Here is a 71,802-nt window from a genome sequence, read left to right on the forward strand (position 1 = left end):
AGCCTACTGACATCACTGCATCAGGCCCTATCTTTGCTCTATCCCTCCTCGCTACAAAAGGGACAGCTAAAAAATAATTTTCAACAAGATTGAGCTATCCCACCAAAGCCATTCTGCACAAAACATTCAGCCCTTGGCACCCCTGGGGAGGCACACAGCTGAGGATATTTTCGTGGCTGTTGTTTGAAGGCTAAAGATATTCCTCCCCCAGAGAGGCCTCCCCCCTTTTCCTATCCATGCCAGCCATCCCACCCTCTAAATATCTCCTCGAGAAAAGTTTTGCAATGCATCACGCGCTGTTTGTGGTCAAACACTTTCTGGCTCCTCCGTCTGATACAGAACCCACTTGCAGCTCTTCAGACACATTCTCAGATTGTTCCGTGCCAAACCTTGATTTTTTTCTGCCTGGATGGATGGAGATATCTTTCTGTTGCTTTTTTTAGGTGTTATTATTTTTATTATTGCTCTTCATTCAGATATTTGGTGGGGGTTGGGAGTTTTAGACAGTAAGATGATCTTGAGTTCTTTTCCACCCTTAATTATTCTATGATTCTACAACCATAGGTCACCAAGGCTTTGTTTTTTCACATCTGATCACATCCCATTGATATTAATGGAGCTTTTCCGCTGAGTTGTGTGCGGTCTGGATGCAGAGACTGAAAGTCAAAGAGGAAGCTTTTGGTCAGGTCTTCAGCACAGGGCAGACCAAGGAATCCACCCAAAACAACTACAGCATCAAGCACCCCACTTCTGTGTGAGCATCCCTGGCATGGCATCCAAGATAGTCAGGTTCAAGCTGCCCAGGCAAGGCGACTCAAACAAGACACCATCTATCTTGCCCAGAGAGGTGGTGGTTTCTCCATCTCTAGAGACACCCAAGGTCAGGCTGGACGGGGCTCTGAGCACCTGATGGAGCTGTGGGTGTCCGTGTTCATTGCAAGGGAGTTGGACCAGATGGCCTTTAAGCATCCCTTCCAAGTCAAGCTTTTTTCTGTGATTTTATGATTCTATCATTCTATACCTCATCCAGTACCTGTTTCACAAAGTTTTGGCACCCGATGCACCCGATGCAGCTGCTTAAATGCTGAGGTCCTTGTCCACTGGCTCACTGTTACAACCTGTATCATGACATCATGGGTGAATGTAAACTTCAGTATTGGGTTTCACTAAAGTAAAACAATGGTTGGACAGGTTGTTTAGAGAGGTGTGCATGCTTGTGTGGGGACACACATGAAGCAGAGATGAATGAATGCTCTGCAGGACCACTCACATGGACGCATTCCATCGCGGAAGAGGAACCATGCCCCGTAATCAGGTGTTTGGAAGTAAACAGAAATCCCAAATAACTGTCAGGGTGGAAGCAGACAGAAAGCATACCACTCCACTCAGGAAAAAGATTCACTGCTGTCAACAAAAGGGATTCATCCGCAATATTTTCCAGGCTGGTTCAGATAACAATGAAATAACAAGCCTGTGTCTGGGAAAGGCTTTCATAGTATCCTCTTGAAAACCAGTCCTTAATAAAACTGACTGCTGGAAGGGAAGAGGTCCCAGTCTGCATGTCTTCAGTCTTTTAAAGAAAAGCACAAACCAGGTTTTCAGAAGCTCATTTCTCAACTGAGCAAGTGGACAACCGTCTCCTGGTGCCCATAGCCGTGACCAGACTTTACAGGTCATGAAAACAGCATCCAGCATTGACACGTGTTAGTGGGATGGAGTAGGGGAGAGATGCTTGAAAATCAGCCCCCACCTGAGCTGTGCAGAGTTGCTTCAAACCCACATTCCCCAGCCAGGGATGGAGCTGGTGAGGTGAACGCATTAAATGACTGCTGGGAAATGCAAGGAAGCTTTTTAGGTAAAAATATAACATACCTACGCGTATGATTACATAGAGAAGAGTGCACCTGGGAGAAAGTTTTCTCATCCAAATGGTTCCAGATTGAGTTTCAAAGTACTTGTCTGGACTTCTACCAAATACAGTCAAGTCAAACGGTGATTATGCCATTAATCTGCTTGTTGTCCCTAGTCTCCATCAAAGCCATCTTTCTCTCAGCATTACAACTAGAATCGCTTGACCAAGATGGGGCACTGTGACTCATGTTGGGATCCTTCCCCTGGCTGTGAGTGTAGGACGTCCTATACTCACAGCCAGGGGTCACAGACGAACACGGTGGTCCAAATTATGTCTTGCTTTTGCTTTGTTTTGCCTTGGAAACATGTCCTTGCACCAGAGCCAGTTGTGCCTGGCTCTTCAGAAATGTTCAGCCCCTCCAATCCCAGCTGGATTTTCAGAGATGAAGAATGTTCGCTTGAACAAGATCAAAATACTTGCCCAGGAGGTGTGGCAGTGGGGATGGCTGCCTGAAGACCTCTTTCCTACAAGCCAGTCTGCTCTGAAAACGTCTCTCAGAGCCTTTGGATAACATAGCTCTAAAGCTGCCTTGCTTGAGATGGTCCCAAGATCTTCAAAACCTGGCACAGCTCTATCCCATGCACACATCCCAGAATGAGTTTGGGGATCAGGGACTGGATTAAAAATGGGCAGAAATAGGGATGTCTAGCAAATGTTTTGCTCGTAGAAGAGGTGTTTTTACTCTCAGCCAGCATTTGCAAAGCTGGGATCATAACAAGAGACGCGAATATTTCACAATGTTCCTCCTATTCCAAAAAGGTCATTCAGGCATTTTATCTTTTCCAGTTGGTCTCCACCTCTCCACTCTTGCAAATCACTGTTATTAATTAGGCATCCTCTATTAAGCCCCCTGTGAGGAGGATTCCAGCTCCCGCACTGCAGCAAAGGAGGGGTTACTGAACTTCTTTGCAGGGAAGAAAAAGCATTACCCCACCCTGAAGGGATCATTCAGCGTTGGAGAGAGGAGTTGACAGCTGGTTTTTATTAGGATGGAGGCCTAAAGGCAGCGTTGGGGTAGGGGTGGGACATTTTCTCAGTCCTTGGGCTGGGAGGTCAGGCTTGTATGGTCTCCAGCCAAATGGCATAAGAGTTGAGAGGCTCTGCTTTGGTTTTCTTCTGTCTGAGAATGGGAGCAGGGCTGGTGCAGAGTTCTGCTGGGCCTCCAGCCAGGCACTCCTGCAGCATAGGTGATGAGCAGTGATACTAAAGGCAAGGTGAGATGATGAGGGGAAAAAACCTCAAAGAAATGTGGGGAGAGTGAGATGGAGGTACAGCTCTGAGCCTTGCTCCTCTACTGGAACCATAGTATGGGCAATGCTGAGTTTTTGTGTCACTTTAGCTGCACTCTCTTTGGACAAAAATCCATTTTCTTTTATTTCCTTGCAGGAGACTGCATCCCCTCCATGCTTATGATGATGTAGCCTTGGGGTTACAGTCCTCCCATGGTCATGGCATTGCAACCAACTGTGGGGTACAATACTTGTTCACACATTGTTCATCTGCAATATGTTGTTTCAATCCTATGGATAGCTTCAGAACAATCCCACTTGAAAATAATCCTTATATCCAAAGCTGTCTTCCTCATCCTCTTCCTCTTTGCAGAGCATATCCAAAGAAGGCCAATGAAGCAGTGAAATCTGATGGGGTGCAGCTGAAGGAACAGGGGCTGTTCAGTCTGGAGAAGAGGAGGCTGAGGGGACACATTATTACTCTAAATGACCTGAAAGGAGGTGGTGGCAAGGTAGATATTGGCCTCTGCTCTCAGGTATTATCAATAGGATGAGAGGTGATGGCCTCAAGTTCCACCAGGGGAAGTTCAGGTTGGATATTCAGAAAATTTTGTTTTCTAGAAGAGTGGTAATGCATTGGCACAGGCTGCCCAGGGAGGTGGTGGAGTCACCATCCCTGAAGGTGTTCAAGAAATATGGAGATGTAGCACTGAGAAACGTGGTTAGTGGGAATGGTGGGGTTGGGTTGGGGTTGGACTTGATGATCTGATTGGCCTTTTTCAACCTTAATGATTCAATGATTCCGTGATTCTATGATTCCCAGAGATGTGGCACAGCCATTGCGTGCAGTACAAAGCAGGAAGGGCTATATCCAGACTTGCACCAGTGCATTTGCTCCTCAGGACTATCAACGCTTTCTATGTGGCAGCACAGAGGAAACAATCACAAAATATTTTCCCTGGGCTTGCATTTAATTTGGAGGAACCTTGATTACTGAGTCCTTACTTTTATAGGAGCTTTCCAGCATTTTGGAAGGTCCTTGTTTGATCTCTCTTGCTTAGAGCAGAGGAATGTCATCTTGTCACAGGGCGGACTGTCATATGCCCTAGCACCTTCCAACCACCAATCCCTACTCATTAATTAAAAAAAAAAAAAAACACCCACCTCCAGAACATTTATAAATGGCTCCCTTGACTGTCACATGCAGAACACACACTAATGCTGGGTGAAGTGTTATCCTAACCCCTCTGAGCGTGTGATGGCTTTCATGGCTCATTCGTAGCAAGCAGCATCTTGAAACTCACTGATAAAACTGTAATACCACACCCCACAGTATACATAACTATGTCATATTAATAAATATTTGCAGAGTGCCACGACTTGGCACTGCATTTTAGAGATTTTTAAATGGAGGAGCGTGGCCCCATGCTCCAGGAGAGTTTACACTCTGGTCCTGGTTCTGTATATGTTTAATGTTATTGTGAGTTATCCATGGAGGGTCTCCTCTCTTTGTGGGGGCTTTGTGGGAAGAAGAGAGGGTGAGGAGACACATGCATAAAAGCTAATGACAAATGATGCTATGGAAGGCAGCATGGGTGGCATTAATAATGGAAAATGCCTTTTTTTTCCATATAGGTTGCTAGTTGAAGTCCAGTTGAGATCCTCAACACCAAAATTGTATCCCTCTGTCAATGGCAATGTATGGTTATACAGCTGGGGGAGATCCGTAACAATATTAGGACTTAATGATGGGGATGAGGGTCTCACCTCTTCCCACCTGAGTTACATTTGGGATCAGGGAGAGGTGTGAAGTGATGCTTCCTCTTCTGCTCACTTACTTTGAGGACTGACGTTTCATAGTTGCACCCTATCCTGATGCATCCTGAAGGATTTTGCCAATGAATTTCATAGAATCATAGAATCACTAAGGTTGACAAAGACCAATAAGATTATCAAATCCATCCAATTTGGGGCAGGAGGGGGAGTGTCACATCTCAGATCTCGCTGCACCTGCTGCATCAGATGGTCACAGAGCCTTATTTTTAGCCTAGCACCTTTCTTCAAATTTCTTCTTTTTTCCCCAAAGTAACTATGCTAAGAGTTCACAAGGAGATAATGTTCCAAACATTGCCTTGAGTTTCATAATTATGTTGTTTCAGAAATGCAATCCAGAAAACTCTGTCCCACTGCCTCCAAATCTAACAAGGGGTGGGAGCATCCACTCCCCACATCGCCCCATGTCTTCAGGCTGCAATGCCAGAGGGTGCTGTTTGCCCAACAACTGCTTGCTTCCCATGGGGCTTGTTCAGCTGACAGCCATAAGCACTCTTAGAAAGTCCCAGCTCTGGTTTGTTTATGTGTTGGTGTGGATAGTCCTCTTCCAGGAAAATCCCATGGTAGATGATGAACCAAGTAATTTTCTGCTGATGGCAATATGTTTTTGACCCACGGAAATGCTAGGAAACCTAGTGGCTGATCAACTTCTAGATTTACGCCCTTGACTCAGACCTCTGGTCCTATCAAATAATACCACATATGTACATTAAAGCAGTTCTCTTCCAGTGTGCCCCCAAAACTTCCATGTTTTGCACCAGAGCCTGGCCCTGATTTGTGCATGAGCAGCAGGAGGAAAAGCCTTGCAGTGTTTTAGCAATGACATCCACGGTTCAGCAAAGCACTTAGAGAACAACGTGTCACATAGAGATTAAGGGGATTTAAACACGTGCTGAAAGGTTTTGGCATATCAGGGTCTGGGGGCTTGTCTATGCAAGACATTGTCTCAGATTAAAGGTTTCTGATGGTTTTAAAGTTTCTAAAGCTCTTCCTAAATAACTCCCCATATGCATGTGGTTAGTCTAGAGCATATATCCTACCTCATTTAAGTATCCTATCGAGCTTTTCTCACTATTCTTCTGGGTTTTTTTACCCTCTGTCCCATCTTTTGTTTTCTGTGATTCTGTGATTCATAGGGGTTAGAAGGGATCTCTGGGGATCAAGTTCAACTCCCTGCTAAAGCAGGTTCCCTACAGCTAGTCACAAGGGAGAATGTCCAGGAGCTCTTGAATATCTCCAGAGAAAGAGTCTCTACCACCTCTTTGGGCAGCCTGTGCTAGTGCTCTATCACTCTCATGGTAAAGAAGTTCTTTCTTTCTTGAGCCTGCCCCCATCTACCAGACATCTGTCCTTCGATCTTTATGACTACTGATAAGACCTCTGCTCAACCTTCTCCAGGCTGACCACTCCCAGATCTCTCAGCCTTTCCTCATAAGGGAGATGCTCTAGGCGCCTAATCACCTTTGTGGTCCTCCTCCGAACTCTTTCCATCAGTTCCCTAACTCTCTTGAACCCAAAACTGGACACAGTACTCCAGATGTGACCTCACCAGGGCAGAGTAGAGGGATAGAATCACCTCCCTCAACCTGCTTGCCACACTCTTCTTGACTCATGATAATATACCAGGCCACACTGCTCACTCATGGCCAACCTGTTGTCCACCAGGAGCCCCAGGTGCCTCTCTGCAGAGCTCCCTTCCAACACGTCAGCCCCTAATTTGTACTGATGTGTGCCATTATTCCTCCCTAGATGTAGGACTGTATGTTTGCTCTTGTTGAACCTCATCAGGTTCCTCTCCATCCAACTCTCTTTTGTGTGTCTTGTCCCAAGAAGCAAGGACAAGCAGCTCTCCTGAATACTGTAAGGAGTGGATAGCTGTGTTCCCAGTGCCTTTTTCTATGATTCTCCAGCATGTTGCCCTGTCTTAAGAAACATTTACAAATGCTTACAGTGCAAGAAAACCACATCTCCATCATTCCTCCACACCGTCATTGGCCATTCACCTCTCATCACCAACATTTAAAGTATGAAAGTAGGACTTCCCCTATTGCATTGTGTTTGCATAGCTCCAAGCACAGTAGGTGCCTACTGCAAAAACGTGGGTCTTATAACTACTGAAGATCCTGGGTGATAGTCAGCCTGCTGATGACAAGGTGACAGTACAGACAACTTAGAGGGACAAATAGTGGGAGCCTTCAACCTGCTGCATCTTATGATGATGAAGGCAACAGGGAGAGTAAGGTAAATACTTCAAAGGAATTGAGGAGTTATCCTCCAAGAAGGTGTCAAGACCAGCAGCCCAGCTGAAGTGCCTCTATACCATTGCATGCAGCTTGGGAAACAAACAGGAGTTGGAAGCCACTGTGCCACTGGAAAATTAGGACTTTAGGAAAGCCAAATTCCAGATTTTCAGGGAGTTAGTCAACAAATTCCCCTTGGTATCTGTCCTCAAGGACAGGGGAACAGAGCAGAGCTGGCAGATGTTTAAGGAGGCTTTCCTCAGGGCACAGAGCTCTCCATCCCTAGGTGTACCAATTCAGAAAAAGAAGGCAAGAGACTGGCATAGCTGAACTGGGATCTGCTGGTCAAACTGGAGAGCAAGAAGAAAATGCACTAGCAGTGGCAGCAGATATAGGTAAACTGTGAGTATGGGGTCCAAAAGACCAAGGCCCAACTGGAACTGGATTTGGCAAGGGGTGCAAAGAAGGATAAGAAAGACTTCTATAGGTACATCAATCAGAAATGGAAAATCCAGGAGGGCACCCCACCTAGTGAGCAACAGAAGCAGGCTGATAACAGTGGAACAGTGGGAGGTGATATGGGATAACCAGCATGGCTTCATCAAAGGGAGGTTCTGCCTGACCAACCTAGTCAGTTGTTAGGATGGTGCAACTGTGTTAGTAGACAAGGGAAGTGCCACTGATGCTGTTTATCTGGATATCAGTGGGATCTCTGACACAGTCCCCTATAACAACCTTCTATCCAAATTGGAAAGATACGGATTTGATGGGTGGACTGTCTGATGGATGAGGAAATGGTTGTGAGATTGTACTCAGAGTGGTGGTCAGTGCCTCAATGTCTGGATGGAGATTGGTGATGAGTGGTGTCCCTCAGTGGTCAGCAGCTGGACCTATACTCCTTAATATCTCAATCAATGACATTGACAGTGGAATTGAATGCATGCTCAGCAAGCATGCTGATGACACCAAGCTGTGGGGTGTGATCAACACACCAGAGGGAAGGGACGCCATCCAGAGGGACCTAGAGAGGCTGAACAGTGGGCCCAGGAGAAACTTGTGATGTTCAACAAATCCAAGTGCAAGCTTTGCCTCTGGGCTGAGGCAACCCTCACTATCATTACAAACTGGGGGATGTAAGGATGAAGCACAGCCCTGCTGGAAAGGACCTGGGGGTACTGATGGATGGTAACTGGACATGAGCCAGCACTGTGCCCTCACAGCCCTAAAACCAACTGTATGCTGGGCTGCATCCAAAGCAATGTGGCCAGCAGGGCAAGGGAGGTGATCCTGCCCCTCTGCTCTGCACCGTGAGCCATTACCTGGAGTACTGCGTCCAGGTGTGGAGTCCTCAGAACAGAAGAGACATGGAGCTATTGGAGAACATCCAGTGGAATGCCCAAAAATGATCCAAGTGAAGGAACATCTCTCCTATGAGGACGCTGAGAGAGCTGGGGCTGTGCAGCCTGGAGAAGAGAAGGCTCCAGGGAGACCTCAGAATGACCTTCCAGTACCCAAAGGGAGGCTGTAAGAAGGAACGGGACAGACTCCTTAGCAGGGTCTGTTGTGATACTACAAGGGGAAATGGTTTCCAACTAGAAAAGGGGAGATTCACATTCGAGATAAGGAAGAAGATTTTTAGAGTAAGCATGGTGAGGCACTGGAACAAGTTGCTCAGAGATGTGGTGGATGCCCCATCCTGGGAGACACTCAAGTTCAGGCTGGATGGGGCTCTGAGCACCTGATGGAGCTGTGGGTGTCCCTATGCATTGCAGGGGTGTTGGACCAGATGATCTTTAATGGTCTCTGCCAGCTCAAATGAGTCTATACTTCTATGAAACCCTGGAGAAGGAGGTGCACGCTTCTGGGATGGGAAGAGGATGGAGAAATGGCAGTCTCAGGCTGTTTGAGCATCTGATGGCAATTGTCACACAAAGAAAAATGGAGAAACTGTGCATAGCTTCTGGCTAAACTTGGTCTTAAATAATATAGAGGCTTTGGGAATTTAGGACTGTGTATATGATGTTCTTTGAAGTCAATGTAGGAAAGCTCATCAGTGACCTGTATACACAAATGCAATCTTTCCAGTGCAGGAACACATACATAGAAGCATAACCCTAGATAAGTAAGTTTTCCAAAAATAGAACTTCAGGAAATTTATTTGGAGTCTCTTGGTCCTAAGAGTAAAGCATTCATCCTCTTCTTTACTCTTACCTAACATCTATGATGAAGCTGCATGATCAAAATGGCACAGGTGCTTCTGCAGCCAGTGCCAATTCCTTCACAGGTCATAGCTGACACACACAAAAAAAATCATGCTCAGGAGGATGAGGTTGAGAAGACATTTATCTCTTCCCTTCCCTTCCCTTCCCTTCCCTTCCCTTCCCTTCCCTTCCCTTCCCTTCCCTTCCCTTCCCTTCCCTTCCCTTCCCTTCCCTTCCCTTCCCTTCCCTTCCCTTCCCTTCCCTTTTCTTTTTCTACCTCTCCTTTGCTTCTTTTCTTCTCATTTCTCTTCTCTTCTTTTCTCTCCTTTCATCTCCTCTCCTTTTCTCTTTTTCTCTGCTCTTCTCTCCTCTTTCCTTCTCCCTTCTTTACCTTTTTCCTTTCCCTTTACTTATTCTTTCCTTTTTCATTTCCCTTTCCCTTTCCCTTTCCCATTTTCTTTTTTTCCTATCGTTTTTCTCCTTTCTCCTTTTTGTTTTCTTCCTTTCTTCCTTTCTTCCTTTCTTCCTTTCTTCCTTTCTTCCTTTCTTCCTTTCTTCTTCCTCCCTCCCTCCCTCCCTCCCTCCCTCCCTCCCTCCCTCCCTCCCTCCCTCCCTCCCTCCCTTCCTTCCTTCCTTCCTTCCTTCCTTCCTTCCTTCCTTCCTTCCTTCCTTCCTTCCTTCCTTCCTTCCTTCCTTCCTTCCTTCCTTCCTTCCTTCCTTCCTTCCTTCCTTCCTTCCTTCCTTCCTTCCTTCCTTCCTTCCTTCCTTCCTTCCTTCCTTCCTTCCTTCCTTCCTTCCTTCCTTCCTTCCTTCCTTCCTTCCTTCCTTCCTTCCTCTCTCTCTTCTCTTTCCTCTCTTCCTCTCTTTCCTCTCTTTCTCTCTTTCTTTCTCTCTCTTTCTTTCTCTCTCTCTTTCTTTCTCTCTTTCTCTCTTTCTTTCTCTCTCTCTTTCTTTCTCTCTTTCTCTCTCTTTCTTTCTCTCTCTCTTTCTCTCTTTCTCTCTTTCTTTCTTTCTTTCTTTCTTTTCTTTCTTTCTTTTCTTTCTTTCTTTCTTTTCTTTCTTTCTTTCTTTCTTTCTTTCTTTCTCCTCTTTCTTTCTTTCTTTCTTTCTCTCTTTCTTTCTCTCTTTCTTTCTCTTTCTTTCTTTCTCTCTTTCTTTCTCTCTTTCTTTCTCTCTTTCTCTCTTCCTTTCTCTCTTCCTTTCTCTTTTTCACTTTCTTTCTCCTTTCTATTGCCTCCCTTCCTCACTTTCTCTCTTCCTCTCTTTTTCTCTCGTTTTTCTTTTTTCCAACCTTTATGATTCTATGCTTCTTTTCTACGTTCTCTTTCTTCTCTTCTTCTTTTCCTTCTGGATGCCAGCAACCCTCAGCCACCCATCACCAGTACAGCCACGAGAGAAAAACAAACAAACAAACAAACAAACAACAACAACAACAACAAAACCAACAACCCAGATCTCAACACCTGAACTTTCCAAACTGATTAAGTGCAGATCGAAGAACCCGAGGCAGTGCCACCCGGGGGCTGACAGAGCGGGGCCGTTTGCTCGCAGCCGCTCTGTGACCATCGCGAAGTGATTTCTTCCCTTCTTACGAGTTGGAAATCCACCTGACAGCCCCGTGCCTGAAAAGTATCTTTGTCCTTCAGCCGGGCAGCCAGCGAACGCTGATCATTCTCCGGAGAGGCCGTGCTTCAAAGTTTTCCGGTGAAAATACCATTTTTGGCTTTTTTTTTTTTTAACTATTTTTTTTTTTTCTTGCTAATCATTAACTGCTCATTAAGACGAGCCAACCTCGTGGCACTCTGCCCTCCCCGGAGGCAGCGGGGGCAGCTCCAAAGGGAGGGCTCAATATGGGGGGGGGGGGGGGGGGGGGAGGGGGGTCCTCCCCTTCCCCTCCTCCCCTCTGCGCATCGCTGCGGGCGCGGAGCCCCGCGGAGCACCGCTCCGACCCGCGGGGGATGCGCGGGGCGCGGAGAGCTCCCGGCCGAGCCCTTTGTTATGCTAATCCGGGCTGACATCACGTATCAAAGCCGCGGGGACCGCATATAAGGAGGCTCCGCGGGGCCGCCGAGGCAGAGGGGATCCGGACTCAACCCTCGCTCTGCCCCGGGTGGAGGTAAGTGGAGATCGGGGGCTTTGGGGTGAGGAGCTGACGGGACACCCCTTCTTCCCTTCCCCCGGTATTGGATGGGGCAGTGGTCCCCGGATTTAGGGTACGAGTGGTAGAGTGAGGGTACGAGATGGTTTGGAGGGTGTAAGAGGGATCTGAGCCCCGGGAGGGAGATTGCAGGGAGAATTGGAGGATGTGGAGAGGGGGGAGAATGGAGGGAGAGGAGAGAATTGGAGGATGTAAAGGAGAGGGGAGAACGGAGGGAGAAGTGAGAGTTGGAGAAGGGAGGATTGAAAGGTGGAAGAGAAAGGGGAGACCCGGGGGCTGAAGGGGGAAAAGTAGACCTGGAGGCTAAAAGGGAGAGGAGAGACTTAAAAGGGTGAGTTGAGGTCCAGAGGGTGTAGAAGGTTGTGAAACCCAGGGGCTGAAGAGGAGAGACCTGGAGGCTGCAAGAGAGAGGGGAGATCAAGCAGTTACAAGGGAGATCAGGCATCCAGGAGCTGTAAAGGAAAGGGAAGACTGGAGGGGACTAGAAGAGAGAGGGTTGATGCAGAAGTGTATAGGGACATTGGAGTGCTGGCTGCTGCAAGAGACAGAGCTGAAAGCATGAAGCGGGGGGATACACCACCCCCTTCTCCCCATCATCACTCCAAGTCATTGGGAGATGTGTTACCTTCATATAAAACACCCTTAAAATAAGAGTCAGCTGGGTGACTTTCCTTCTTGAGTGGGAAAGTTGGGAAAAGGTGAGACGGATACTCACATGCTTGTATATAGTCCGTATTGCTCGTTCCCATCCTGGAGCTGCACTCTGAGAGGTGTCAGATGGGAACATTTGCTGCATGCAAGCAACTTTTCCTGCATGCAAGAGTGGGGCTGCCTGCAAACAGCCCCGGGGTGTCAGGAAAAGGGAGCTCTGAGTTAAAGACGGCGCCGGTTTGAGGAGACCGCGGGCCACTTGCTGCCGGTTTGATCAGTGACCCAGAGCTCTGCAGAGCTGTAAACATCACGTCTGCCCCCAACGAGTCTCCCTCTTTCCCTCCCCTTTGCAAATTCCTCTTGAAAACGTAACCTGTGCCGGAGCGAGTGGAAAAAGGAGTTTATTGCCTCCCCGAGTAACAGGGGTGCAATCATGGGCAAAACTTGCAGCTCTCGGGATGGGGAGGTGGATAATTTCTATTCCTCTTTGGGAAAAATAAGTAAATAAAGACAGACAGACAGATAGATTGATGAAAAACCTGATTTTTTTCAATGCACAGAACTATGATGTTGGATAGTGAGACTGTCTGAGATGTCTTACCCTCAACTATGTGCTGTTTAGCCACTCATGGGAAGGAGATAAGGGGTCTGAAATATCTAAATGGACACTAAAAGGCACGGGCAGGATTAAGGGTTGAAGGTTTCCAGTGTGCTCATGGAGGGGGGGGAAGCAAAGAGCTTCCACAGATGAAAAAACAGAGCAACACCCTGAGCTGAGAAGTATGTCTGGATGCTCCTGGCAGCGCTGCCTTCCCCTCCAATGGACGCATCAAACCCAAATCCAAGTGGGCATTAAAGGAAAACAGCCTATGGCAATGAAATCCTGCCTCCTCTTGTCCACTGGAGTTTTGTCTTGGACTTCAAGGGAGATGGGAACTCACCCTCAGAGGTTATTAAAATCCTTAGTAACAACAGCACTTCTCCAGTAATAACCCTTTACACCAGGCAGACACTGGGGTTGTGATAGCAGCCAGAATGGAAAAAATGCATTTCAGATCGTAGAGCAAACACACAGGAATGTTCCTTCTTCCTTCCACTATTGCTTCTGTAATTGGGACACCAAGGCAGAAAGGTACAGTGGGGACAAACCCAGAGCTGGGGCTTAGGTGAGACATATTTGCCTCAAGTTAATGGGTGGCAAAGGGGGTCCCCAATGCTGATTGTTCTCCATCCCAAAACTTTGAAAGGACAGTGTTGGGAGGGATGCAGTTGCATCTGTAGAATGAGAGGTAGTGGCCTCAAGTTGCATCAGGGGAGATTCAGATCAGATATTAGGAACCATTTCTACTTAGAAAGGGTGGTGATGCATTGGCACAGGCTGCACAGGGAGGTGGTGGAGTCACCATCCGTGAAGGTGTTCAAAAACTGTGGAGATGTGGCACTGAGGGACATGGTCAGTGGGCATGGTGGGCTTGGACTTGATGATCTTAGAGGTCTTTTCCAACTTTAATTAACTTATGACTTGGGGATGTTGGTGAGTACTTTTCAGGAGGCAGGTTTTTCTGCTTGTTTTGTCGTCGTCTTTCTTGTGGGGTGGGCTTGCTATTGGAAACCACCGCAAAGACCACAATGAACAGCTCGGAGCGGTTACTGAAGTGGAGAACTGAACCATTTACTGCTATTAATATCACTGCTAAAACAAGTCATGCCCCGGAGATAGAGAGAACCCTTGTAAGAATTTGAGTTTGTTTGCTGCTTTGTTTATTTGTTTGGAGTGAAGAAGAAAATGGAGGGGAGGGGGAATCTCTGAGAGCTTTTTTTCCCTCCGGGCTGCTCTACAGCAATGGGGCTGCATGTTTATAAAGCCGCTCCGTGAGCTCCAGGTGCCCGAGGACTTGGAAGAAGTGAGAGGCAGAGTTAATGAGGTGAGAAGGAAAGCAGAAGGGAAAGAGCAGAATGCATTTGTTGCAACAGATCAGCCTGAAACATCTGCAGGGCACGGGCACCTGCGTTGGTTAGGAAATGTAGCTTTCTTAATTTGTAAAAGGAAAAAAAAAACTCTGGAGAGAAGGAAGGGAAAGATGGAGAGTGAGAATTGGGCACGTCTTAAAATTTCTCTTTTTTTTTCTGCTTCTTCCCAACCTTTTTGAGAGGAGGAAATAAAGCCAAGCAGCGAACGAAGCCTTGCTGCACGCAGGGTTAAATGGAAACACACAATCAGACCATAACTCAGGGTGTAATTCAAGCCATACGTTTTGTCTGTCTGTTGCCTCAAAAGGTTGTATCAAGGCTTGGCGAGGGAGGGGATAATCCAAACTTCATCGTGATTCATAAACCACTCCTTTGCGATTTGGATAATAGATCTCTTTCACAGCGACTCGCCCAACCTCAGAGCTAACCGTGGCTCCGTGCTCTGTCTCCTTCCAGGTTGTGCATCCCCAACACAGGGGCTGAAGGAAATACATCGCACAGGAGATTCAGAAGCCTCCTATTTTCCCCTCTCGAAGCTGATTTCCTACTGGGGGACGGTGGAGAAAATGAAGCCGAACCCGCAATTTTTGCTAGCTGCTTTTCTGTCCTTGATTCTGCAGACGGGGATTTGCTATGGGATAAAATGGATGTAAGTACCCAGCTATCTCTCGGCATTTTTAGAACCTCTGTAGTCACTGCTGCTCTGTTACCCGGTTCTGCAGCTCTGTTATTTGAGCCATTTAAAGAGCAGTGCGTGTTGCGTTTCTCCGGGCATTCATTGATTTCAAGTGTGTGTACTGAGGGCTTGTGCTAACAACATGCCTCAATCTTCTTTGCAAAATATGCATGATTTAGGCTTGCTTTTTCTTCTCCTTGTTGATAGCAAAGGAAAGGCACACACTTGAATGCTCGCATGAGCCACTTATGAAGTTTCTAGTGTCAGCCCCTACCAGCTCCCTCTGGGACCAATGGTCATGAGAGGCAGGAGCTGAGAGCAGGAGGGAGGGCAGTGGGGATAATCTCCAGCCACAGGGGATGCTTGACAGATAACATGCTTTTTTGGTGGACCTTTTAACCTTTGGATTTTGCGAAGGGTGTTAAAAACGGAGTGGGGAGGGGGGAGGAGGGTGAAGAAATACCAAGGAGTGTGGTCAAGTCTGGATCGAGTTTCCTCTGAGGTAATGTCACTGCAAACAAAGTGAAAACATTGCTATCTCATTTCTTTGCTTAAGCAAGCGATCGATTAGTTGCTTACTGCAAAGCAAACAAACAAACTCCTCCAGCACCCATCTGGTTTCCTGCCCTCTGTTTCTGCTCTGGTTTGAAGCTGCGCACAAAGTAAATAATGGGATGTGGGCTAACCTCAAGAGAGCATCTCCCATAAATAGCACAATAAAATGAGATGCCAGGGAAGGTCTCTTGTGTGGGATGCAGCGTGTTTAGGTGAGGAACTTGGGGATAGGCAGTGAAATTAGGGCAAGAGGTTCCTGCTTTACTTCTCCTTCCACCACAGGTCCTGTGCCATGTTTAATTCCCATCCTTCTGACCCAGCCTTTGCCACTTGAGGCTTTCTTTCCCCCCACCATCTCTTGAAAAGGTGGGATTTTTTCATCAAATCACACAATTAGTCATAGAATCACAGAATGGTTTGGGTAGGAAGGAACCTTAAAGCCCACCTAATTCCAACCCATTGCCATGGGTTGCTTGCTCCCCACTTGTACAGGGTGCCAAGGGCCCCATCTAGCTTGTCCTTGAATGCCTACATGGATGGGGCACCCACACCTTCCTTTGACAACTTTCTTACTCTTAAACTAGATGTTTTGGAGCCAGTGCATTCATTGCCCTGCGTGCAGCCAGCAGGGAAAGGACTTTGCAGATGCCTACTCTAATGATAGACAACAAACACAAGCATCAGGAGATGCTCTCTGGACGTGTCATGGAATGCAGGGAACTGTTTGAGACCACACATCCAGCTTTTACATGCATGAAGAGAAGCAGGGTGAATCCTTCCATAGGGTGTTTAAATGCACGTGGTCAGGTGGGAAGTCTGACTGCCTGCATGAGGACATCTTTTTGTGCTCTCTCTCCATACTGCGAGGAAGTAGAAGGTATCAAGATCTGCTTTGCTTTTCACCATCTGGTCTTTCTACACTGTAGCAGACACCACGGCTAAGTCTCAAAGCCCAACTCCGACTATTTAGCTTCTTAGCTTTGCATATATCATCATATCATAGAAGTGTTTGAGTTGAAGGGACCACAGTCCCTGGTCCAACACCCCTGCAGTGAGCCAGAGACACCCACAGCTCCATCATGTGCTCAGAGCCCATCCAGCCTGACCTTGGGTGTCTCTATGGACAGGGCACCCACCACCTCTCTGGGCAACATGTGCCAGTGCTTCACTAACCTTATCACAAATAAACTTTTTATATCCAACCTAAATCTTCTCTATTCTAGTTTGAAACCATTTCCCCTTGTCTTATCACAACAGACCCTGATAATGAGTCTGCCCCCGGCACCTGGCATAAGGTAGGCATCTCCTCTTAACCCTGAGAGGCAGGGCTTGGTCTGTAAAGCTATTTGCATCCTTTCAGCCAGTAAGCAGTTAGGCTGCAAGGGTTTCTTTTGGGAACAAGGAGGCATTTGGGGAAAAGACACTGTGGTTGCCACTCCTCCACTTTCCAGCAGACACATCCTCTTGTTGAAAAATGAGTGGGGAAGATGAAAGCTGGGATTAAAATGGCATCCAAAGCACGAACCAAATCCAGATGTGCCGCCAGGCTCCTCTTGCACCTGCTTGTAACCTGGCAGAGGACTGCACTCCCTGTCCCAGGGCACTTGGTGCAATGAGGACACCACCAGCTGGGATTTCACAATGAAATGGGATTTTTTTTTTAATTTTTTTTTTAATTTGCAGCTTCTCCTCCCTTCTCCACCCTTGTTTTTCTACGGAACCTCTGGCCAACTTCTTCCCCCATCCATCGCTCCCTTTCCACCACTGCAGCTGTGCCAGATGCAGGCTGCTGCCAACCTCAGGGCTCAGGGACCATCCCTGGAAATGGCGTAGCTGAGCTCATGCTCTTGGATGGAGAGGGGAAAGGATGAGAGGAAAACACGAGGCGGCATTTTCGGTCGCAGGCTCGTCTCTGCGGTCTGCCCATCGCAACGTTGTTGTAGGCACAGTGCCAGAAGCGAGCTTCAAAGAGGAATGGGGATGGCAGAGAAGGAGATAAGGAGGTGGTTTCTGCCAGATGTTTACAGGCTTGGAAGGGGTTGGGGCAGAAAGCTTGGCGGGCCGGGTCTGCAAGTTGGAGGAAGAGGGAGCGACTGATAGGGAGGGTGATAGGAAATTCAATTTTAATTCAGTGTGTGATGTAATTGCAGGGGGAGGTGGGGAAGAAAAACACGCTTCTCAGCCATTTAGGACTTCCCTGTAACACGAATATCCCCTGTAAATTAGTAGAAGTGGGGAGAATGTAAAATGGAGCTATTTGTTTTATTTTATTTGGCTTATTTTTACAAGGCCTGTGGTCCAGATCCCCAGCTGCTGCAAATCGGCACTGTGCCCTTCCTTGCCATGGAGACATGCAACATCAAGCACCCTGAATGGTGTGTGGATGCTCAGCATCCCATAAACCTGCCCTTGCTCACAGAGGAACTCCATGTTTTGTCTTCCACCCAAGCTCCAGGATGCTGCTTGGGTGTGAAGTTGACAGACCTTTGCAGGATCAGGGCTGCTGTGGACAGATTGGCTTTCTGTTCAGCGCATGTGAGCTTCTGAGTCTTAATTTTGCATGCAAGCCCATTCCCAGCCTTAGAGGAGGGCTCTGTAGCTCTCTGAGCTTGGTTTGCAGCACAGCAGCCAAGGAGACACAGACAACATTTTCAGTGGGAGATTGTAGAATCATTATGTTTGGAAAAGACCCTAACCCACCTCCACTGTACCTAATCACCACATCCCTCAGTGCCACATCTCCACGGTTCTTGTGCACCTCCAGGGATGCTGACTACACCTCCCTGGGCAGCTTGTGCCACTCTTTCTGAGAACTGTTTCCTAATATCCAACCTGAGATACTGCAGGGCCAACACTAATAGGAACTCTGTCACCTTACTCCCTTTTGCAACCACCTGAGCTGAACTAAGGGGACTTGGGTTTGGCCAAGGACTTGATCTCTAGAGGTCCCTTCCAGCCCCTACAATTCTGTGTATCTGTGAGGTATGTGGATAAATCTGAAAAATAAACGAGCACTAGAGGGAGCTGCAGCCAGATGTTCACACTGCAGGTGCTGTGATGTCGGGGCATGGAGCTGCTTTCAAGGCACTTCTACCTGCTTGAGGGTGGCATCTCCTTATCTACGCACTGGGACACAGGTTAGACTGTCCCTGCGTTGTCACCCTCGATGAATGGTTGCCACGAGGATGAAAGCAATGCGTGCTTTTTTGCATAGTTTGCAAAGAGGCTGCAGGTTCAGCCCATTACTATGAGCTACAGCTCTAGGAATGCCATCATTAGGTGGAGTTTTGATCACTTTGGATGGTCCCTTGGTCCCTCTTGGACTTGGAATCATTGAATCACAGAATTCTTTTGACTTGGAAGGGACCCTTAAAAGCCATCTGTTGAACTCCCCTTCAAGAACAGACACCCACAGTTCCATCAGCTGCTCAGAGCACCATTCAGCCTGACCTTGAATGTCTCCAGGGATGGGACACCCACCACCTCTCTGGGCAACCTGTGCCAGTGCCTCACCACCCTTATCATAAAAACTCTTTGCTTACATTCAATTTAAATCTCCCCTCTTCTAGTTTGAAACCATTTCTTCTAGTCCTATCAAAGCAGACACTGCTGAAAAGCCTGTCCTTTCTTATATGCCTCACAGTGGGACATGAGCACTGTTCCCAGGCATGAGAACCAAGACCTTTCTGGAGCCAGCAGCGTGCTTTCACTTGTTTTTTTTCTCTTGAAATGGGGAGAAAATGGAAAGATTTTTGTGCTTCCCAGCAGTGCCTGCTTCTCTACTTTGGACAAGGAGGGGGGGGAGCTGGGACAGTGGGGCATGGGCGCCGGCAAGGGGCTGTCTGCCTGGCACAGGAGCTGCTAGATGAGCTGCTGTGAAAGGACTGCAGGATGGGGACGGCAGGAGAGGAGTGGGCTGGGGGTGAGGGAGAGCTCTATAGGCAGCCCGGGAAAACTTGACAAAGCTCCATGGCCTTCCTCCGGTGCTGGGGCAGCCAACTCACCGCTGGCATCGACTTCAGTCGAGCTTGGGCTGGAAGTCAATGGCCTTGTGCCCACTACTGCCAGCACTGGATTTGGCACCGTATCTGAAAAACTCTTATTTTAAGCTTTTACTGTAGGGATTTTTCCCCCTCCTCCTCTCTGTCTTCCTCCTCAGCTCAGTTTTCTTTCTTTTCTTTCTTTCTTTCTTTCTTGCTTGCTTGCTTGCTTTCTTGCTTTCTTGCTTTCTCTCTCTCTTTCTTTCTCTCTTTCTTTCTCTCTTTCTTTCTCTCTTTCTTTCTCTCTCTGTCTTTCTTTCTCTCTTTCTTTCTCTCATTCTCTCGTTCTTTCTCTCTTTCTTTCTTTCTCTTTCTTTCTCTCTTTCTTCCCTCCCTCCCTCTCTCCCTTCCTCCCTCAGTTCCTCCCTTCTTTCCTTTCCTCCTTTCCTTTCTTTTCATCTTTCTTTCTTTTTTCTTTCCTTCCTTCTTTCCTTTCTTTCATACTTTCTTTCTCTCTTTCTCCTCCTCCTCCTCCTCTTTCTCTTTCCCCCTTTCCCTTTCTTTGCTTTCCTCTTTCCTTGTTCCCTCTTTTACGCTCCTTCTCTTTCTCCTTCTTTCCCCTTTTGTCCTTTTCTCCCTTTCTCCATCTTTCTTTCCTTATTTTTTTTTTCTCCTTTCCTCCTTGTTTCCTCCTTTTTTCTTTCCCCCCCTCTCTATTTTTCTATAGAAATCCCATTTCTTGCTTTGAGAAGGCTTTGAATATTTGCTGACCCACTTGCACCTGTGGTCCCCAGGTCAGGGCTGATGATGCTCCTCAGCATCCCAAGTCCTTCTCAAATAGCAGCAGAGCAGGGTGGGGTGGTGGGAGTATAGGCTGCCTCACATGGAATCATCATAATGGTCCTGCCAGCCCTTTTCACTTGAGAAAATGAAGCTCCTACAGATTAAAAACTCTTAAATAAAGTCTAATGTACACACACACAAACAATCACTGTTTCTCTTTGTTTAAGTTTACTCTCCAAGTAATAGAATTTTGCCCAAATCTTTTTTGCTCTACCCCAAATCTCTGGCAGATTAAAGAGTTTAAGAATCAGCATAAGATTGAGAATGCATTCTCAGAAAGTAAAACAAATCATTTGGAGCAGAAGATGTTGGTTTCACAAATGGCCCTTCTGTGACAGCTCCTTGGGTTGTATCACACCTCCTTGGGTCGTATCACACAAGGGAGGACGTGGAGATGTTCTCCAAGGGTGCTTGTATGGAAAGAGATCCTTCCACTCTATAAGGACATTTTAAAAGGCACCAATGTTTCACTGCTCAATTAAAAAAAAAAAATCCCCTACGAGTTGGCCAGAAACAGCATCCTGTGTGCCCCTTTATCCTTACAAAGCTAATTGCGTATGGCTTTCATGAGTATCTCTGCTCATGGATGTTGCTTCTATGAATAGTCTTCTCATGCAGCCTAGCACTGAACCTATACTTCTCAAAGGATCCAACACTGTAAAGCATTCATGTTTTCAAATGAATTTATTAACTGCCTGAGATAATTAGAAGAGTAAACGAAAGTCATGATCCATCCATGCATCATATTTCCTCTGTAATTACCTTTATGGTTTTCTGTCAGTATCCATAACGTCAACTGAAAGCCCTGCTATGCTATATATAAAGCAGGAGATGTTTGCTTTGGAGCCTGTTTATTTAAAGGGATGGGTCAAATATGTATATATTTATATTAAAAAAAAAAAAAAAACCATCAGCCTCCCCTCAGTTGTCCTCACCTTTCTGGAGAATGAAGGATGGAGAAGAGTCAGGGGAGGGGAGCATGATGTTAGCAGAAGGAAATTGTGAAAAGGAGCATTTATGGGATGGCAGCAGGTAAAATTCCTCTGGGCTGCTTCTCAGATGAAGCATTGGAGTTCAAAGAAATGTTTTCTTCTGGGATTTTTTCCTATACTGAAGAGTGAAGTCTGTCCTGCTAACTACCCGTTGGGGCTCCTTTATTGGGGCTACCAGTGCCTCTTTGGCCTTAGCAGGTAGAGACCCACCATCAATACCAGAATATATTTCTACCACTCAAAAATGGGCTTTGCTCTCCAATAGTGTCCTTTGCAGATGGTGGAAGACACTCCATGGTGCTGTCAGAATTTGGAGAGCAGGGAGGGCTGCTACCTTTACAAAGGGGGATTTAAAGCAAAACAGGGGATGGGGGAAGACAATGTAGGACAGAGACTGAGTAAACCTGCACTGTCAGAGCATGGGCTGGATGACCTAATAGGCCTCTAACATTCCTGATCTGTGATTTATAGATGTGCTTTTTGGTCTCAGCAAGCGACTCCAATAACTGAGTTTTCTTTTCCATCCCCATTACCCTTTACTTTTTCCTCCCGACGCTTGGAGATGTTTCCAATTATAGGTTCTCACAAGGAAAGGCATGAAGTTCAGGCCTGGGAGATGTTCAGAAAACACCTTCCTGCATCTTACTTTTTTATTCTTGGCAGACTCCCTGGAGCTTGGCTCATTCGACAAGAAACAGCCATTACTGCCATTTACTGAATTCTTCCCAAAGGGGCCGCAGCATTTCCTCTGTTGACCTTCTGGCAGATCTTTTCCCCTCTTCTATAAGGCACATTTCTTTCTCGTCATGTTACACATCTCATTCTCTAATGGTGATAATTTCAGGCCCTTGGTAATAATGCGGTGCTACAGCAAACTCTTTGTACCTGTTTAGTCCCCTTTCTTCACAACCAGTATAAGCTTCAGTCTGTGTTCATCGTTTATTCCAACTCAAAGGTGGTTATTTCTGCTGTTTGATTTGTCTGTAATGATGAGATGCAGGTGCATCAATATGGGCTTCCAAATCACAGAATCATAGAATTGTTGAGGTTGGAAATGTCCATTAAGATGGTCTAGTCCAACTATCAGCACATCATCGCTATTGCCATCCACCACCAAGTCCTTTAAAGACACTCAAGACCTCCACACAGATCTAGAAGATGTGGTGCAGGACCTATCAGGTAGATGCATCCTTCTTGAGGAGCAGTTAGGGCCACAAGGACAATCCACGTTGTGTTTATGACTTTTATTCAAGGAGCAGCAAGGTGCTTCGATCTCTTGCCCGATTGTCATTTCAGCCCATTGCTGAGAGTTGCTGATAGGTTTTCTGGAATAAACTTTCACAGATTTTTGGCACCAGGTGCTGAGAGTTGGACTCATCTCACCCATCTCTGTGTGCTTATAGAGCTCAGGTGGCTGCATCCAAGCTTGATGCCTAAGTTCCCCCTACAGCTAGTGCAGAAAGAGCACTTTCAGGGCATGAGTTACCTTAGCCTCACTGATACTGGCTGCCCAGAGTGGCTGTGGATGCCCCATCCCTGGAGACATTCAAGGCCAGGATGGGAGCTAGTGGTTGGCAACCCTAGAGTGGATGGAGCTCAATGATCTTTAGGGTCTTAAAGCCATTTTGTGATTCTGTAACTATTCTGCTGTAGATCTCCAATGTGCATCAGCTGATTATCTTTTAGGAGCTCCATGGGTCAAAGAAGGACCCTGGAGGACTAACATGAAGTCCTCACCATGGAGGTTTGCATTAAGATGACATTGGTACTGTTCCAAGACCTTTGCTCTCAGCCTTCAGGAGTATGATATGTTTGAGTTTACTGAGCACTGGGTGCAGAACTTCTGACAATTAAATACTCTACTCACTTTCTCCCCTTGTCCAAAACTTTTGTTCTCTGTATGTTTAATGAAGCTCTCTAAATATCTGTATGATGTATATATTTACATTGCTAGCAGAGTGGTGGTTTCCCTTCCAAGTTTGCCACTGATTATCCAGCACCAGAAATGCCAAATTCCAGTCGACTGGGAATTTGTGAGCGCAGACCTGCTCAGCCCTAGCAAGGATTTTAGCTTTTTCCCACTCACGGAGGAATTGGGGTTAGCAGTTATGCACAGCCCGGGGAGAGCTCCAACATACACAGCAGCTGGTTTGAGCCAACCTTGAGGTAGTTGGTGGAATATAGATGTGTTTTCCTGAAAGCTGGAGATCAGAGCTAATATCCCTGATCTTGGTTAGGGCTCATTTTTAGCTCCATTTCCATCTCATTTAACTTCTGAAGGACGTGGATGTTACAGCAATAAAGTAAAATATGCCCAGAAATGTGTCTGCTAATATGCCAAACTAACCAAGATGGCTTAGGATGAAACTGAAAGGCAACATTTAACAAGGAGAGAAGGAAATATGTGTTAAAGCAGTTGTGTTGCCAGGATCACATGCCAGGTACTGATGCAGCCAGCTAGAAAGTTGTTTTATGGGAATGAATAACATTTATGACTGCTCTAAGCAGGTCATAAAGATACAAAGAGAGTTACACACCAGACTTCTGCTGATCATTTTGGGTGCTTGAGGAATAATAGCACAGCATGCTCTGAGGCATGGCACCATTTGCTTTTTTCTTCTTTTTTTTTTTAACCTGGAGTGTGAAACACTGCATACTGCAAGAACCAATGGGGTCCTATGGACATTGCCAATTTCTTCCATGGTAACTTGCATTATGATTCTAGTGGATTCTTCCTAAGTTTTGACCATGATAGCCTCTTTGCGTGTACTTGCATTGTGTTTCTTCACTAAATCTTCAGAGACTAGAGAAATAGATTTAGATATCTAAGTGCAACGGTGATGGAATTGGTGGAGGCCCTTGGCGTTAACTCCATGGGAAAGCATCTGTTTTGCAAACTTGGTGGCTTTTCCCTGGATCTTGCAGGGGATTTTCTCTATAATTAATCACATGACATTTAGTATAATCCTCAAAGAGTCTGTGAGACAGATGCTGAATGCAAATCACTGATAAAACCAACCTCACTTTTTTTTTTTTAATACCACAGTCACGGAGGACCCAGCTTTCCATTATCGTGGATCCAACGGGTTGTTTTTCACTCTGTTGGGAGGTCTGTCCTCTTCATTCTTCTGCAAAAAAAAAAAAAAAAGAAAAGAAAAAAAAAAAAAAGAAAAACAAAACCTTCCCATAAGGATTTACACAATCAGTCAACTTGGCATTCACCCCAGGAGATTTGTTCTGGCTCCTTTCGATGATGGGAGAAACACACAGGTTTAATGGCGAATTGTCCCACCCATCTTCAACATTTACCTTAGATGAGATAAATGACTCTGAACAGTTTCCCATCTCTCTCATCAGCTTAAACTAGGCATGTAATTTGCATGTAGCTAATATTAGGTCAGCTGAACACAGGCCAAGGCGTTTGCTGGGTTGGAGGCAGTCAAGAAATTAATACTGACACAAAGACTGACTTTTGTGGGTTCTAATGCCTTTTTTTTTTTTGCATGTGCTTGTCTCCTCAGAGCTCTGTCCAAGACTCCTTCGGCTTTGGCCCTGAATCAAACCCAGCACTGCAAGCAGCTAGAAGGCCTGGTGGTTTCCCAGGTGCAATTGTGCCGCAGCAACCTGGAGCTGATGCAGACCATCATCCAGGCGGCACGGGAAGTGATAAAGACCTGCCGTAAAACTTTCTCAGACATGAGGTGGAACTGCTCTTCCATCGAGCTGGCTCCTAACTACCTGCTGGACTTAGAGAGAGGTAAACAGCACTGCTGCCTTGGGTGGGGAGCAGAGGTTGGAGCAGATGTACCCAGAGGTCTCTTCCAACCTCAGCCATTCTGTGATTCCTCCACATGCTCAAAAAGTAGATCATACCACAGTAGACTAGTTGCATGAGCCCATGTACCCCTTTCCCCTGCTAAGATCATAGAATCATAGAATGGCTTGGGTTGGAAGAGATCTCAAAAATTGTTTAGTTGCCACCCACCAGGTCAGGCTGCCCAGGATCCCAACCAATCTGGCCTTGAAGGCCTCCATGGAATGGGCACTCACAGCTTCTCTGAGCAACCTGAAATTGGATGTTGTCTCACAGGATGAAGAGCTCTCGTTGCAGATTTTCTCCAAGCCTTTAGAGGACTCAGATGCAAGGAGGCAGTGTATTAGCCATTCTAAGGGGCAGAGATTATGTGGGTCTCTTTTGGGGGAATACTTAGCCATCCCTGGAACCTGAGTTGGAGTTTCTTATCTCTTGCAGGTACAAGGGAGTCAGCATTTGTGTATGCCCTTTCTGCTGCTGCTATCAGCCATACCATTGCCAGAGCCTGCACCACCGGGGACCTCCCTGGCTGTTCCTGTGGTCCCATCCCAGGTGAGACACCTGGACCTGGGTATCGATGGGGAGGATGTGCAGACAACCTCAACTATGGTCTTATCATGGGGTCCAAATTTTCAGATGCTCCCATGAAGATGAAAAAATCAGGATCACAAGCCAATAAACTGATGCATCTGCACAACAGTGAAGTAGGGAGACAGGTAACAAATCCACAAGAGTTATTGTACTTGTACAGTCCTCTTTAGTGGTCGGTCGCTCTGTGAGGTTCAGTGTCTCTATCAGCTAGTGAAAGGAGCAGGTTTCTCCCTGATTGCTCCCAACTCCTTTGGCCTGCTGAAGACTGTGACTATCAGTCATGCTGGTCCTCAGGAGGCCCTAAATGCTAATTCCAGCCCTCTAGAACTGTGGGTGGGATGTGTCATTGCCACAGCCTTCCACAGCCAAGGATGGCTGCGGCTTGCTTACCCCAGGAGGTGTGGTGGGGATGAGTCCCATGGTGCTCTGCCAAGGGCATTGCACACATGAAGTGCTGTGTAAGCACAGAGGATTACTATCTGCCAGACGTGTCCAGCAGCAGCTGCCTCCCAGCCATCTCTGCAGCCAGGAGGGCTGATGTGTTCCTTCTCAAACTGCTTTGCTAGTGATTACTCCCCTATCTGGCAGAAGCCGCTGTTAACAGCTTGCATTCATGGCTGTGCCAATGGAGGAATAGCACTGTGCATGCTGCTTGGTATGCCCCAAGGAGCAAATCCCCACCACAGCCCTTCATGCAGCTTGAGAAATTGGGGTGGGGAGCTGTAAAGGCTTCAGCAGTTCCCTGCACTGGTTCTACTGCACAACTTGTCCTTCTAGGGCAAAACTTGGAGCATACTGAGCTCATTGGCAGCTTACTGTGTAGATATGGGCTGAACTTACCTTTCCAGAGCAAAACCCTATCAAACTCACCTCCTCTGGGTGTTTTTCTCTATGGTTCCCTGCATTCCCACTCTATCTTATTATTATTATTATTATCATTATTATTATTGTTATTATTATTGCTATGTCTTGAGTTTTTGTTTGAATTACAATGGGCAAATTATCACTTGGGATGCAGCACTGTCACGGCTGGTGGATTCACTGCTATATCCTCCCAGACCAGAGCAGAACTGAAGTAAAAGGCTCTGCTGGCCCCATACTCAGCAGAAAGGCAGGGTGTGGGTGCTTTGAATTCATGAGTGCCTTGACATCTGTTACCCAATGCCTAAACATGTTGCAGGCAGACATGCGCATTAAGAATCTATTTATGGATTGCTTTGATTTTCAGATCCTAATTTAGAGAGTTTAAATGCAGCCCTGTGTAGATATCTGATCAAAATTCAACATATTCTTCTGTCTGCTGGCTGCAAATGAGAGCAGTCCTGGTCTAATAGTGATCACCAAGGGGCTGTGGGATTTCATTCCCTTTGCTAGTAGCTGCTCAAGCACAACCGTGCAGAAATCAGAGCAGCAGGCCTTTTCTATAGCAGTCTCCATTAAGAAAGAATCTTATTTAGTAAGCTTGTGGGATGTTTGGACTCAAGAGAAAGACATTTCCTAACTCCTGCATTCCTTTTTGCAGGTCTTGAAAGCCTCTCTTGAGATGAAATGTAAGTGCCATGGAGTTTCTGGGTCATGCTCTATCAAGACCTGTTGGAAAGGCCTTCAAGAGCTGCGAGACATTGCACTGGACCTCAAAAACAAGTATTTGTCAGCCACCAAGGTCGTTCATCGGCCCATGGGCACACGCAAATACCTCGTGCCAAAGGATATTGATATCAGACCGGTTAAGGAGACAGAGCTGATTTACCTGCAGAGCTCGCCTGATTTCTGCATGAAGAATGAGAAAGTGGGGTCGCACGGGACCCAGGACAGGTGAGGGTTTCTGCACTCTGTGCCCCTAAGAAGAGGCAGAGGGGATTGTATATGAATAACAGGCAAATCATTTGGGGGTAGCATACATGCACAGGCAAAAAAATTATCTCTGATGCTCAGTGCAGTACAGAGATGCCCAAGACTCTCAGTGGTGGTTGTGGCTAAGATGGAGCTGTAGATCCCTTGCTTTATAGAGGTAGGCACAAGATATCTTTGAAATACCCTAGGAAAACCATATAGGCTGCTCATTTCCACAGGTACAATGATCAAGCAGATGATATTGATCGTATTGAGTTCCTCTTGCAATCATTGCTCATCTGATGAGTTGTTACTCTACTTTTGGGCAAGTAAGGCAAGATTTAACCCAGTTAGGACTGGTGCTTCCAAGAGCCTTAAAAAAAGCCACATCACCCATAAGGATGAATCTTGAGCATTTTTCTTCCACTGGCTTTTAAGAAACCATGTATGTTTGAATTGCTCATGTTTATGAAGAGATATGACTTCATTCCATTAATATTGGTGACCTAAGGTCATCACAGTCAAGCCTTCAATGAGCACAGTGGTGTGCTAGGAAGCAGACACGCATGTCTTTTCTTGTGATTTGTGGAACTCCCTCTATGAATTCCACAGGTGGGCACTAGACTCTCTGACAGCCAAACAGCTGTGTATTTCCAGAATTTTGCAGGATTTTCAGGACTTTTGTTCAGGGAATGTAATGGCTGGATTTCAAGATGGCTCATTCACTGCTGTCTGCTGACTTGGCTTTTTTTTTCAGAGAGTTCCCATCATTATTCTACACTCTTTGTGCCACCTCATTGTGCACTCTCAGGCTGTCATGTTGCAGGGTGCATGCATGCAAACGCTCTTTTGCAGAGCATCTTCCTTTCAGCTCTTGTTGGACATAATGGTCTTTCCATTGTGCGTTGAATGTAGTGAAGGCTTTACTATGACAGAAAGGAAGTAAATGACCTCAATGCACAAAAGATTAAACCTTTTTAGTTATCTTTGATTAGTAGGAATTTGTACTTAGGAGACTACAGAAGATATCCTTTAGCAATTCTCTAGGACCACGGTTCTATAGAATATATATCAGCATCTGGAGTTGACCAGGTGAAGATGAAAGTTGACTGAGACACCTTGCATGAAGCATGTCCTTTTTGATCTCTGATGTTGTGCGATGTTTAGAGCTTTGTATCCTCCATTAGAATGGAAGGCAGTGGCAGGACCACGATAAAACAGGATGTTCATTGCTGGCCCAACAGTGCAGCAGTAATTAGCAAGTGAAGATGTCTATGAGTCATTGAGGGCTGTAGGGAAGAAAGCATGTGCTGAACGTGTTGTCTGAAAGAAAATGTCATTTGAGCACAAGCAGTGTTTCTATGGATTTGTATGGATTTTGACAAATTCTTGTTTTTAAAATGACCTCTTTGTTGAAACTCCCTGTTTTGCAAAGAAAAAACTGGAGGTTATTTGGAATAGGAATCGTGTGAAATCAACAGGTTGTGTCAAAAACAAGCTGAATTCATTATAGATCTGCCAAGTGAAACATTTTCCGTGAGCTGAAACCCTTTCAAAGGTGGAGGAAGACATGGTTTCCTATAATTTCATTTTACAGGAGATTTTGCCATCTTATCCCAGCGAGGGATGAAAAATATGTTGTGGTCTTGAGTGATCTTTTATTTTCTTTTTCTTGAGGATAGGAAAACGCATATTGCAGGCGTCCATTTATCCTGAGCAGGGTGAGAGCAGAGATTGTGAGCCTGCCAGGCAAGGATCCAGGGGAAGTGAGGCTGAGTGAGGACTTAGAGGAGCGAGATATTAAGGCAGGAGGGGATGACTTTCAAAAGGAACCTGTCAAGAAGGGCTCCTTATTGTTGGATGTGCAAGATGATGACGACTGTGAGAGGGGAGGAGGGTGAGATAGACCTATGTTGAACTGTAGTCATCTCTTGGGCCATGCTGTAGGGTCATCTGTAGTTACACTCAGTGCAATTGAGAAGATACCTAGTGTCTCAAAACTGGCAGCTATAGCAGCCCTTTCTCTTAATTAAATCAGAAGAAATGAGTATAATGTGTTTGCAGATGGGCTCATTTTTCTTCCTCCTCCTTCCATGGATGTATTTTTTCCTCTGATTTTTTTTTTTTTTTCTCTCACAGAGAGGACATTTCATGTGTTTTAAACACGATGGCTCTGTTCCAGTGGCAGAGATAGTGCTTGGTGACAGGGACAAGGAAGCAGGAGGACAAAGGGGCAGCTGTTGGACAGAGCAGGAAAAATACATGGCTCACGCTTACCCCACAGTGGTGTAAAATGCTTGTTTGGAAGTAGCCCAAAGAGGCTTTCACTCTATAAGTGAAGTCCCAGAGCATCTTAATGTTTTATCCTTGTTCACATCAAAGATTTTGGGGAGAAATTTTTTTTTCTATTAGGCCAATTTTTAAGGCTTTTTTTTTTTTTTTACAGCAAATGTAATCAAAAAAGGATTTTAATAGTGGTCTCTGAGTTTGTTTTCTCTCTTTTTCTATCATTTGCCTATTCCCTCTTTGGCCTCTTTGTGTTCAAAAATAGAATCGTAGAATCCTTAAGGTTGGAAAGACCACTAAGATCATCAAGTCCAACCATCAACCCAACCCTGTGAAGCTCTAGGCCATGTCCCTCAGTACAACATTCACCCTTTTTTTTAAATACCTCCAGGGACACCGCTTTCCTGGGCAACCTGTTCTAATGCATTACCACTCTTTCTGACAAAAGATATTTCCTGATCATATCCAATCTGAACCTTCCCTGGTGCAATTTTAGGCCATGAACTCTTGTCCTGTGGCTTCTCGTTGGGCACTGTAGTGCAGACCCTTCTCACTGTGCTCAAGGAGACCTCAGTCTGGGTCTTCACCTCTTTCCAGCCCCACTTTCTTCCTCTGAAGGGGTGCAGAAGGGCGAGGTTCCCATTAATAACCTTTCAATTGCATTTAAAACATTCAGATTTTCATTACAAAAAGTGAGTTGTCTTGCATCATGAGGAGGAAAAGTCTTTTCTGCCTGTTCATATCTTGCTCAGAGAATGCTGGGAGCTGGACAAGGTCTGACACAGCTGCAACACTTTGTTCATTCTGGGTTTCTGTATGCTCCAGGGAGCAACCCTGCATTAGTAGGTGGGTGGGAGGGATAATCTAATCGGTCGCTTCCATCTCTATAATTATCCTTCACATTGCTTGGACTCATTGTGCTAACTTCAGGCAGGAAAGGGAGTCAAGTTACTTTGTAGTGGAACTATGTGAAAATCCACTCAGAAAATGCAAACCTGGCTACTCCAAAGCCTTTCTGGGCTCTTCTCTGAAAGCTTTTTCAAAGCCTTGTTCAGCACAAGCCTGAAGTGATTTCTAAGACATTTTGGCCCTCCTTAGTTTCATGTTGAAATCAGAAATGGTTTGGGAATCCGCATGCCTTCAAGCAGTTGGAGTGGATCCAGGTTTCAAAGCCAGGCAGCTGAACACAGACCTGTGATTTGAAGCCTCACCACTCTTTGAAGTGCTCAGAATCTGATTAAGGAGCTGAATTTTGCAACTGGCTTGCTGCAGCCACAGCCTTCACTGATGGCAGCCAAACTCCACGGGTTTGTTTGCCACCATCATGCTTACATAGCTAATAATAATCGTCTGGAGAAAAATCTCCAGGAGCAAATCTGTGGAGTAGCATGTGGATTATATGATTTTTGATATGAGTTAACCATGTGGAATGAGAGGTTGGTTAAGATGAAAGAGAATGGCCTTAAATTGCACGAGGGGAGATTAAGCTTGGATATTAGAAAATATTTCTTCTCAGAAGGAGTGGTAATGCATTGGTACAGGCTGCCCAGGGAGGTGGTGGAGTCACCATCCCTGGAGGTGTTTGGGGAGATGTGGCACTGAGGGACATGGCCAATGGGCATGGTAGGGATGGATTGGAGTTGGGGGTTGGTGATCTTGAAAGTATTTCCCAAACTTAATGACTCTATCATTCTAAATACGTATATATTTTTATATATATATGTATATATATGTACTACATATATATTTTGGAGCTTTCTTGGAAGAAAACACCCTGTAACTCATCTTTTAATGAGTTTGTTCAGTTTCTCCAGACTGAAAAATTCATTATCAGCTTCAAACAGGAGATAAAGAATAGCAGATTATAAAATAGGGATCTCTGTTGTGAGAAAAGAAGCAAAAGTATTAACCTCCTTTATCAGTAGGGTGCAATGTATCGTATTTCAAAGTCTATTTAAAGTCCCATAAGGAATCCAAGGAACGGGAAATTCTGTGATACGGGCAAAGGCCTCTGGCTTCTGATGCCTTGAAGGGATTACTGAGTTGTTTATTACTGATCTTTCCCAAAGCTGCTATGGAGACATGCAAATACTACTCCCTCTTTGCTGAAGATGGGAAGGAGCTCCCTTACAGTACAGAAATTGGGATGCAGTGTTGTTTTTATGCCACACAGGGCTGATCAGCCACCACTCCTTTGCTGACTCACTTGGGCAATGAATATGGCCAACCTTTCGTGGCTGTTTCTTGTCCATGTATTTGTTCTTATTTTGCAATACATAAAATTAGTTTTATCTCTCTCCTGAGGTGTCCTATGGGATAAGAACATGCATAGAGTTAATTGACCATGCATCTGCTGCTTGGTGGTGACAAGTTTTGGCTACAGAATCTTTGTGGCTGGTGACATATTGATGGTCAAAACAACAAGGTTCATTGAACGCATAGAATCGTTTGAATTGTAAGGAACATGTTGAGTTCATGTGACCCAAATCCCCTGCAGTGAAAAGGAACACCTACAGCTCAGTCAGGTGCTCAGAGACCCATCCAGCCTGACCTTGGGTGTCTCCAGGGATGAGGAAACCACCTCTCTGGACAGCCTGTGCCAGTCCTTCACTACTTTCACTGTAAAAAAACTACTTCCTTATATCCAGTCTAAATCTCTCCTGTTCTAGTTTGAAACCATTTCCCCTTGTCCTATCTCATCAGACCCTGCTAAAGAACCAGTTTCTTTTTTATAGCGTCCCTTTAGATACTGGAAGGTCACTCTGAGGTCTCCCTGGAGCCTTCTCTTTTCCAGGCTGAACAGCCCCAGCTCTCTCAGCCTGTTCTTATAGGAGAGATGTTCCATCCTTTGGATCATTTTTGTGGCCCTCCTCTGGACACACTCCAACAGGTCCATGTCTCTCCTATACTGAGGACTCCAGATCAGAACAGAAATGGACCCGCTGATATTCAGTGGGAAATGTCCTTTGCATTGTGTGATCATGGGGTCAATGAAATTTCCTTACAGTATCACCATATTTAGAGGGGGACAAGTGGTAGCTATGGGTAGACAACAACATTTGGTGTTTGGTGTCCGTGACAGCCTTCTTGGGTTTCTGTCATGCAATGAGGCCACAATATGATGAGCTTCAACTTGGTTAGAATTCATATGATGATTTAATAATTTTGGAGCCCTTATCCCCAGTGCCACCTTTTGTTCATGGCACTCAACTAATAATGATGGAATCATAGAATGGCTTGGGTTGAAAGGGACTTCAAGGATCATCATGTTCCAACTCCCTGCCATGGGCAGGATTGCCAACCACTACATCAGGCACCAGATCAGTCTGCCCAGGGCCCCATCCAGCTTGGCCTTGAACATCTCCAAGTACGGGGTATCCACTGCTTCTCCAGGCAGCCTGTGCCAGCACCTCACCACGTTTTGCATGAAGAATTTCCTCCTGACATCTATAATGACTGAGAAATAATGAACTGATCTTCTGTGGGTGTCCCAAAAGTTTACACTGAAGGAAATTCAGAAAAATATCTTTCTTTTCCTCCCACTTGCTCTTTCCATCTTTCCAAGGCAGTGTGCTCGTAGTTGGCACTGATTTCAGTAGCTGGGCCAGCTGTAGTTTGGGTCATCTGTAGTTTCTTGGGCTTTTTCTCATTTAAATCTCAGTGAAGATTTTAGAGACCTGGATTTGACCTGAAAATATTTGCGAATCATTAATTTACTTATTGCAAAATTGCAGTGGATAGTGAATTAAGGTGGAAAAAATAAGCCAGTTCTCCTAATATATTTAGTCCCTCTGCATCAAACCAGTGTTGAGGTTAGAGGAGAGCAGGAATGACTTTTCATATAGTGAGATTGAACAGAGAATACCTGGTCCATCACTGGTGTTTATCACTTCTCTTAAAACCATTTTCTGCAAACAACTTGTTCCAGGCTTTACTCTCCTCTGAGTTATGTTTGACTTCATCTGAATTTCCTTTCTTTTCTATTTTTCTATTTGTTTTTTCCTTTTTCTTTTTCCTTTCATTTTTCTTTTCCTTTTTTTCTCTCCAAATTAGACCGATTGTCTTTTTCTCTTCATATAAACAGAAGTTGTTCTCTCTTTTTTGTAACGATCCTTGCTAGGTGGGAAGACAGCTTTTCTTACTTCCCTAAGCCAGTTCCCTGAATCCTTTCTGCTTTCTGAACTGCTCCTCTCTGCTCCTCTGACTCTCCTGAGAACATTCCCACATTTATCTGGATCTTGCTCAGAATGCATTGCTTGCTTTGCATTTTAATCCACTCTCAGAAATGCTCTCAACTCCCTTCTCCCCAGCATTATCCACAAGTTTGTAAGTTTACTCTCTGTTCTTTAATGAAAATACAGGCTGGTTCCAGGATCTCCCTTGATATCCCCTTGCTGACATGAAGTATTGATAACTCTCTTTCGTACAGTTGTTCAGTGTCAGTCTCCAGATATTCCCCATGGCTGAGAAAGCAATTTAAAAGTAGTTAAGATCCTGCCCTTAAAATCTGACATGCAGTTGTGCACTTTGATGTATTTTTAGCTATGCCCATTGTTTTACATACTTCCTGGGGGACTCCAACTATTTTTCTTTTTCTTTTATGTACTGCTGTGCAGCATGACATTACTGGAGCAAGGGGCACTAGAGAAACGACAAGAAATTTGATCTAAATTAGAAAAAAAAAAGAAAGAATTTCTTTACTCAGCAGTAGTGTCTTCTGGGAGTTGTGGCTGCTGGAGTTCATGCAGACAGGTGGTTTCCCTGAGGTCAGACAGGGATGAGACAAATCGTGCCCAAGGGAACGCCATGAGGTTAAGCAGGAACATCATCCCAAATTCAGCAGCCCAGATGTTGGGGAAGTATGAGGGGACAGACTCCAGAAAGTGGTCTGATTTGTGTTTTTCCCTCTAAACAGCATTTCCCACCTGAGGAGATGCTAAGCCTGACACTGAGGGACATGGTTTAGTGGGCATGATGGTGATGGGTTGATGGCTAGATTTGATCTTTGTGGTCTTTTCCAACCTTAATGATTCTATGATTCTGTGATTCCCATAGACATTGCAGAGTACTGGGCCAGGCAGGCAATTACAGACGCAGAAGGACATCATCGCTAGCCAGAAAGTACTTCTTTCCTGCATGACCATAAGAGATCTGGAATGTCTGTTCTATGTGGGATGGTAGAAGATGGATTCAGGTAGAAAAGGAGTCATTGTCCTTGGAATCATAGAATCACAGAATCAGAGTCACAAATGTTGGAAAAGACCTCTCACATCATTTAGTCTAACTGTGGTCCATCTTGCTTTTGACTATACCAACTCACTCAATTCTCCTAAAACAGAACTTAGGTGGTTTTAAGGATAGCTTGAACAAGCTCTGGCCTGATCTTATGATCTGATTTTTGGGTGGTGCGATGTGGAGGAGTTAAACTCAGTGATCCTTATGGGTCCCTTCCACCTCAAGATATTCTATGATTCCATTATTCTAGGCTGCCATCCATATTGTGCTCCTGTTTGCTGTACTTCAATTTCTGACTCAAAATCCAAACAAACCTGCCTTTCTATTCTATGAAATGGGTATGCTAATGAAAGATTCCCCGGGAGGGAGATGGCTTAGAGTTGTGAGATGGGGAAGACTCAGAAATGCAAAAATATCCTTGCCCATCTGTGCCAAGGACCATCCTCATGATGAGGCTGTTGGGACTCTCAGGGTAATACACAGCAACATACCTGACTTAGTGCTTGGCAACCTTGCCTGTGGCAAGGGTTTTGAAGCTAAATCTTTGAGGTCCCTTCCAACTCAAGCCATTCTATGACATGTTTTTATAATATGTACAGCAGAGGTTTTCCAAGTGAGGGCTGGAAGGGGGAGATTTTGGACAAGAAGATTGAGTGGGATTTGTCGTGTTAGCAGGGCTGACCTCTTCCCTTCTTGCATAAAGAAGGACAAAACACTGTGGCAACGTGAAAGCCTGTTCCTGAGCCAGGACCCTGGCTGGGATTATGGCTGCAGCACCATTTTTCAAGTCTGGTCTTCCAAGTGCTGCTGGAGGTTATGATGTTGTGTTAAGATGCAATCGTCCATGTTCGTGTTTTCTCTCTGTGACTCGAGAGGAGGACATTTCTCTGAGTTGTTGGAATTGTGCTGGACCAGGCCCAAAACAAATGACATTGAACTTAACCCATCAGCAGGGAGCCTGATGGGATTGCAGCCGTGGGCTTGGAAAGCAGACATCCAGGAGCAGCTTCTGTGGGTAAACTCTGGTCTTTTTGCTCCTTTGTCTTCCCTACTCGCTTTTCACATGGGTAGCTACAGCTGAGAAACTCACTTTTTATTCTATTTGTTTAAAAAGGGAAGAAAATTAAGAAAATTCACCCATGGCTATAATTTTAAACAGAAAACCAAACATGCTCAGTGGCATGATCAGAAAAGTCTTCTGGAAACATATTTAGGTTCAAAACAGGGTTATAGCAGTCCTTTTGGCTCTTCATCCTCCCATCTTCCAGAATGTCCCTGATATTTGGTTAACAATGGTGATAAGCCTGAAGATTTTTTGGTAAGATTTTATTCTTTCCCTACATTTTAAGCTGTATAGGATGGGTGCTGCTATGGGAAATCTTGTTTTGATCTCCTCCCTCCCTCCCTCCATCCCTCAATCCCATTTCTTTTTTTGCAAACCACAGGAACTGAGATCAAGGAAAGGGTGATTCACTGTTCCCAGACAGCAAGTGGAAGAGTTTTGCTCTCTAAATGGGATAAAACTGATCCTAGGTGGTGGACTGGAGTCAGAGGGTCATCATTTCCCTTTTCTTGGCCATTTGAATGGGTTCTTAGGACAATAGGGAACACCGTCTCTAGGTGAACCTTTGGGCAGCAGCCTTTCCAGTCTCCAGTAAAGCTGAGTGAGATCGTCAAATTCTCCACCGTCTTCTAATATCAACATCCTTATATTTGAACATTTGCTCTGAATATTTATTGCCTTTATGAATCTGTTTATGAGGATTTGTTCAAAGGTTTCCTGGAGGAGGGGCCCTGGCCCGTGGGGCAGTAACAGTGCCTTTGGTTCAACACTGGGCAAACACACTCAGTGTGGTGGCAGCCCTCATCTTTGGTAGAAGCTTTCAAAGGTTTTTAAATATTTACACACACTCCCGAATGAAGGGGAGAAGGGGGGGAGCCTTTAAAAAAATGAGCCTGGTGAGGAATGCGAGTCAGAAATAACAAACAGGAGGCCTGACTGAGTCAGAAATAAATAAGGGAAGAACAAGAACAAAATCTCAACACCTCATTAATACCATAACTTTTCCTAAAGCATTACCTCATGAAGAATTCCTATAAATCTCATGGATTTGTTTTCTTCTGTTACTGGACTGTTCAGTCCAAGTGTCAGACTCATGCTCCTCTCTTCCTTCTCTACCCCAACTGGCCTTACACTGTTTCTGTCCAAACTAGATATGCAGGAGGGAATTTAGGAGAGATGCCAGCAATGCCACCATAGTCATCAAACTGCCTTTCCTACATTAGTGTCAAGTGTCCATCCAGCTCACAGCCTCACTGTGCTGGGTGCACAATGAGATATTTTGCCCTGAAGCTTTGGTTTCCAGCCAAGTATCTGACCCAATATGAGTGTTTTCTCCCTGGGCTATATGGGGAAAAGCTGAGGGGATTGCTTTGGTCCATCCTGGAGAAGAGGAGGCTCAGGGGAGACATTATGGCTCTGTACAACTCCTTGAAATGAGGTTGTGGTGAGGTGAGTCTTGGCCTCATCTCTCAGGTTAACAGTGTTAGGGTGAGAGGTAATGGCCTTAAGTCGTACCAGAGAGATTCTGGTTGGATATAAGGAAATTTTTATTCTCGGAAAGAGTGGTGAGGCATTGGCACAGCCTGCCCAGGGAGGTTGTGGAGTCAGCATCCCTGGAGGTGTTCAAGGACAGTGGAGATGCGGCACTTAAGGATATGGTTTAGCAGGCATGGTAGGGACGGGTTGGGGTTGGACTTGGGAATCTTAGAGGTCTTTTCCAACCTTAATGATTCTGTGATTCATTGATTCTATGATCTCTACAACTCCTGGAGAAATGGCATCTGCAGGACATGGTTCATCTTATCCAAAAATCAATGCCTGTTGCATTTTTACATCTAGTGATCCCACTTGGACAATTTTAGGAGAATGGGATAGCTGTTTATAGAACCATAGAATTGTAGGATCGTTAGAGTTGGAAGGGACCTTTAAAGGTCATCGAATCCAACTCCAATGAACAGGGGTGTACACTGCTGCATCACTTTGCCTGGGGCCCAATCCATCCTCGCCTTGAAAGTCTCCAGAGATGGAGCATCAACCACATCTCAACCACATCTCTGGACAACCTATTCCAGTACCTCAGCACCCTCAATGTAAATATATTAACAAATATATCAAACCTAAATCTCCACCTCTTCAAGCTTGAAAGCATTTCCCTTGTTCTGTCACCACAGACCCTGCTGTAGAGTCTGTCCCCTTCTTTTCTGTAGCTCCCCTTTAGAATGTGAAAGGCCACTATCAGATCTCCCTGGAGCCTTCTCTTCTCCATACTGCACAGTCCCAGCTCTCTCAGCCTGTCCTTGTAGGAGAGGTGATCCATCCCTTGCATCATTTTTGTGGCCCTCCTCTGGACACGATCCAACAGTTCCATGTCTCTCCTGTATTGAGGACTCCACACTGAGGAGTCCTCGGTGAGTTCTCAGTACACACACTTGAGGGCTGCACTCAATCCTTTCATCCCCCAGCTAATATTGGTAATGCAGACCTTACTTGGATTTGTTGAACTTCGTGAGGTTCTCCGGGGCCCACTGCTCAGCCTGTCTAGGTCCCTTTGGATGGCATCACATCCCTCTGGTGTGTTGACTGCACCCCACAGCTTGGTGTCATCAGCAAACTCGATGAGCATGCACTCAACCCCACTGACAATGTAATGGATGAGAATATTAAAGAGTATTGGTCCCAGAACTTAACCTGTGGGACACCACTCATCACCAGTCTCCATCCAGACATTGAGCCAGTGACGCTACTCTCTGGACTCAATCCTGAAGCCAGTTCTTCGTCTATTGAACAGTCCACCCATCAAATTCATGTCTTTCCAATTTGGAGAGAAGAATGTTGTGGGGTACTGCGTCAAAGGCCTTACTGAAGTCCAGATAGATGACATCAGTGGCTCTCCCCTTGTCCATTGATGCAGTGTCACCATCATAGAATGCCATTAGGTTGGTCAAACAGGATTTGCCCTTGGTGAAGCCATGCTGGTTCTCCTGCATCACCTCCCTGCCTTCCTTGTGCTTTAGCATCGCTTCCAGAAGGATCTGTTCCATTATCTTTCCTGGCACAAAGGTAAGACTGACAGATTAGTAGTTCCCAGGGTCATCCTTCTTAACCTTCTTAAAAACCAGTATGATGTTTATGTATTGGTTGTGATTTTCCTGATAAGTTCAGAGCTAAATAGTGGCTGTAAGAGTCTGCTCAGGAGCTTAAAGCCCTTTCTTATTGTTGTGTCACTACATTTCTGACAATGTACACCCTCCCAGATCTTCTACAGTTGCTTTACGCACTGGAAAGACACTCTAAGATCTTCTTAGAGCCTTCTCCAGGTTCAGCAACTCCCAGCTCTCTGCCCATCTCCATAGGAGATATGCTCCAGTCTCAGAGCATCCTTGTGGACTCCTCCAGACCTGCTCTAATAGGTCCAATTGCAGAGCTTGTCATCATTGGTTCAGAAAGACCTGCTGGGCTTCACGCTCACTCACCATGTTTCCTTTCCTCCAGGCAATGCAACAAGACCTCCAATGGGAGTGACAGCTGTGACCTGATGTGCTGCGGCAGAGGCTACAACCCCTACATGGACAAAGTGGTGGAGAGGTGCCACTGCAAATACCACTGGTGCTGCTACGTCACCTGTAAAAAGTGTGAGAGGACTGTCGAGAGATACGTCTGCAAATGAAAACACCTCGCTCTGCTGATGCTTCAGAGAAGAGAAAATACTTCCTTGACTAGATGTTGCTCATCTTGTACAAAGACTTGAAGAAAGATGGTAGGAGGAAAAAAAAAAAAAAAGCAATCACATCAAGTAAAAAAGTGACTTTAAAGAAATGTAAAAAATGGAAGGCTTTCCCCCACCAATAAAATGCTCTCTGAGAAGACACAAACTCATTTGGGATGGTATCTTCTTCCAAAATCTTCCCTGTGGTTGCCAATGACATCCAGCCATCAAGTGCCTTAATATTTTGAGAAGCTAAAGTAGAAACTTTCCCTTGGGGAAGAAAAGCAGCTCCTGTCTGAATATAACCAAGACTCATGCTTGCCTATGCCTTCTTGCACAGATACTGAGTCTGCATTAGAACCATCCCAGAAGCAAAAACTCTACAACTTTTCAGCAATAACTGCATTTGTTGCCAAAGACCTAATTTTTAAAATGGAGGCATCCACTCTGGATGGAAAAAGTGGAAAGAGTTCAGGTCCATGCCCTGAAATGACCAGCTCATTTTAATCTTTCTTTTATGCAGGTCTGTGACTTCCAATGGGACTTTTCCACAGGAAAACCTGACCCTAATTTGTCTAGGCTTGATGGATTTTCACACTCAGCCATGGAAAACAAACAAACAAAAAACCAGATGCCAGAGACAGTGAGAATAGGGCATGCTGAGAAGGGTGTTATGGGGTTCTTGGGTTGTAGTGGAGCCATTAGGATAAAGTATGACACTGAAGTGAAAATCCAGTGGAAAATAATAAAACATAAAAAGCTCCTGCTCTCTTTCTCTTGCCCTTTGGGTCTTGCACTCTTAACTCTGCCACAATGGGCCACCCCCTCCTTAGGAAAAGATGCCACTGTGTCTTTCCCCAAGCAAAACTATTGAACCAGCCCCAAAACACTGCAGAGGGCAGAGTGGGTCTGGTCCTGGTGTGCAGACGTGCAGGTAGCAGCCATTCCCCAAAGTAAGGAGTGGGAACACAGCAGTCCTTCATGTGACTCTGCCCTGGTGCAGAGGAAACCACTATCGGTGGCTGTACATATTTTATTTTGTACGCAGACATACAGAAATATTTATAAGATATATCTCCTGCTTTACTCTGCTCTTCTTCCTACGTAAATATATCTCTATGTTATAAACAAGCCTTAACAATAGTACGCAATAAATGCTGAAGTTTCTGGTGCAACAGCAGAATGCTAGCTTATTATGTTTCATTCAAGGTTTCCTACTTGGAAAGCAAGCCGGGTCTCCTTCCCAAGGATGGGAGAGGCACAAGGCTCGAGGCACTCGCTGGCGTGGGATAGATAAGTTCCTGTATTCCCTCTTTCCCCAGCCTCTTCATTTTGAGCAGAATTAGCCAAGATACAATCAAGACAAAGAAACGGAGCACTCAGGGGAGGAGAGTCACCATTCTCATTTTGCTCTTGTATCAGCAATCCTCTCATCACTAAAATATCCCTGTGTCCCCAAAGAGTGCATTAAGAAATGTGACTGATGTCTCTCGTGGGTGGTTTGCTCCTCACTTCTGCATGCAGGGAGGAGAATCATAGAATCATAGAATATCCCGAGTTGGAAGGGACCCGTAATGATCCTTGACTCCAATTTGAGAAGCTGTGGAATGGAGATTTTAGCTTAAGATTACTTCATCTCTCTCTCTCTTTATATGTATATATATGTTTGCTACAAGCAACAATCTCTGTGTCTGTGTTAGGAAAGGCATCTGCTCCAGAAGCAGAAGGTATCAGAGCCTGTGAGGTTTCGCAGAACATTTCTGGGGAGCCTGTACCCCAGGAAAAGTGCTGTACAAATCAATCCTACAGAAAAGCAGGGCATTTAAGCACTTTCCCAGAAGGAAATACAGCCATAACAACACTGCTGTCCTCTTTTTCTTCTTTTCCAGCCACTCTCTAGGATCCAGCTGCTCCTGACATGCCTCTGGGCAGCCCCTGGGAGCTGGAAGAAAATAGCATGGTGGCAAAATGAGAGCGAAAATAGTACGACTAGCAATATTAGAGCTATTCGGTACTCTAGCATTGTGTGCTGTAGTAAATTTAGAGATATTTTTTTCACCTTGGTTACTTTACTGGAATTGGTCTCTTCCTTGCCTTCCCTCCCCCAGCACTGAGCAGGTAGAAAGAGGCCTTTGGTACTTTGTCAGTGGTTTGTGTAATTGTCACCCCATAAAAACTGGTGGACTGAAACGTCTCTGCAGCGCGGTGTGATGAGAAGTTGGTTGTCTTTAGGCTGACATGCAGACAGGTTGGTGGCACAGATCCCGAAGCCAGAATTTGGCTTTGTTTGATATTTTAAAGACAAGGTCAGCCGTCGTTCTTTTAAGGAATTTTCTTTTTAATTCAAGGTTCTGATGAAGCCAGGGCATGTTCTGACTGAAGGAAAACTTGAGCATTTCAATTCTGTTCTGTAATGACTTTTTCCTGCTCCCTTGCTGATGTCTTGAGTCTTTGCTTGGCGCAAAAAACAGTGAGATGGAAGAAACGCTCTGTATGCACATTGTTTTCAGCTGCAGTTCACTCCTACAGTGTCAGACCCTTGTCCCTCATCTGCTTTTCCCATGCCAGAAGAAACTTTATCTTTGCAGAGCAAGAGAAGATGTAAGTCCACCAGGCATCTGCAGGTCCTCTGACCCCAGGGTGGGAAGTGACCTTTAGATGTTGAACTGAAATGGCTGCGGCATTTGGAGATTTGTAATTTGAGGCATCCAGGCTTAAAATATCTTCTTACTTTTCTAAGAATCCTTCACCACTAGCTTAATCTGAGTTTTGCTTCTTTGAGCCCAAAGTCCTTGTGGCCCCAGCCCATGTCCCAGGCTGCTGTCATAGAATCATAGAATCATTTGAGTTGGAAAGGACCATTGAAGGTCTTCTAATCCAACTCCCTTGCAATGAAGGGGACATCTACAGCTCCATCAGGTGCTCAGAGCTGTATCCAGCCTGACTTTGGGTGCTTTCAGGGATGGGATATCCACCACCTCTCTGGACAACCTGTGCCAGTGACTCACCATTCATACTGTAAAAAATCTTCCTTATATCCAGTCTAAATCCCTCCTCTTTTAGTTTGAAACCATTTCCCCTTGTTCTATCACAAGATCGTGCTGACGAGTCTGTCCTCCTCCTTCTTCCAGTTCCCCTCTCAATACTGGAAGGTCTGTTAATCAACACTGTTACACTGATTTTACCATAACTCCCAAGTTTCCAGAGCCCTTTACTTTCCAGAGTGGCTGCACCTTGACCAACATCCCTAGTTGCACTGTCCTTTTTCATCCAGCAAATTAGAGTCGTCTTGTTCTTAATGCTTTGGATGCTTTCCTCCTGGCATCAGCAGCAATTCCAATTGCAATTGCAATGAAACGTAGCTGCCAAATAGTTTTCTGTGCATGTGTGGCCCAGAAGATATTTGTGAGAACAGCTACAAACCAGTTCTGCAAGAGTCTGCAAGGAAAATGTATCATTAATGGCAGGGCAAGATCTTCATGCACCAACTCTGCAGTAAGCAGCTTCCAAGACTCTGAAACACAGAGGTCTTTAAGTTTCTGAATGAAATGGCTCTAATTAATGTGTATGCCTCTGTCGGGTGATGCTATAGTTCCTCTCTCCTAACATGCCCTGCTAGATCCTTAAAGCTGGTAGCATTTGGCTCAGCTCTGCACCCTACCACACAGTTCTGTTGAATTACACTAGCTGGAAAAATACAGCTGATGTATTCCCATAAATATTATTATTTCAAAATATTGCAATCTTACCCCTGAGGGAAAAAGGCAAGCTGGCTTGAAAAATGTTATATTGGTGGCTTTGTAGCATTTAATCGTTTGAAGAAATATCCACAATTTAATAAAACAATTTATATTTAATGATATTTCCAAATCTGAGGATTTAAACCTTGCACTCATCCAGCTGGCTTTATATTTTTTGATGAATTCTCCCCACATCCTCACCCTATTCCATTTTTATACCATTTAGATTGCTCCCCAAAGGTAGGCAAATGACATTCATTGCAGAAAGCTCTCACCCGACCCTTCATTTAGTCTGTAAAATGGGAAGTGTTTTAGAGCCATAGAATCATTAAGGCTGAAAAACACCTCTAAAATCATCAAGTCCAACCATCCACTCACCAAACTGTTAACACAGATCACACTCAAGCAGGCAGCCCATCAGTGTTTCACGGGCTGCCACTAGAAAACTCCTTAGTGATGGGAGGGATAGGGAAAAGGAGGGACTAATCTGGATCCAGTGAATGGTGTCTTTGTCAGGAAGGTGATACAAGAGTCCTCAAGGGACCGTGATCCCTGAAGGCAACCACCAGCATCATCCCAGTGTGTGTGTGTGTGTTGCCTGGCCAGGGTACCAGCCTGGGAAGTGCTGGGAGGATGCTCTGGAGGTAGTGGGAGGAAAACTCAGCCCTGGGCTTTTCCTTCTCCTGCACCATTTGTTTGCAAACACGTTTCTAACAGCATCTAGGGCATCAAGGAAAATTCAAGAAGGAAGCAGAATCAGAGAATCATAGAATGGTTTGATTTGGAAGGGGCCATTAAAGTTCATCTGGCCCAACTCCCCCACGGTGAAGAGGGACAGCCACAGCTCCACCAGGTGCTCAAAGCTCCACCCAACCTGATCCAAGGATGGAGCATCCACCACCTCTCTGGGCAACCTGTGTTAGTGCCTGGTTACCTTTATTGTAAAAACTTCTTCCTTATATGTAGTCTAAATCTCCACTCTTTTAGTTTGAAACCATTTCCCCTTGTCCTATCAGTGAAACCATCCTGCATTGTCTGAAGTCATTTTTTTCCCCAAACTTAAATCGTTCCCCTTATTACGCATTCTACAACCACCCATGATATCCTTAACACCCTCACCCCATCTCAAAGATTTGCCTTCCTTGACCTGAAACGCTATTGTATTGCCGTAAGAGCAGACCAGACTCAAACTCTGTCCTCTACATGTGGCAGACGGAGTAGAAAACAAGATTTGGGAGAGGGAAAGAAAGAACAGGAAACTTGAAATCCACCTGAGATTAATGACTTTAACATGTACAACATGTTTTGTTTTGCTTTGTTTTCCCCTCAGGAGCAGTTTCATCAGTCAGACAGTGTTTGATTAAATATCTCAGCAGAGCTATGGTTTATTCATCTAGAACAAAAGTTATCCTCCTGGTCAGGGACACAGCATTAGCTTTGTTTTCTAATTATAAGAGCAACAGCGATAATAAAAAGAATAACAATAGTGTGCATTGTGGATCAATTTAGCTTGGTTTTGTTTTTCTTTGTTGAAAGTAAGTGAACTGTGTTTTGTCAGTCTTGTAAATGAGTGATTTTAAAGATCATTTCTGTGTTTTGGGGAGGCTTTTGCTCCTTGAAGTGGAATTTCTCAGTGTTTTCACCCAAACCACATGACCTAACAACATCTCCTTAAAAAAAATAATAAAACAGAAGAAAAGATTGTAACTTAGTTGCACGACTTTAGAAGCAATGAGGAGGGGTGCTGCAAACACTTCATTCTTCATGCATGTAGAGAGGGACCTGAAGCACGAAATCTGCCATGGGTTGTGTTATGGAGAGTCTTCCCATCCACACAACACAGCCACAACCTGAACACGTGCATAAGTGTTCCTCTGGACTGGGGCCAAAGTGCTGAAAGCCTCAGAGGATGGAAGGGCAGTTATCAATACCTGAGATCTCTCTAAGTGGTAACTGCTGACAAACGTGGGCTTTTTGAAATGAAGAGATGCATTTCTTCCAGATTTCCTAAGGCTAACACTGGGCCTCACATTCACCTTATCTGGAATGGGAGATGTAACATTACTTGGTGGCGATGAACGGTGAAACTAGACTGAAGATGAGATGCGAAAATAAAAGTAGGCAGCATCATCTCCATAGGTCGGAAATAAGGCAGAATAAGCTGGAAGAGAAAGAGAATAATGAACTTTTAGAAAAGCTCTGCAGCTGTGAGAGCAGTGGTAGGGACATCAGCGGGGTAGGAAGCAAGAACTGCATGCAAAGGTTGGACTCTTCTCCCAGGTAACAGCAATAGGATGAGACACAATGGCCTCAGGTTGCACCAGAGGAGGTTCAGGTTGGATATTAGGAACAGCTTCTTCTCAGAAGGAGTGGTAACACATTGGAACAGGCTGCCCAAGCTGGTGGTGGAGTCATTGCCCCTGGAGGTGTTCAAGAAATGTGTAGGTTTGGTACTTAAGGCCATGGTTAGTGGGCAATATTGGTGGCAGGAGGACAGTTGGACTAGCTGATTTTCATGGTCTTTTCTAATCTTAAAAATTCTGTGATTCTGTAATTCGCTATTTCTTGTCAACGGTCCCAACTCATATTTATCCTAATCTGCATGCTCTGAGGGTGTGCAACAGCTCAGCGTCAGCCTCCTCCTCTGCTGCTTTCTCTAAACTCAGACTGAATTTCAGATGAAAAAGAGGTTTAAATCCACTATTCTATGGAACATTCATTACAGTGGGCACGGTGATGATGAGTGGATGGTTGGACTAGAGGACCTTTGAGGTCTTTTCCAACCTTAATGATTCTATGAATTCTTAGCCTAAATTTTTTAAGCTGTTTAAGATGAGCTGCCATAATCTGTGTTATTATAAAAGTCATTAATGATAGCAACTCAATCAACAATGAAAATCTCAAGGTGCATCTTAAAGCAATTTCCCTCAGGTCTGGTACGCTGATCTCAAAAAGGAGGACCCAAACCCCTCTCTGATGCTTGCAGACACTGTAAACATGCACCACCTGTGGCTCCTTTCCACTCCACTACCTGTTCAATATGCAATTAATTTTACAAAGTGCTGCATATGTCAACCAGGGCCAAGGTCAGGCAGGAAAACGGTTTCCTTTTCTAAACTCCAAACAGACCAACTGCTCTGACCAGGGCTGCTCTCCTCATCTGGCATGGATAGATTAAAATACCACCTCCCTGCTCACCTCTGCAGGTGCTTCCTTCCTTGCTGCAGGCAGCTTGTGAGCTACAGGGAGCACAAGCTGGAACTATCCTCACATTTGGAAATGCAAAGAAACCCCCCTGCAAATCCACGCTTGAGGAGTAGCCCTTGGCCTGACATAAAAGCATCAAGCAGACAGCTGCAAAGAATTGCTTGATTTAAGGCAGTCACAACTCCCCAGCTTGCCCTGACCCCAGTGCATAACTCTTCCTCTGCTGAATATAGGGCTCCTCTCAGCAGGCAGCGGGGAAGCATCTGGTGCTATTACAGGCGTTGCAGAGGACTGCAGGAGGGACTGCAGGAGGGACCTTGACCCCACAGGAGACCTCTGCTCACCTGGGCTGGAGGAGGAAAGCCCAGGGGACACCCCAGGGCATTTCAAAGAGTTACAATGTTCACCCAATTGTATTGTACTCCTGTATATGGTGATGTTCAAGTGCACTTTCCTCCTCCACAACTCTGGCCCCAAGGGCTCTGAGAAATAACTGTGGACCAACAAACTAAAGGATGCTCAAAAATGAGCTTTGCAAAGCCATCTGTAAGCAAGCAAGCATCAAGTTGATCCTACACCCTACAAGCCAGGCCAGACCTACAGGCCACTGAATATAGAATCATGGAAATATTAAGGTTGGAAAAAAGCTCTAAGATCACCAAGTCCAACCCCAACCCATTCCTACCAGGCCCATAAACCATATCCTTCAGTACTACATCTCCACAGCTCTTGAACACTTCCAGAACAATGACTCTACTATTTTCCTGGGCATCCTGTGCCAATGTGTTGCCACTCTTTCATAGAATAAGTTGTTCCCAATATCCAAATGGTTGAGGTTGGAGCTACCTCTAGTTCAATCTGATCCAGCTCCTGCCCCAGAAGATACACTCAGAGCAGAGTGCCCAGCAATCATCAGCTCTCTTGGCTGTCAATAAAGAAAGATTTTAAAGTGCAAGAAATCTGGGGATCAGGGTAAGATGAATGGTGCCCTTTGGGAGTTAGTATGACCCTTCTTGTACAGACATCCAGAGAACAGATGCTGGAAGTCAGACGAGATTTATCCTTCTCCTGATGTTCAGTGTACAGGTCCTTCTGTTTTCATATTTGTCTCGATATAAAACAAGTGTTAAGCCTCACTGGACTATTAGAACCAGAGCACAAACCTGTGACTCCTGTGCCCAGGATGATTACAGCTGACATCTGTTATTTGACATAAATTGCTGGAATACGCTTCTAAATAAAACCACACAACACAATCAAGTATTGTAAACATCTAAATATAGCTGGTTAGATTCTCTTTTTCTTCTTCTTTCCGTTAGAGGGAAACATTCTCATCTTGGGACCTGCAGATGATTCCAAGGAAAGAGGTTACTTTTCATAGAGTTCACAAAGAAAATGAGACCATCCAAGCATTCTGTCCACTTGTTACAACCAAATGCCACGGCCAAATGCCAAATTACAACCAAAGATTCACGGCCCCTGAACATGACCCATATTGTTAACTGCTATGGTATGGTCAGTTCTAAAGTAACGTTTGTTTCCCCCCAGCCATTAAAGAGACTCTTTCAGATAATAAAATGTAAACAGAGAAACTTCAAAGGACAAAATGAAGCCATTGAGTAACTGTGTTTTACATGGAGCTGAACTGCTAGTAGTGAATTTCTCCCTGAAAAAAATAAATAAATGAATAAAATTCCATTACTCTATGTAGTCTGGTGAACAGTTTAAGTGTCCTGGTTTATCTTCAGGAGACTTAGATAAGCTGAGAAATTTTCCTCCACAGAAATACACCAATCATCTTCCCAATGGCATCCTTCTCACAACGATCCTGGTCAGTCTAATGAGATTGACCTTATTTCTTGTTGCTTACATCTTGGCAAAACCTATGGAAAACGCTCTGAGACGTGTATGTGTTGGATGAAGTATGTGAGAATAAAGAAATCACAGCAAGTATACTGGAATACTCCAAAGCCAAACATCCAACACCTAGGGGAAGGCACTCCAAAACTCTTTTTTGGCTCTTAAGTTCAACAGTCAGACTCAAGGACCTCAGTGACTAATATATCTCTTTGCCTTTTATTGTCTTTCAGTCCGGATCAATTGTTTATTCCTAATTTCAGAGTTGATACAAATGTATGTTTAGGGCAGGTGTAAATGAATGGGTCTAGGAGCTAAACGACATTTTCATTAAATAAAAATTTCTCTTTCTTCCAGCACAACAAAAGAGATTCCACCGATATTGAATTAACAGAACCATTAAGGTATGAAAAGATCTCTAAGATCACCAACTCCAATCGTCAACCCACTATACCCATACCCACTAACCACATCCCTCAGTGCCACATCCCTACAAATCCCAGCCAAGGTTTCCTTACCAGATGCTATACATTACCCTACAGAGAGGCACCTGGTTTGAGAGTCATCTCATGAAACTTCAGGTGTCTGCACTGAGGACATCCTCATCTGAACTAACCTGGCATCACCTTGCTGGTGGATTGGTGCAAGAAAGAGACAAACTGGTTGCATCCCCTGCATTACACTGTATTTTACCTTAGTTTTGTATAGGAATATATGCTCTTTGCCAGATTTGCTTCTAGACTAATTCTGGATTATAAACGAATCCAAGACTGGTTCTGTTAGGTTTTATGTTTCCATCTCTTCAGCAGAGGCAAGGAAACAGAGCTACGATACATTAGAAATCCAACAGAGCTGGGTTTATATTTATCATCAACCTGTAACTAGGACTGACACACACAAAGAAGATTAAGGTAATAAAACCTGAAAAAAGAATATCTTGTGGATTTTTGTTAAAACGTCCAAAGTTTTCAACTAGGACTTGCTGTGGCAGGATGAAGTACATTTTCAGACTTGACTTCTTAATGGGCTACATCTGCTTAATGTAATTTTGCATCTGAACTGTGTGCCTTGTCAGACTCAAGCACAGTCAGAGCTGCACTCAGCAGTACTCACTTTCCCTGGAATCAGATAAACTCAGCTCAATAAATTAGTTTTACTGCTCTCAGTATCACCTTGTTATCATTGTGAGTGATTTAGTCTGGGCTTACCAAACTTCTCTGTTCTTTCCTAATGAAAGGAATTGAACTCTCAAAGTCAGAATATCTTTGTTCTTTTCTCATCCTGCTTTTCTTTTCTCATCTTTTCTTTTTCTCTTCTCTTTTCTTTCCTTTATTTTCCTTTCTTTTCCATTCTTTTCCCACTTCCAGTCTCTTTTCAACGAAAAACTGTATAAAATAAAATAACTCATAGTTAAACTTTTTAAAAGTGTGGGTTTTTTAGCTCAGATGGAATTTATTTAATTAGGAAATCATGATCTGGCTCTCAGCTGGTGTAAATCAGCAGCAGTGATTTATAACAGCTGAACATATGAATTCTGGTGCTTGGTAGCAGAGTTTAGAGGGCTTGCCTTGTAAAGTGCATTGGGCTGTGCATTATATTAGCTCCAGGAACATTTTGTAAAAATATGCTTATGTTTGATGCCATCTTTTTTTCCATATTCTTTATATCCCCATGTTGTCTACATGATTAAGCAAAAGGAAAGATGGACTTGTCATTGCAGAACGGCTGGTAACTGGGTGATAATGATCTGAGCTCCCCCTTATACCACTGGCAAGCTACTCGAAGCTGAAGTATGAATATTTGAGGTACTGACAGTTCAGAGCCCACAGTGCTTTACAGGGCTCTAAGAGATCTCCAGAGGCAACTGGGCTTTGACAGATGCAATGTACAGGTTTGGATGCTCAAGGGGGAAGCTGGAAATAGGTCTTTGCTCAGCATAGGGATGTTGTGTTGGGAAGGACACAACAGTAGAAGGAGAAATAGGAAGAAGTTATTTGTGCTTTTTTGGAAATGCATTTCATTTTCTCAGGAAGACCAAGAGATCTGTTGCAAGGGCGAATCGTTTGAAGAAGTGGCAATCAATATATGAACCTCTGATTAGAGAGATCTGAGATCCTGGAAAACATCTTCTGCTTCTCTTACAAAGCTAGGCATGTCTGGCTAAAATCCAGGCAGAGAAAAGGAGATAGTACTTGAGAATGATGGCTGGCTAAATTGCTTGGTAATCTTGACTACAGTTTGACTATTGGAAAAGTAGCAAGTCCTGGTAAGCTGTAAGGACTATAGTTCAAGCCCTGATGTCTAAGAGTATAAATCTTCTGGGATCTTCTTCCTTCACGAATGGCTGTAAGCCTCTCTTTTGTTCCTTCTGATACCTTGTGACCTTAGAGGCCGCTTCACTGAATTTCAGTAGGGGATTGAGATGTCAACAGCTTCAAAGGTGAGAGATATTGTGTATGCCTAGGTATGCTGTATCTGTTGCTGATCTAGTTCATCCTGCAGTCCTTCTATGATCAGTGATTAGAAATGGACTTTCTTTGTAGAATGCTTTTATCCTTGTGTAAAATAGCCCAAAGATGCTCTAAGATAGCATGCTGCCAGGATATTCCAGCATTACCGCCCTAAGTTACAAATTATACATCATATCCTTAAATAAAAGAACAAAGTAACTGTATTTCTTGCAGAATTAGGAAAATTCATTTTGTTGTAATAATCTCAAACTCTTCAAGCTCATTTTCTGTTTCTATTTTGGCTGAAGTGTCATTGGAACAAGCTAAATTATAAGCATAATTGCTCAAAGAAAGGCATTTGTCTGTGAAATACCGATTAATTTTCCTGTTCTCCTTTGTGTTCTGTTGTAAGCAGAACTTCATAAGTGTGTGCTTGAGAGTGGAAAACTATTATCCTTCAAATGTGGAGTCTCAGCTACAGCTGAACTTTCTGTTTGGACTTTGACCAAGCTGCTGGGCTTAGATCCCAGCACTGGAGCTACCAGATGGACCATGTTATTCTCACTTGCAGAACCCTATCAGACAAACTGTTTCAACCAGAACAGGTCTGCTGCTCATGGAAGGTGTGAGGTACTAATGAGACACTGCGTTCCTGCCGTGGGTGCCATGCTTCTTACAGTACCTATCCCAGCTTATGTTGGACTTCTTTCATGCGTTGCTCAGATCAGAAGAGTAGGGAAGGGTCTGGTGGAGTCACAGCCCTGCTAGTGGATGGGATAAGGCCAGGTGGACACGCCTAAATGAGGACAACTGGCACCTCAGCACTGCAGCAGCCTAAAAGCATCATGGAGCAATGCCTCAGCCCAGCCAACAGGCACTGCCAAAGGGAGAGACGTGTTGGAAATCACACTTCTTTCTTGGACTTTAGCTCCTATGCGCAGCCCCAAGGTACTTGCATCTTTGGCTGTATTTGACCAGTAAATAAAACAAACTGGAGCCTGTTCACTTGTCCCCAGGGCCATTGGCACAGCAGAATCTGCAAGCAAATGACTTTTATCCCCCTATCAGATGACTCATTTTGACAGCCCTCGTCCTCTGCTAAGATGACTGCATATGAGTGTTCCACTCTGCACTGGGTGAGACATCACCTGGAGTACTGCATCCAGATGTGAAGTCCTCCATACAGGAGAGACATGGAACTGTTGGAGTGCACCCAGAGAAGGGTCACAGAAATGACCCAAGGAATGGAGCATCTCTCCTGTGAGGACAGGCTGAGAGAGAGGAGGCTCTGGGGAAACATGATAGCAGCCTTTCAGTATCTAAAGCAGAGCTAAGAGAAAGAGGGGGACAGACTCTTTAGCAGGGTTTGTTATGATAGGACAAGAAGAAATTTTTTCAAATTAAAAGAGGGGAGATTTAAATTGGATATAAGGAGGAAGCTTTTTATGATAAGGGTGGTGAGGCACTGGCACAGGCTGCGTCGAGAGGTGGTGGATGTCCCATCCCTGGAGTCATTCAAGGTCAGGCTGGATGGGGCTCTGAGCAGCTTGATCAAGCTGTGGGTGTCCCTCTTCACTGTAGAGAAGTTAGACCAGATGGTCTTTAATTGTCTCTTCCAACTCAAATGATTCTGTGTTTCTACATTATCTGGACTTAACAGCTGGTGTGGGTCTCACACGTGATGGGAAGTCAAGATTTGAGCAGCCTGGAAGAAAGAGCTGAAGCCATGCTCTGGTTATAGCTATGTAGACACAGCTTTTAAGGCTTAACGCTTTTTGTAACCCTTCAGTTTTCCTTTCCTGAAGGTTTGCTTTCTCCTCTGAAGCTTTTGTTGCCTTTTCATTTCCACAGCAGAGAGTCCTGAAATTCATTTCTCTGTTAGATGAACAGTTGCTTCCTTGCTGGTTGTGAACCTCAATCCTAGCAGCTTTACTTGCTCTTCTCAGTCCCTCTGCAAGAGAAGGTTTTTGTACTGAAAGAGATCTCTCTTCATTCTTCCTGCATGTCCACCCAGGACATCCTCTTGTTCATATGTAGCTATTACCCTTGTAATCATCAAAGGTGTGTAACATGTGTGCAACAGAGGCAGGAGGATACCCTTTTATAGCCAACAGCCAAGAAGTAAATAGGCTGTAGGCCTATGTTTTGTTCCTCCTCAGGGACAAGCTTTTCATGAGTGCAATTTCTTCATTGTGAGGAGTTACTTAGATGTCCATCCGTTGCCTCCCGGGAGACTTCATACCTAAAGGGGAGATTTCAGACAGTGATCCTGGCCCACAATGCAGTCAAGTATCCTTAGAGAGAAACTTCATCTTTTCAGATAAGAAAAAAGCCCCAGTTACAAAGACACCAAACTTCTGATCACAAGAAATGGATCATATTCATCTTCACTGTTGACACGAGGTCAGGTTTTGTTTTACTTGTTTGCCTTCTTGCTTAATGAATTGGAGAGGGATGACAAAGAAAGAAGTGGGTTCGACAGCATCTTCAGGTTCTCCTGGGCTATTGCTTAGAAGGTGGGGGTTGGCTCTTCTACCAGGTTAGTAATGATAGGATGAGAGAGAATACCATCAAGTTGTTCCAGGGGAGGTTCAGGTTCAATATTAGGAAAAACGGCTTCTCAGAAGGAGAGGTAATGCATTCAAACAGGCTGCCCAGGGGGGTGGTGGAGTCACTGACCCTGGAGGCATTCAAGAAATACATAGATGTGGTACTTAGGGACATGGTTAGCAGGCAATATTGATGGTAAGTGGATGGTTGGCCTAGAATCATAGAATGATAGAATGGTTAGGGTTGGAAGGGACCTTGAACATCATCTAGTTCCAACCCCCTGCTATAGCCAGACACGCTTCCCTCTAGACCAGGTTGCTGAAAGTTTAGAAGTCTTTTCCAACTGTAATGATTCTATGATTGCTTTTCCTCTGCAGCCAAATACAGACAAATGGAGAGGATGGAGGTCCTGGCAAGCCTTGACAACCCATGGCAAGCTGGGAGCAATGCTTAGGGCTCAGCTCGTATGCAGATGGATCGTTTTTGAGGGATACTAACAGAGGTTAGAAAACCCCACTCCTGCCACATTTCCTACCGAGACAGAAGAAGACGACACTAACTTGGGAAGACTGCTGTTTTCCCCATTTCTCAGCTATGGCAGGATACCTCTGTACCTTCATTGTACTTGTTCTTCCTTTATGAAATCCCTTTATGTGCTTCTGAGTTAGAGAAGCACACAGTTTGATCCAGAGACCAATCCCAAAAAGTCTCAGAAGCTGTTGGCTCCCCTTTCTCCCCAGTTGAGCTAACTTTGAGAACTGGTGGTTTGAGTGTGCGATGGCACGGACACCCACTTCATCATTGCTTTGCATATGTGGGGAAGTATCTGCAAAGGGGATCAGGAGTGCTGGCTGGCTCAGGGCAGAGTTCATTGCATGTCTTGTGTGGGACTTGTAAATATATGAAGTCAATCATGACCCGGGTGTAGAAAGGAGTGGGAAGTCAGGAGTCTTACATGACTGAGCTCCTTTGTGTGCATGAAAAGGCAGGTAGGAGGTTGAAGAGTGGGCTGGAAGGCAGTGGGCTGGGAACCACAGTGAAAAGAAAGTGTAGCAATCAAGGAAAAGAAGGGAATGAAGTCACTGATTGCTTCTCAAGTCTGTATTTTAAAATGTCACCTGATTGGTTTTCAAGCCAGAAAGGTTTCGGGTCCAGTGGATTTCCAGTAATGATGGTAAAATAAGGAGGAACATTGAAAGGAATTTGTAAACTTTGTATTTCTTTCCCAGTTTTTTAAAGCTTCATGAAAAGGACTTTTGTCCTTCCTGGCTTGAAATCAAACTTGGGAGTAGAACTTGTCTATGTTCATCAAGAGAAAAGATTTTTTTTTCTTCTCAGCAATATTTCCAATACTTGGATTTGTAGCATTGGAGGCTTTTTTTAGGAAGAAACATTTCTCTGAGTCTGTGCAAAAAATTCATGTTTCACACGTTTTCCTGTGTGGAAACAGCCTTTTTGTGGGCAGGGTCCTTAGAGCCATAGATTTCCAGCGCCAGGAGGGAATGAGACATTTACAATGAAAATAAAACGCTATCACCTTAATCATTTGAAGACAGCATTGCAAAATGCATGGCCAACCTTCCAGCTGATATGTGTTCCGTCAGCTAAAGCAACACATCCACATGCCAATGGCTCTTCTGGATCTGCTCTTCTTCAGCCACAGCTACTGCAACCCATAAGAAGTGCAGTAGTGTGTTTGCTGACTCCCCATTGAACCATATCATTCTGTCAGGAACCACCATGGAACATCCAGTGTATCCCTTCTACCACAACACTGTGCAGAGAATTAATTGGGAGGCATCCCAGCTCATAAATAAGTAGGGAGTACCCTGTCCCTGCTAGCACTACAGCAAATGTTGGGACTGCTTCCTGGCTTAAAACCCTTGTTAAAGAACTTGTAGTCAAAACCATGGTTCTTACAAAGGTTTTTCAGAAGAAAGAGACATGACTTCATCCTGTTAGCAAGTGTTAGGGAAGGAATCATGCACCAGGGTCCCAGAGGCATTCAGGAATCCAAAATGTGCAGAGCCAGTAAGGGACAGGATTGCTGGAATAACAAAAGTTGCATTACTATAGCCTAGCAGTTTGATCCAACACTAGTTCTGGAGACTCACCTGCAACACAAGCAGAAAACCACCAGCTTGTGCAGCTCTTACACAGACCCCAAAGCAGAGGGAGTCAGATCTTATGTGCTCAGCACAGAATGGTTGCAAGGGATTTAGTGAATCCAGTTTAATTTCCATTTGTCTTCTGATGAAATCTATGTTGAAGTCATTATGATAGCATAGGTTTTTCCAGATGTGACAGTAAATGTGTGCAGGCACACTTTTAATCGTCTGCAGGGCTAGAAAGACATTTTATGATCTAGATGGACGAGGCTGTTTAATGTCTGAGGAAAAAAAAATAATGGCAAAGAGCTGTCTAACAAGCCTTTTTCTGAGTGCTTGCTAGCCAGGCTAATATGTATTTAGTCATAAACTAGCTGGTACATTTGAGATGTATTAGCCAACTTTTGCATAGCATATGCAGGAAGATCCTAAAAAGATATAACTGGTATGTTACCATGTTGTACAAAACTATTGAGTAAAATTTGAGTCTCTATAAGAAGGTGACCCTTGTCACTAACATGGACGTGGCTTATACGAAATGCACAGCTTTTTGGTGTGACATTTGTTGATGACGTTTTATCTGTATTTATCTATATGTAAGGTCTTTATTTTTAGACTGGATGTAATGTATCGTGTAAAATAAGGGTAGGGAAACTGACACAGGTTGCCCAGAGTCGTGTTGGATGCCCAGTCCCTGAAGACAGCCAATATGAAGCTGGATGGGGCTCTGACCACCTGATGGAGCTGTGGGTATCCCTGTTTATTGTAGGGGAGCTGAACTAGATGGTCTTTAAAGGTCCTTTCCAACTCAAACGATTCTACTTCTTTCTCAGCCTGAGGATCATTCCAATACAACAGCAACGAGACTGGCATCTCCAAGAGACCAGGCCCAGACCATTTTTAGTGGCATGAGACCAGTAGCTGTATTTGTGTAGTCTTGATAGCACTGAGTCTGCTACTCCCATGTGGAATTACACTTTTTTTTTTTTTTTTTGTAATAATGGTGTTGCCTGCATGAATGACCTGTGCAAGGGGAAACCAGAAGATATGGTGGGCTTCTCTCTTAAGTGTCCTCGTACTCGGAGATGGGCAACATTTCTGCTGTTGCATTCGGTAAAGCAAAACTGGGCAACAATCTATTTTCAGATTGCACGATAACGCCCTAGCAGTCCCCCCAAGAAGGTCTAAGTTAGAATCATAAAATGGCCTGAGTTGGAAGGGACCTCGAAGTTCACCTAGTTCCAACTCCCCAGTTCTCTGAAACGAGTTCCAGAATTCAAGGAATACCCTCACTGCTAAGTCAAGAGAGGTCCAAGTGCAAGCGTGAGCCCTGGCTGCCCACACAGCCTTGCTGTTAGCTCCCTCCCAAGCCCTGCTCACAGGGAGAGGAGAGCCAAGGTGTTTGGACACAAGCCACACTGTGACACTTGGCCTCTGGGCCAGCAAACGGGCCCCGGCCGGCTTTATTTAGTAGAGGAGGTGTTGCTGATGAGACTGCACCACTTTTGGCTCCTTCTGCCCTGCGCAGTCCTTCAACGCCGTCCCGGCAGGCTTTGCACCTTCAAACACCCCCACAGGTCTTTATGCCACATCTCAGAGCTCGTAACACCTCCCCTCACTTTCTTACTGTAAAAACACCGCTCTGGCAGGCTGCAGCGTGGCCCACTTAATATTTCAAACACTTTGAACTGAACCCCCTGTTCCTCCTCCAATAATTACTATGAACTAGGGCCGTGGGGCATCGCGTAGGGCCCAGAGTCGGCCCAAGGCCAAATGCCATGTGCTATGGACCCAGCAGTCTGCTGGCAGGCCTGAGCTGTGTGCGGTAATACAAACCAGGCCATGCAAACAGAATTCAAGGCCAGATCTCAGCACAGCCTTTCCTCGCTGAATCCAGGGGAATTCATTGTGGATTTAGGGGAGCTGCGCCCTTAAAAGGCAAAAGGATCTTTGTCAGTGCAGGCACTGGAAATACTTTGTCAGACACATTCTTCCAACTGGACATAAGGAAAAAGATGTCTGTGATAATAGAACAGGTTGCCCAGACAGGTGGTAGAAGCACCATCCCTGGAGACATTCAAGATCAAGCTGGATGGGGCTCTGCTCATTGCAGGGCATTTGGACCAGGTGGCCCTTAAAGGTCCTTTCCAACTCAAATGATTCTATGGCATCCCTGCTCACCTTCATGAGATGAAAATTGTGCCTCAGTGAAATCTTGTTTTGATAAGACAAATGGCAATATTTAAAACCCAACAGGTCTCCACAAATACCCCAGTATATCACCAGCACAACAGAACCATTTAATAGATTTATCAAACGCAATTTGTGTCACGATTAGCCAAATGTGATGTCATTCACATCAGCTTAGCTTACTATACAGAAAATCCAATTTCTGCCCCACTTGCACAGTTGAATACACACTGAGATTAGTTCCCATATCTCAGCCAGTGTGTGGAAATATGTTCAGCTGCCTCAACTGGATTGTGTATTTGAGCCCAGGCATTCCGCTGCTCACAGATGAAGGGTTGCATTCCAGTGGTCAAGCACTGGAACAGGCTGCCCAGGGATGTGGTGAAGTCACCATTCCTGGAGGTGTTCAACAAAGATGTAGATATGATACTGAGGGACATGGTTTAGTGGGTAATATTGGTGTTAGGTGGATGATTGGACTTGATCTTAAAAGTCTTTTCCAACCTGAATGATTCTGTGCTTGTGTGATTGCCATGAATGGACAGCAGATGTGGACTGTTCTATGAGAAAGAAAATCCTGCTTGTCCTTAATCCAGAAGGCATGGGTTCGGCATTCCAGGCATATCTTGACATTGCTACAAATATTGCAGCAAACCTCTATGTCCCCACACAGCATGAGCACGGATAAGTTGTTATATGTACAAAACAACCTTGTGCCAAAATACTTGTGGAATAAATCTGATAGCCTGGATGCGATCCGTGGGAGCAGGAGCAGCTTGATCATGTAGGAAAACGTAGAGAGGTGCTTCAGGCACAAACTGGTGTGAAATCACACAATTGTAGGGGTTGGAAGGGACCTCTACAAATTATCAAGTCCAACCCACTGCTAAAGCAGGTTCCTTACAGCAGGTTACACAGGTAGGAATCCAGAAAGGTCTGCAGTGTCTCCAGGGAAGGAGACTCCAGAATCAATCTGGGCAGCCTGTTCCAGTGCTCTGTCAATCTCACAGTAAAGAAGTTCTTCCTTATGTTAGTATGGAACTTTCTGTGTTCCATTTTCTGCCCGTTGCCCCTTGTTCTATCGCTGCAGAAAATCATGAACATCCTTTAGACTGGTCAATGTATCCTTTAGACTGGTCAATGAGCAAGTGATTGAAAAATCACTACAGAAAAAGCCATCTTGACATTTACTTGGGGAATTTGCATCTTTTCATGCAATGATCTTGCCTGGAAGAGCTAGTTTATGGAGGTGTGAAAGCCAGCAACGCATCTCTCAGGCAGTCAATCTTGTGAGCCTTCACTTCTATCCCTGGGGGAGATAGAAGGGAACATTACTGTCCCATTTCTGTAGGTTCCTGGGGAAGATATTTCCAACCTCATGCCTCACTCACCTCAAAGGAAATAGCTCTCCTCATGTTTTATTTTCATGTACCATTGTAATAAGCTGTTCAGGAGATCTCAAATCAGATCGGGGAAAGTAGGCAGGCTTGCAAAAGAAATACCAGTTCAGATACCATCTTGCAAAGGATGGAAGTGATGTGCTTCTGTCCAACAGTGTGAAAGTCTTGTTAGGTCTTCAGAGGTGAGGTGGAAGAGAAATCATCCCTCAGTGAGCCTGGAGGAAGGAGATGCTCCTTCACCATCCATTTCATTGTCAACAAGGAGACCACAGGAGACGACTGTGGCTTCTGTAAGATGGACATAACTGAATTTTCTGACTCCAGGCAGTGAAGAATTGGCAGATTTTCGCTTCTGTCAAACTAAGCTGGTTTTGAACTAGCATCCAAAACATATCACAGCAGACTCACAGGCCTCTGAACGTCTCCCTTCTGTTGAGCACTCAGCTCTCGGAGGCCACAGGTGTTATTGCTATAATAAACATCAATGTTAGCTCTGTATATGCCAGGTATGTTGTACTTCACAAATGCCACACATGTTCCCAGCCTTTAGGAATTTTCCCAAATCCGACCCATTCAAAACAGATCCCCCAGCTGCTTCCTCTGCAAAAATCCAGCTGCATCTTCTATTGTGCCTTTATAGTGATTATCTGAAGATTTTCCTTCAGTTTAGCAGGGCTGCAGCTTATATCATCTTGACCTCTGAAGCACAAAGAGAAAGAAGAAAATAACAGGGCACAATGTCTCCTTTAGCAATTATTCCACAATGACAAGCCAAGCTACCGAAAGGGAAATCCCTGCACAAATTAAGGAAATTCAGATATTTCTTTCATTCTAAGAGGCACTCTCAACAGAGCCAGGGCTTGTTTCCAAAATCATGGCTGCGTTCCAGCATCAGAGAAACTTTATTATGCAAATATTGACCAGTGTTGAAGGAAACAGCAATGAAATACTGTCAGAGGTGACAAAAGTTATTGCGCTTTGGCTTTAACATCTAAAGGCAAATTTGGGGAGTATTGTTTCACTGGTGAGCCAGCTTTTGCAAGTAGAGGGTAGCAGGGGATGGTCTGTGTTTCTTTTTTAATTAGAGAAATTTCAGCCCTGGAAATGATGATGGGAACCTTAGTGAATGCACAGGATGCTGCGATTGTCCAGCATTTAGTTGCATAACAGTACAAACAATGATCCAACATGTAGACCAAAACTAATAAAGACCTACCTGGCAGGAACATGAGAGGAACATTATACATTATGAACCGGCCCCAGGAATGAGAGCGCTGGGTGGAAGAATATTGGAAAAAGATGGAAACTCCACCTCCAGTGATGGAAAAATCAAAAAGAGGCCCAGGGATGATGGGGCAGGAACTCAGTAATGATATACAAGTTGTAAGGTTTGAGGCAAAAGTCAGGGGTCACACCGATGAGAGTTTAAGTTACACATTGGTGAGGGAGAGCCAAGAAGTCTAAATATTTGCAGCTTATGCGCAGAGGGGCTGCAGGAGACATGAGGATACAGCAGAACCATGCAGGCTCTGTAAGTGTGAGTCAGGGCAACATCTTGCCCTTAAAATGACTTCATCTGCCTCAGCAGCAGAACTGAATTAAATCTCCACAAGCAGGGAGAAACACTTAAAAAGTCATCTTTGTTCAGAATCCATTTCTTGTCCTTTAAGGTGCAATGATGTAAGATTAACTACATCAGTCTGGGTCACAGATGCTGTCCCATGCCCAGACATAATCAGGCAGAAATATTTGTGAAATGTTTCAAAAGGCAAGTAATGACTCCTCATTCATTTGCAATAGCTTTCTATCTTCTGATAGTAGTGTAAGATGGAATTTTATTGTATTCAAATGCAAATATAGCAGTACTGTTTTTCATCCTTGGGAATTCCTACAGAATCTAAAGGAGAAATCGGCCCCTATTTTGGCTGATAGTCTTTTTTTTTTCTGCTGCTTCTCTCCTCCTGTTAGACATGCCAGCTCTAAGCCATGCCTAACTCAGTAGTACATAGGCATGTCCCAGTGGCTAAGTACTTCTGTATTGAAAAATGACCTCTCCCTTTTCCATTCATGCTCTTCTCGTCTTACGTATAACCAGTAGCATGGACAGTGTGGTAAACGAGCTGGGGCTGTTCAGCCCGGAGAAGAGAAGGCTCCAGGGAGACATAAGAGTGGCCTTCCCATATCTAAAGGGGGCTGTAAGACAGAAAGAAATAGATTCTTTAGCAAGGTCTGCTGTGACAGGACAAAGAGAAATGGTTTCAGACTCAAAGGGGAGATTCAGATTGGATACAAGACGTTTTTTTTATGATAAGAGGGGTGAGGCTCTGGCGCAGGTTGCTCAGAGAGTTATTGGAGAGAGTTTTGAATATCCCTGGAGATATTCAAGGTCAGGCTGGATGGACTCTGAGCACCTGATGGAGTTGTGGGTGTTCCTGTTCATTGAAGGGGAGTCGGAACGGAAGGTCTTTAATTGTCCCTTCCAACTTCCAGTGATCCTATGGTTCTATGAAATTAGGATAAAAACCCCATCTTTGAGTTAGCATTTGATGGGCATTGTTTCTGAATGCTGGCATCTAGGCAAAAGTAGTTGTCCTGCATCCTCAGCAGATCATCATCAGTACCTGAGCATATTGGATAAATTGTCCTCTTTAGTTTATACACTTTTTCCATTGTCTACAGGATAGATTGATACTGCCCCAGACGTTAACTAATTGATCATAATAACGATTGAGTTGTTCCAAAAGTGCACGGCTTTTCATGACCTTCGTACTCTACGTGTGTGTGGGGGATCAAGTGAGCATTCAACCACATGATGCCACCTTGATCTACATATGGTATTGCCCATAGAGTTTGACATCTGGGAGTGACATCATATTTGCCACCCTGGCCCAAAAGCCCAATTAATGTGTAAACAAGGAGTTTGACCCTGAAAACTCCTGGTTCAAGGCTGCTACACCTCCAGAGCCATCAAGGGGATACAATGTGCCTGTCCATCTCTGCATGACTCTTTTTCCCACTCTATCTTATTTATTTAGGACCACTGTTGGTTTCTATTTTTGTTTATTTAGGCTAATTTGATCTGGCTCTGAGGAGGTCTCAGTAAAAAGGGAAAACAGCAAAAAATTTATTTCATAAATGAATGAAACACACAGGATGACACCTTCTCCAAACAGCCAGCAATGAGGGGGGCTCAAATCTGCAAGTAAACTCCTAAGGATTTAGAGGGGAAAAGTAAAAGGGATACAGATTGCTTCTTCCTATATACCAGACACCAAGTGGTCCTGGGAGGTTTAGGAGTAAGAACAACACACATGTGTTCACAAAATAAAAAACATGAAGAGGAATTTAGACTTGTTAAAGCCTTTTCCTTGCTAGTCCTGTCTGGCAGAGCCTGAGTTTGAAAATACCAATGCCTTTTCTTGTCACTCTCAGCTATAATTTATAATTTTTTTAAATCAATAAATATCCCTCCACTCCTCCATCTGGAGGATTCTTCCCTCATCCCACCACTGCCAAGCTGATCAGAGCCACCTATGCAATGCCATTTGATCCAGAGCATATTTCAATCTTGGCCCGTTCTCAGCCTCATAAATTCCTGACATGATTCGGGAGGCGTTTCTGTTGGAAATAGCTCTCTGCTCTGCTGTCGTATTTATAGAGATTGCTGCTGCCTCTGATCTGAGGCCAAACATTAGGAATAATTGCAGCAGGAGGCAGGACAGAGCTCGACATATTGTTTGTCTGGATTGTTTTAATTTTGAGGTCATGGAAGTACCCCCAGTTGCTGATGTTTAGAGCACACGCACACACAAAAAAAAGCATTGTTCAGGAATTTTCTATTTTAATTTTTTGTTTTGTTTTGTTTTTATTGCTTTTCTTAGAGGCAAAGAGGGAATCATTATATTTGCTGCTCAGGACAGGGAGGTGAATGAGATGTTGGTGACTTATTAATTCAGGAATCCTGTCCCTGCAGATTAGAGCAGAGGTTCCACTTTTTTATTATTATTATTATTATTTTTTTAATTTTCTGCTTGTTGAAACAGAGCCAGGAAATGCACATGGCTCTGCATACACATATGTGTGTCTATGTGTGCATGACAGGAGGGAGGGGGGCTTGGAGCTGTAGGTGGGCCCCAGAAGCATCAGGCACAGGGCTGCATCGATCAGGGCTAAAGCTGCACATGGACAAGGTGCTAATGCTGGCAGATTGGAAGGAGCTGCACATCCAGCCAAGCAATGGCCAACACTCAAGGCGTGAAGCCCTTGGCCATGTGGCTGAGAGCTGAGCAGGAAAGAGGGAGGGTGTACGTGCCAGGAGCCTTCAGACATGCTGTGTCTGAGCTGGGGTAGCTGCATTTGGAAGAAAGAGACACATGCACATGCTGGGAGCCTGAGCTGAGGCCTGTTGAAGTTGATGGAAAAACATTTTTTACTTCAGTAGGCTTTGGATGATGCTTGAGGTGCAGCTGAAGGGGAGTATGGGGAAAAAGACAGAGTAAAGTCTTCCCAACATATCACCTCCTCCAGAGACTCTGCAGTGAGGGGGCCCCAAATCTGCAAGTGTGTCCCCAGGAGGATGGGATTTAGAGGGAAAAGGTAAAAGAATAGGGATTGCTTCTTCCTATGTACCAAGCATGAAGTGGTCCAGAGAGGTCAGAGCTGGCATGAGTTAAGATTCAGATGGAACTAAGAGTTACAAATACCCTACTCACGAAAAAAGTTTGGAGACAATGTGAATCCACTGGCGGATTGGGGAGAAAAGCTGGTGATGGATGGATGACATGGAAAAGGCTGAGGCACTCAGACTTTGAAAGAAACCAGTCACTTCACAGAAAGACTGCAGGGCGGTGAAATACTTGCTCCTAAAAAGTGATCCTCTGCATCCTTTCCCACATTATTATATGGGGAAAGCTCATTGACACACAGTAAGAAGCGCAGATCTAAGAGTAGAAAAAAGGATGGATTCATTGTGTTTTGCACTCAAGGAGCTAGCACAGACTGTAGTGGAAGGCTATCACGAAATGGGGAATTACACTATTATTTTGAGTCTCATCATGTCTGTCATTCTAGTAGCCCGTTTTCAAGGAGCTGACCGTCATAGCTGTGCCTGGATGTTGTGTCAGTCTGGGCAATTTCACTGACAAAAACCTTATCACAACAAGAGATTTGTATATTTTTAACTTCATATTTCCCAAGTGCATAAAAATCTGTGGAAATGGGATGCCTAAGCGTCCAAATGCATTCCAAATTGGTCTGGGCCCAAACTGGAAATGGGGGGAGTTTGGCTGAGGGGGTAGGAGACTGCAGCAAGGAGTCTCCTGGCACTTGAAAACCTCACGTTACATGGTAGATTGAGGGACAAACACCTCCTACCCCTGTCTGACCACCAGTCATTGCCAGATTATCTGGGAAATCACTGTAGTGCAGTGAGGTGGTGAAGTGGGACTGCAGAGAAGAACCAGGATTGTCTTCTCCTAATGCTGTGCCTTCCACCTAGCATTACAGAATCACAGAATCACCAAGGTTGAAAAAGACCTTCAAGATCATCCAGTCCAACCACCCACCCATCACCAACAGTACTCACTAAACCGTGTCCCTCAACACAAAATCCAATCGTTCCTTGAACACCTCCAGGGTCGGTGACTCCACCACCCCCCCTGGGCAGCCCATTCCAATGCTTGACCACGCTTTCAGAAAAGTAGTATTTCCTAAATACTACTTTCCAATTTCCTAAATTACTCTGATGCTGCAAGGATTTTGCTTTGCCCTAAGATTTCTGCCTTCATCAGAGTGCTCAAAGACCTGCTTAATTGTCCCCTTTTCCCAATAGATTCAGGAAAACCCACTGCAACCTGTTTCAGGGTTAGAGCAGGGGGGCTGGACGTCATGAACCCTAGAGGTCCTTTCCAACCCTTACAATCCTGTGATTCTGTGAAAAGGGGAGAACCAATCTGGGCCACAGTGTTTCAAGCCTATCCCTATTTCTGGTCAACTAAGCACCTCTCTTACGAAGGAAGGTTGAGGGAGCTGAGTTTGTTTAGCTTTGAGAAGAGAAGGATCTGGGGAGACCTCATTGCAGCCTTTCAGTACTTGAAGTGAGCTTATAAGCAGGGGGAATTGATTTGTACATTGTCTAATAGTGGGACAAGATGGGACAAGAGGGAATGGCTTTAAACTAAAAGAGGGGAAAGTGAGTTTAGATGTTAGGAAGAAATTCTTTACTCAGAAGGTGGTGAGGCCTGGCACTGCTGCCCAGAGAGCTGTGGGTGCCCCGTCTCTGGAGGTGCCCAAGGGCAGGTTGGATGGGGCCCTGGGCAGCCTGAGCTAATAGGGGGCAACCAGTCCATGGCAAGGGCTGGAACTGGATAATGTTTAAGGTCCTTTCCAATCCAAGCCATTCTATGATTCTATGATTTTCTCACATAAAGGTAGGTATGGGCTAAGAGCTGCCACAAGTTCAGAGGAGAAAATCATCCATACTTCTAGCAAGAGCTATAATCATATTATCTCAACACAAGGGAATAATGAAGGACTCTACTCAGAGAAAATACACTAAGAGCCAACAGCTGGGAGCTGAAGCCAAAAAAACGTTGGTTATGAGCAAGTGAGCCTTGTAAATTGAAGGGGGAGGTTGACAGCCTGGGGCAATCTATCAAGAAATGGTTAAAGGGTTGGCCAATCATTAGGGTGCCTCCAGGAAAAGATACTTTAAACAAATCCAAGTCACTGGGCTCAGTCCAGTTACGAGGTGAAAGCGCCTGGTCTATGCTAGGCAGGAGATCAAATTGAGGGTTCAGTGGATTTTACCACATTTTAATCTCTGCACAGGGAGATGCCAGGAAGCACATGTACATTTCTTAACCTGATAGAGAAAATGGAAATGAAGCCATCTCAAATTGCTTCTTGGTTTGTCGGTGAAGTTGTGCATTTGCATTTTACATCCAGCAACACGCAAAACAGGTCAGACAAGGTCAAAGGTAAAAAATATATAAGGAAAAAAGTGCAACGTGTTTAGCTTGATAGGGGCAAGAAAGTAACTGCCTGTCTGGATGCTGGCATGAAGGTATCTTTGGCAGCCTCTATTATGCTTCTAATAGTCGAACAGCAGCATCTAGTACTGCCATTTTCTCAGATGCTGAGTCTACAGCCTCAATCAAGATGCCCAGAACCAAAGAAGAATGGTACATAGATATATTTTAAGGTCCCAGAACTGAACAAGGGCAGAACTGAAACATTCAGGCTTCCTGAGCTACTAAATCTTTTCAGAGGTAGTACAGAGAGAATACCAGGTCTGTGGGCTAAACCTGTGTAGCCTTCCCTACATTATTATATGGAAAAAAAGGATGGATTCGTTGCATTTTGTACACAAGGGGCTGACCAGGCTGTAAAGATTATCACAAAATGAAGAATTACACTATTATTTTGTGTCCAACCACATCTCTGTCATTCTAGTAGCATCTTTCAATGGAGCTGACCACCTCAACGCATAGCACTGGCTGAACATTATGTCAACCTCTGGAGTTTTTGCCACAGTTAGTTCATAATAAATTCTCTCCAAGAGAAGAAGTAACTCTGAAAATGTTAATAAGTTCAACATTGCCTTGAATCTTCTGAATGGCCACTGATGTGTTTCAGCCTCCCTCAAAATCTGACACTGGTCATATGTATATCTTTTGTTTAAAAGATTAAGAATAATAGCAAAAGAGAGAATGCAAATTAGGCAAGGAAGAAGGCTGGGACAGATGCCAGGAGACCTGATGCTAATCAGCTCCAGATAATGTTAAAGCTCAGTCTCACCCTCCCTGGGGACTGTACCCAAGACACTGCGCCAGGAGGATGTCAGTGCCAGGATTCCTGAGCTGTCAGGGAAAGGGAATCTGCAAATATTTGGTCTGTCAGGAAGACTACCCAATTAGTGAATGGTAGATCAAAGCCTGAATGACTCTGAAACATGTAAGGGTTTGGGCAGGGCTCACCCAAGTCACCAAAGGGTTGTCATTTACTTAAAACTATTAGTATCTGACAAGCATGTGCATCTCTGGGCACTTAAACCAGAAATTTCTAAAGTGAGGCTAACAGTCATGGGATGGATTCCCTTTAATGTGGGTTCCTGCATCCCCAGAAAGCTGAAGGAGCCTGAGCTGAGTTCATTGCTGCTCATTCCATGGAAAATTGCATATTCGTAAACAAAAAGCACTGCTGTTATCTGAAAAAAGGGTTGGAGCCTTTGTCACAGAAGACAAAGTGTCATCAGGCAGCTGTGTTATTGCTAGTTTCAGGCTGTCTGGTGGTCCTAATACAGATTTGGTTAATGTTTACACCACCAGTCATTGACAAGCAAGGACTTTTTTGGAAATAAAGGAAAAGAGCCCCACGTGAACACTGAAGTGAAAAGAGTCATGTCAACAGATGTGATTGTGGGAAGGGCACTGCTCTCATCCACCTTCATTTTTCCACACTGCAGCTACAAGGGCAGGAGAAACTTGCAGGTCAAAAAAACAGATAAAAAAGAGGTGGAGAGCGACTGGCAGGGTGGAATTTAAGGCACAACACTGGATGTGGATACTCCTGTTGGAGAATAGAAGGTTCCAGGGTGGACCTCATTGTGGCCTTCCAGTATTTGAGAGGAGCTTATAAACAGGAGGGAGTCTGACTTGTTACATGGTCTGATAATGACAGGACAAAGGGGAATGGCTTTAAACCAAAATGAGAGATTTAGATTGAATGTCAGAAGATATTTTTCACTTGGAAGGTGGTGAGGCCCTGGCACAGGTTGCCCAGAGAAGATGTGGATGTCCTATCCCAGGAGGCATTCAGGGCCATGGAGAAGGCCCTGGGCTGATTTAGTGGGGTGCAACCTGCCCATGGCAGGGGATTGAAACTACATGATCACTGGAGTCCCTTCTAACCTAGAGCATCTCTGATTCTGTTATTCTATTGCAGGAAATGGAGGCTGGTAGAATGAACCAAGCTTTGGACATGCCCTGGGCTCTCACAGAGTCCTACTCTGGATGCTCTACGTAGGTGAGGTGAATCCCTGTCATGTTTACCTTGTGCCTTACGCCTGGATGGACAAGGGATAAACGGAGATGAGGGAGAGCAACTCTACATGGTGTAACTCCAGGATGTAGCTCCAAGCCTAGATCTGGCAGATCTCTAAGGTTTAGCACCTAAAGCAGTAATATTACCTGGGATTATGGTCTAACTACAGACCTCTGCAGGTAGTCCTCTTAGACTGACCTTCTGACTTTGGAAATCTCACCAGTTTTAGAAAATCATAGAATGGCTTGGGTTGAAAGGGACCTCAAAGATCACCCAGTTCCAACCTCTGCCATGGGCAAGATTGCCAGTCACTAAATCAAGTCTCCATCCAACCTGGCCTTGAACACCTCCATGGATGGGGAATCCACAACTTCAAGCACATCCACCAGAAGATCCTTTATGTCACAGAGTATTTCAGAAAATGGGATTCCATACCATTACCCAAACAACACTCTGCAGAGTCCAGCCAGACAAAACCAACAAGCAAAGGAGGACAACTGAAGCACTCTGTTCTACCCAAAATCAGCAAATATGCAATAGGCAGGAAATTAGGTGTAATACTCATGCCAAGTAATGAGCAGCTTCTACAGGTCTCCTCACCACGCAGGGTTTTGGAGTTTATGAATGTGTGACCTTCTAAAGGGAAACTTTCATTTGAATTACTCAACAGGTGAGCCCCAAATGTGTTTCATGTTCCATTGCTTTGAAACATGCAGCCAGGCATGATTTGATATCCTTTCTGGTCCGTGAATATGATAGATTGGAAAGGTAAGGGAAGGGATTTTTTTCCAACGCCATGTGTGTTTTTAGTGCCTTGCAGAAGGCCATTTTCCTACTGCACCTCATCCTCTGAGTGAATGAGTAAATCAAGTTATGTATTGAGACAGTAATTGACAAATCAGACAGACAGATGCATTTGCTAGCAACAAAAGCCAGTCCAACATTTGGGTTATTTTTCAATACCAGCTTCTAACAACCTGCATTTTGTGCATGGAAACTCAGGGAAGGAATCTGGCCATTCTCCCCAAACTTAAAACGTCACCAAGAAATTACTCCCAGACCATACTTTTTCCTTCTGCTTTTGTGCCACAACCCCCTTCATTCACCCTCAAGCAAATCTGCAGAGCCAGATGCTGGAGTTCAAGCATAAAAAGGGAGATTCAATACCGAGACCTCATACTGTCCTTTTCCATCACAGTCCTCCCCTACTGACCATTTCCCAAAATTGGGGGCCCCTCCATTCCATGAAATGCTTTAAACATATCCACACTGTCATATTATCCTCCCTTTTCCACATGTTGTGGTTTGGCTTGTTTGTTTTTTGTTTGTTTGTTTGTTTGTGTGCTTGGAAGTAGAAAATTAAACATACAAAGAGTCAATAGTAATAAATCTCTGCCACCATTTCAAACTGTCACATCCCTTTAATATCTTCATTTATGCTATATTATTCTGTGATTCTATTGTTTACCAGCTTCACTGCAGCACATTTTGGAGGAAGATTGGCCAAATACTGGTTTTGAAGAATTATGGGACTGAATTCTGAGAGGTTTCTCATTCTCACCCTATAGTTTGGCTACCAAATGCATAGGCAATGTGGAGTCCATAGGCAGCCACAGAGTAATGAATGGGCCGGATGAGGTCTAGCTGTGGGCTGGTCCAAAGACCTCACTTCCAGACTATTTTTAAACTCCTATGCATGCCTTTCAGTGAACTGGAGCTGACCTTTGTTTTAGAACAGGAAACTATCTAGAATGTGTTTCTTCTGGGGGTATGTGATGCTTTGCATATATTCCAGTATCTGCTGCTAGCTCATGGCCCATGTTCCTTCCGTGTCCCTTTGGTCAGGTCTCCGTGGATAAGTAATCTCTTACATCTGTATCTGTAGCTTGTATTTGCAATGGGCAAACGTATTTAGAGCTTCAAAGAAATGTTTTCTCTTATATGTCCTTTACTTCTCAGTACACATGACACTCTCACATTTTATTCCAAGGAAATAGTCCAGTTCTAAACAAACAAATAAACAAAAAACACTTGGGAAGGTATTTTATAAGATCTCTAGCATGTTATAAAGGTAAGATGTGGACTTGGCTGTCTTCCTTCTCATCTTGTGTTGTGTTTTGCTTTTCCACTTCTTTTGCTTCTTTCATGCTGTTCAAGTATTTGGACATTTGTCCTTGAATCAGAGCGTCATGCTGGTCTTCAATGAAAGCATTTCTCCCCTAGAGAAGAGCTTGCCAAGAGTTGTCTTTGCTTCCTTCAGTCCAATCTTAGCAAATAAAACTGCTGGTTCAGCTTTGCTGTTTGGTCACGGTCAGAGTGCGACACGCTGGGACAGGATCTCTCTTCCTGGGTAAATCATGCAAAGTTACAGCAAGTCAAACACGGTGCTTGCTGAAACACTTCTTCACTTTATTGCATTTCATCCGACAGTTCATCTGCCTCCCTTCGGTCTGAACACTTGTCTGCAGCGATGAGGTAGTTTGTGTGGTTTGTGATGAAAAGGTCCCTTCCTAGTTTGTTCCAAACTCTACTGGGGTTGCTGTATATTTTCGTTGTCTCTGTTTGTTGCTTGGCCGGCATTTCCTTGCTTGTATAACATCTGCTCACCAGACCTCAGATATTCTTGATCACATCTGGCCAGCAAGAGGCACTTCTACCTTTCTGGTGTGTTCTCAAGAGTGCACTGAGTCCAAAAATCTGGGTGTTGTGATTCAGCTGCATTTCTGTCCAATCCATCTATCCCATGCGATTGGACTGTTCCTGTATTTCCAGCTGGTAGAGTCACTCTCTGTCTTCTTTTCCATGGAATTTGTGCATCCTGTTGATATCTAGTGTACTTTATGTCTGTTCTGAACTTCTCCTGACATAGGTGGGAGTTCACTTCCTTTGTCTACACTCACAGATCTTAGCAGAGGACTTGTGGGAGCATTAGGGTGGATGATTTACAGTTTTGGACAACTGGAGATGGCTGTGAGGAATTGCTCTCCTCTTTACCCAAGAATTCACTAAAGGAGCTGTCCTTCCTCCCTCCTTTATTCCCCAGCCCCTTACGTTCCTGCTTCTGACCTCTTCTACCCTATCTTCTACTTAGGACCTCCAGTATCCACCTCCACCTCTTTGCTTTACCTCCACTCCTTCTCTATTTTCCTCATACACAGATTTTTAGACCTATACACCTTGTTTTACCTAGCCCAAGATAGTTAAGGTGCTGAGGTCAGGAGCATCCTCAACTCATTGTAACCAATGGGGACAGATTCAAAGGGCATTTCAGTACACCTCTTGGTATGGTGATGAATGAGTTGATTGATGGCTGGAGATGATGACCTTAGTGGTCTTTCCAACCTTAATGATTGCATGCTTTTTTTTTCTGGAAATATATCCTTCTTTCCCCTGACCATAAAGGAGAACATTTAGGCAATGCACTGTTAAGTCCTCTGCTTAGATGCTTAGTATAGCCCAGAACAAATCCTATCCATATGCTGCATAGAA

At 44.7% G+C, this 71,802-nt stretch overlaps 1 protein-coding gene across 2 annotated transcripts; it reads left to right on the forward strand.

Moving 5' to 3' along the window:
- Positions 1-11,419: 11,419 nt before the first annotated feature.
- WNT11 (Wnt family member 11) lies at positions 11,420-45,135 on the forward strand. 2 transcript variants are annotated; one of them, XM_048951685.1, is made up of 7 exons: positions 11,420-11,531; positions 14,652-14,844; positions 24,763-24,998; positions 25,494-25,607; positions 25,692-25,771; positions 27,169-27,461; positions 39,556-45,135. In XM_048951685.1, exons 2-7 carry the CDS (start codon positions 14,762-14,764, stop codon positions 39,728-39,730), a joined length of 981 nt encoding a protein of 326 aa, XP_048807642.1. In that variant the 5' UTR covers positions 11,420-11,531; positions 14,652-14,761; the 3' UTR covers positions 39,731-45,135. The 2 variants fall into 2 exon arrangements, with proteins under 2 accessions (XP_048807642.1, XP_048807639.1); XM_048951682.1 differs by having other exon boundaries at positions 25,494-25,771.
- The last annotated feature ends 26,667 nt before the right edge of the window (positions 45,136-71,802 follow it).

This window comes from Lagopus muta, chromosome 1 (genome assembly GCF_023343835.1).
Source record: "Lagopus muta isolate bLagMut1 chromosome 1, bLagMut1 primary, whole genome shotgun sequence".
Taxonomy (NCBI): Eukaryota; Metazoa; Chordata; class Aves; order Galliformes; family Phasianidae; genus Lagopus; species Lagopus muta.

Excerpts from the sequence above, each read along its gene's own strand:
- WNT11 (XM_048951682.1), top strand. The coding sequence starts at position 14,762 with ATGAAGCCGAACCCGCAATTTTTGCTAGCTGCTTTTCTGTCCTTGATT. Across the intron at positions 24,999-25,493 it reads CCTGCTGGACTTAGAGAGAG|GTACAAGGGAGTCAGCATTT; the intron begins GTAAACAGCACT and ends TATCTCTTGCAG. Across the intron at positions 27,462-39,555 it reads TCGCACGGGACCCAGGACAG|GCAATGCAACAAGACCTCCA; the intron begins GTGAGGGTTTCT and ends CCTTTCCTCCAG.